The sequence below is a fragment of the Felis catus genome, chromosome C1 (genome assembly GCF_018350175.1).
Source record: "Felis catus isolate Fca126 chromosome C1, F.catus_Fca126_mat1.0, whole genome shotgun sequence".
Classification (NCBI taxonomy): Eukaryota; Metazoa; Chordata; class Mammalia; order Carnivora; family Felidae; genus Felis; species Felis catus.
The window spans coordinates 94,905,235-94,976,460 of NC_058375.1; the positions used below are offsets into that span (position 1 = coordinate 94,905,235).

Genomic DNA, 71,226 nt, shown 5'->3' on the forward strand with positions numbered 1-71,226 from the left:
TATGACTTGTCCTAGAGATACAGAGAGTTCATGGCAGAATCTAAACCAGAAACCAGGACTCCCGACTGCTAGTGGATGGTTCATTTCTCCCTGGGTGAAATTATTACTCAGGGCAACAGCTTTAATTGCTAAACAGACTTCTACCACTATCCTGTGTTTCAGTTTCCAAATGAATAAAATGGAAGTAATAATAGGACTTACCTGATAGGGTTTTGGTGAGGATTAATGAGTGAATTTAAGTAAATTACTCAGAGTAGCACTTGGTATATAATAGGTGCTGAGTAAGCATTAGAAATCGCTATTATTAGGATGTGGAAGAAGCTAGAATACATTTAAATCAAAGTTTACTAGCTATAAGCTTTCATTTCCGGCTTAAGGCTCTGATTTTTAAGGTTCATTAATTCTCTTGGAGGGACAGAGCTACCTCTAAGAGCTGTCTTCCTGAATTGCCTGCTAATTTTGGGTTTGCTGCAATACACAAGGTTCTCATGCAGATCTTCTCTCTCCCTTTGACACTTAAACAGGAAAGTTATCTGGAAATCTGTGTTTTCTGAAGCTATGTTTGACTCTCTAGGGAGCTTTTTCTGCAATAGTTTCTCACCTTTTGAGTAATGGGTTCTGCCTATCAGCTGACACTTCATCAACTGGGCCCAGGACCTGCCAAGCCTGGGCGGGGGGGGGGGGGGGGAGGGGGGGGCTTCAAGTCTAGGGGTATCAACCCCTGCCTCTGTACTCACTGATCTAAGCCTTTGCTGTGATGTGAAATGAGATCACTATCTGTGAATGCAGAGATGTGGCTCTACCAAGCTTTCAATGACCTAAAAAAATAAGTAAGTAATGAAAGGACCAAGGATCAAAATGTTTTAACCTTCAGGAGTAGTTTGAGCAAAAACTTTCATAGCAGCCGCTAGGCTGCAATTCCAAATAGGCTGACATGCAGCACACAGTTAAGTTTCAAGCTTGCTTACTATTTCCAATACAGAGGTGATTCTAACATTAAGGGGAATGGCTGGCTCACAGGAGGTGGTTGTCAATTAAAGTCCAGCTCCATTGCCAAGGAAATTTAGAAAAGTCCAAGTACTTGTGGACTCAGATGAAAACAATCTTCCACTTGGAAGCAATTCAAGGCTGGCATTGATGAAGCACTCAGTATCCTCAGCCAGGGGCTTCACTCCAAAGGCAGTAATTAGAACTGTAGAGACATTGAAACATACCAACCTCAGGCCACCTACTTCAATCACTCTCACAATTTAGGAATAAGGATGAGAACGAAGAAAACCAGTATGAGAGGCTGCATCAATCCCTCTAACAGCTAATGTTGAAATGAATGATCTTTCCATTTGTTCTGATCAGCAAATCTTTGCTTCTTTTTCCTCAGAAATAGTTGACTGAAAACTCTCCTGGCTTTTGGTGGCTAAAACGTTAGAACTGCTCCAGAAGTTTTTTGAAATGACTTCCTACACTGATTTTACTACCAGGTATTGGGACCACCCAGGTGTTCCCTCACCCAGTGTTCTTTGGGTCTCCCTCAGCTTCACTGCCATGGTCTCCACTCCTCAGAACCGCCAGACCTTCGTTGCCTCAATCACCAAATTCCTGCACCCTTACGAGTTTAATGGGTTGGACTTTGAGAGTACCCTGGCTTTCATGGGAACCCTCCTCAGGACAAGCATCTCTTTACTATTCCAGTGCAGGGGAGCCATGTTCCATATCATTTTGGCCGGAAAGCATACAACCAGTCTAAGAAAGATCACTGAGGCTGTACAGAAAATCTAGCTCCCTACAGTATCAGTTGGAGATGAAGGATCCTATTCTAGTGAGGATGCTAAAGAATGAAGAATGGGAAAGATTAATTTAATTCAAAGAGTGGTCATGGAAATCAACTCAAGAGTTGATGTTCATAGACTTTCTCCTATGTACAGGAGACATGTGAAGCTTATGAATAAGCCAAGCATATTAACAAGCCCAGGCTGATGGTCACCACCACGGTAGCTGTTGGCATCTCCAACATCCAGTCTGACTATGAGATTCCCCCAGATGTCCTGGTGAGTGGTGACTTTTCCCCATCTCCTCCATGTATCACTTGTTCAGGAGACACTCATCTTTGGTCTGCCTGCTGTTCAGAGACCTTGTTTAGAAGGCTTTCTTGAACTGAACACAAACAAAAAAAGCTTTATTATCCAAAGCAAAGTTAAAACATGAGTTTAAATAACTTAAAAACTGGAGGTTGTATTAATTGGGGTTCTTAAAAATTTTTGTTTTTTTTTAAAGAGCATAACGTAAAATTTACCATCTTAACCGTGAATGTACAGTTCAGTAGGGTTAACTTAATCACATTATTGTGCAACAGATTTCCAAAACTTTCACCTTGAAAAACTGAAAGTCTATACCCAATGAACAGCAACCGTCCCTTTTCCCTCACCCCCAGCCCCTGGCAACCACTATCTTGATTTCTATGTCACAGAGTTTGACTACTTTAGGCATCTCATGTAAGTGAAATCATGCAGTATTTGTCTTTTTATGACTAACTTATTTCGTTTAGCATCATATCCTCAAGATCCAGCCATGTTGTCACAAATGGCAGGATTTCCTTCTTTCTCATGGCTGAATAGTGTTCCATTGTGTGTGTGTGTGTGTGTGTGTATGTGTGTATTTGTGTATATTGTGTACATCTGTTGGTAGACGCTTAAGTTGTCTCCGTTATCCTGGTTATTGTGAATAACGCTGCAATAAGGTAGGAGTATAGATATCTTTCAGTATCATGTTTTCACTTCCTTTGACCCAGAAGTGAGATTGCTGGTGGTTCTATTTTCAATTTTTTGAGAAACCTCTATACTTTTTGTATTGTGGCTGAACCAATTGACATTCGCGCCAACAGTGCACGACGGTTTCCATTTCTTCACATCCTCACCAACACATTGTGTTTTGTCTTCTTGGTGACAGCCATTCTAACAGGTGTGAGATGATATCTCATCATGGTTTTGATTTGGCTCTCCCTGATGATTAGTGATGCTGAGCGTCTCTTCATGCACCTTTTGGCCCTTTAGATGGATTCTTTGAACATTTTTGTCTATTTTTAAATTGGACTGCTTGGGGGGTGGTTTGTTGTTGTTATTGAGTTGTATGAGTTCTTTACATATTTTGGATATTAACTCTTTATCCAATTTATGGTTTGCCAATATTTTTTCCCATTCCATAGGCTGCCTTTTCATTTTGCTTATTGTTTTGTTGCTGTGAAAAACCTTACTTCTTTGTCTTGCCTAATGCCTCTGGCTAGGACTTCCAGTACTATGCCGAACAGAAGGAGCAAAAGAGGGAACACTTGCCTTATTCCTGATTTTGCAGGGAAAGCTTTCAGCTTTTCACCATTGGGTACAATGTTAATTGAAGGCTTTTTATTCATGGCCAGAGTTCTCAGTTTTTAGTAATAAACTATACTCTGGCTAATCCAAGCAATAATGGAGCTTATTAAAATATATGTTTTGACCCACAGAGTCTCTGGAAAAGTGAGAGAGATGGAGACAGTGCTTGTCTACTGTGGGGGTGGCTCTAGTTGAGATAGCACAGTGTCCAACTGTCTACAGCTAATGACACTCAGGACTGGGTGGCAGCAGCTTACCATTGCTGCCCTGGAAGAACAAGTCACGTCCACCATGGCACTTCCTAGAAGGTGGATTCTCTCGCATACGGCCACCTCTTACGCTGCTTACTTTGAAATCCAGGACTCACGCTGATTGCCAGATTCTAGGTCACAGGCTTGATCACTAGCTGTGAGTGAGACAGGAAACATGAGTTTCTGACTTCTAGTTGGGAAAGTGGGATTCGTAAGGAAGAAATGATCAAACAGTAGGTACAGTGTGCAAAGATGTTGGATGATCACAAATGACAAACACCAACTATAGAAATAAAAGGATTGGAGTTAGTAGGCATATTACAGATAAACTGCACAACTTTCTTATTCTAGCAGAATTCAAGAAAATTCTGTCTAGATAATGCTGGGAGGATGCAGGCCTGGCAAGACAGAGATCCCTCAGCACCCAAAATTTTGCACAAATAAGCATAGCAGCCTGGAATAAAATCAACAGGACAGAATCATAGGTGAAGGCTTCTTTTCTAATTCTGCCCATGTTTACCACCAAAACTGCACCTCTAATAATGCAGAATGTTCTACCCACTCTGAAGAGCTTTATGTGAGGGGTTTTGAAAGTAAGAAAAGGATTCATTGAAGTTTATGTCAATTTTATCAATGTTACTTTTTTCCCCTTCTTACCAAACCTTTATCACTTCTCTTCATTGAAGTTCTGCAATTCCACTATTTTAGTTTATTTTTACTTTTATGTTTAGGTGTGGTTTTATTTTTTTTTCCCCTTCTGCCTGATACTAAATGGTCACTTTCAATCTGAGGACTCATACTACTTTTTTTCAATTCTCAGCCTTTATCTTTTTTAAAATCTAAATTTTAGTTTTTGTCAAAATAATACATGTACATAACTTAGGAGTTGAACATACTACACAGTTACAAAATACAAACAGCAGTTTCCTAGAGGGCTAATTCCATCAACTATATTTCTGAGTACTTATTAATATTATGTACCTATCAGCCAATATTTGTACAAATGAAAGAAGAATGGCCAGACAGAAAAAATTTTGTAAATCACAAGTAGAAATGCTCTTTAAAAAAAAAAAAAGTTTATTTATTTGAAAGAGAGAAGGCAAGGGGCAGAGAGAAAGGGAGAGAGAGAGAGAGAGAGAGAGAGAGAGAATCTCAAGCAGACTCCACACTGTCAGCACAGAGCCCAACATGCGACTCGAACTCATAAACTGCGAGATCACGACCTGAGCTGAAATCAAGAGTCAGAGCTTAACTCACAGAGCCATTCAGGTGCCCCAGAAATGCTCTTTTTAATAAATAAGTATATTTTGTTTTATTTGAGTTTAAAATACGAATAAAATAAAATAAAATAAATAAAACCATGGTAATTGCTGGATTTCATACACTTTTTTCAATAAAATTTATTACACTTACTTTCTGAGCACCTACTATATTCCAGGTACAATACTATGTATTTGAAATGCAGCAGTAAAGGAGAGAAAGATCCCTGTTCATATGGAGCTTACATTTTAGCTGAGGAGACAGATATTAAATAATAAATATAATAAATACATAAACCATGTAGTACGTTGGATGATGAAAAGTGTTATAAAAAGTGCAGAGGAGAGGAGAGGGCCTGGAGGCTCCTAGGGGAGGGGTTGCTGTTTGAAATAGGGCGGCCAGCCAGTTTCTTAGGCGCGTGACCACTGTGCTTGCTTTAATGCTCTGTTGTTAACGTCACTTGGATCCTTAATCATTTTTGAACCTGGAGTTGCGTGTTTTCATTTTACACGGGGCTCACAAATTACCAGAGCAAATATATAAGAGAGCAAAAATGTTAGCCTTGTGGCTATCTGGGGGACAGTATTGTGGAGAGAAAGATCAGTACAAAGGCCCTAAGAAAAAATTCCTGATGTAGAAAAGGAACAACAGCAAGGAGACCGGTCTGGTTGGAGAAAAGGGAGCAAAGGGAGAGGAGTTGGAGGGGAAGTTATAGATGTGGTCAAGAGAGAGCAGATTGTTTAAAGCAGTGGTTGGCCACCTTTTTCTGTAAAGGGCCAGTTAGTAAATATTTTAGGCTTTGCAGGCCATATGGTCTCACTGCAACTACTCACCCTGCTGTCGTAATAGTGGTGAAAGCAGCCAGAGACCATGCATAAATGAATATGCATGGCTCTGTTCCAATAAAATGCTATTTATGGACACTGAAGTTGGAATCTTGTATAATTTTCATGTGTCACTAAAGGTTCTTTTTATTTTTTTTTTCTACACATTTAAAGATGTAAAACTCACTCTTAGCTCCCAGGCTACTGTACAAGAAAATAAGCAATAGGTTGGTCACATTTGGCTCTCAGACAGTAGCTTGCTGACCCTGGCTTAAGGCTTTAGAGAGCATTATAAAGACTTCTGCCTTTACTCTGAAGCAATCGGGAAACTTTGAAGGCTTTTAAGTAGACAAATGATGTGACCTCTATTTTAAAATAATTTGGCTGCTTTGCTGAGAATGTAGTTTGGAGGCTGTTGCGGTAATCTAGGAGAGAAACGATGGCTCAACGTAGGGTAGCAGCAGCAGGCAGTGGTCAGGAGCAATTGAATTTAGGCTGCGTTTTAAAGCTTTTTAGGGGAGGGTGGTGCTGGGTGGCTCAGTCAGTTAGGCATCTGACTTCAGCTCGGGTCATGGTCTCACGGTTTGTGAGTTTGAGTCCCGCATGGGGTGAGCTCAAGCTCCACTTTGGGTGAACAAGAGCCTCGCTTCGAGTGAGACCCACTTCTCTCTCTCTCCCTCTCCCTCTCTTTCCCTCTGCCCCTCCCTCTCTTTCCCTTCCCCTCTTTCTCTGCTCCTTGCTCACTTGTGCCCTCTCTCTCTCTCTCTCTCTGTCTCAAAAAAATAAAGCTTTTTTTTTTCTTTAGATAAACAGATTTCTTTATGGATTGTAAGTAGAGTATGGCTAGGGTAGAAGAGGATTCAAGGATAGTTCCAGCATATTGGCCCAAGGAACTGCAAATATGGAGTTGCCATTGACTGAAATGAGGAAGGCTGAAGGTAGAGTGGGCTCTCAGAGTACGTCATGAATTCAGTTTTGGACATGTTGAATTAAGATTCCTACTAGCTTTCTAAGTGGATATGTTGAGAAGACAGTTGGACAAGAATGTCTGGGAGGTTGGAATGTAGTTGGTATTTAAAGTCAATAGACTAGGGGTCCCTGGATGGCTCAGTCAGTTAAGTGTCCGACTTCAGCTCAGGTCATGATCTCACGGTTGTTGAGTTCGAACCCTACATCAGGCTCTGTGCTGACAGCTCAGAGCCTGGAGCCTGCTTCGGATTCTGTGTCTCCCCCTTTCTCTGCCCCTCCCCCACTCATGCTCTGTCTCTCTCTAAAAAATGAATAAACATTTTTTAAAAATAAAAAAAAAGTCAATAGACTGGATGAAATCTTTAAAAGAGTGAGTATGGAAAGGGAAAGCAAGGAGTCCTAGGACTGAGCTCTGGGCATTCCAATATCCAGAGGCATCAGAAAAAAGTAGCAAAGAGTAATGAAGATGCAAGAAGGATGGATGCACGAGGGAGAACACCAAGAGAGTCAAGTGTCTGGAAAGAGAAGAAAGTGAACAACTGTGTCCAATACTGCCAGTAGGTCAAGTAAAATGCAGTCCGTGAGTTGACCACTAGATTCAACAACATGTGGGTCATCACGAAGAACAGAGGTGATACCCCGCTTAGTGGCAAAAGCCTGAGTGGAGTTGGTTCAAGAAAGAATGGAAGGAAAACAACTGAAGACAGAATACACAAACCGATCTGATGTGCCTCAAAAGAAAGCAAAGAAATGGGTTAAGAAGGAAAAGAGAATGGAAACTAGGAGCTGGACTTACATGTTTAAGCTCCTGCTTCAATGTTAGAGTGTGAAAACTAACCATCTAACACTCTTCCGATACTTGTCACCTCCAGATTTTATGTTATTTTCACTTACGCAATAGTTTTAATATCACTTCCTTTTATAGTAGAACTCTTAGGTTTAGATGAATGAAATGCTCATGACCAGTACTTTTACTACAGCTTCTCTAATACTGGATTCTCTAATTCATTTCCTCCTTTGTTTCATTTTTCTTTGCCATGAAAGGCCTGAAGCTGTGGTCTTCCATTTTCCCACAGGTGTGAAAATGCCTGACCATTGGCTTTATATTTGATCAACAGCTTGTTAGACATAAAACTCTGGGCTCGGGGCACCTGGTGGCTCAGTTGGTTAAGCGGCCGACTTCGGCTCAGGTCATGATCTCGCGGTCCGTGAGTTCGAGCCCCGTGTCGGGCTCTGTGCTGACAGCTCAGAGCCTGGAGCCTGTTTCAGATTCTGTGTCTCCCTCTCTCTGACCCTCCCCGGTTCATGCTCTGTCTCTCTCTGTCTCAAAAATAAATAAACGTTAAAAAAAAATTAAAAAAAAAAAAAAACCTCTGGGCTCACTCTTTTCCTCAAAATTTTGTATTGGTTCTTTTTTTTTTTTTTTTTTTAATTTTTCTGGCATTGCATATTGAGCTAGTTCTGTTCCTGTGGCTTTTCTTGTACTTTTTGTCATCGTTGTTCTTGACTGACTTTGCAGCTGAACTCTTTTTGTAAGTAGCACCATGGCTGCTACAGTCCTTGGGTCCCTTCACATGTGAGAACGCCTGCCTGTTCTTTTCATACTTGCATAATTCCTTGGCAGAGTATGACAGGACAGGCCGATACTTTCTCTTCTTCAGAACTCTGTAGGTGTAGACAAAACCTCTCAGCACCATTTCAAATTCTCTCTGCTTTACCCTTTTACCTTCAGTCACGGTTGCAGCAACCAGCTCTGAATAAGTTTCAATCACCTTCATGGAGTCGTAGTACCTCGCTTCACGCCTGTGTGTGCCATGCACTTTGGGCCTCCCACCTGGGGCTTCTCAGACATAGGCTTCCACCAGAGCACAGACAACTTGCACATGCAGAGGAGTTAATATCATCCCTGGGGGGTCAGGGGATCATGGTCTTGCCACTTTCCTTCTCTGGATGGTCTAGAAACACATTTCATAAGACTTCTAAGACAGTCCCAAGGGACTGGGACCGGGACTGGGGCTAGTTGCCCCTAGCAATGGTCTACTTAATAATATATTTTTGTATTCATCTTTCCCCTTTCCCCTGTTTTTCATTCTTCCATCTTTTATTCCTGCTTCCTGGATTCCACTACCAAAATAAATTACTCTCACATGAACTACTTCCAGGTAAACTTAGCCTTAGATAGTAGGCATTGCTCCATTGTGCTCTGGCCTCGAATATTGTTGTGGGGATGTTTGGGGTCCGTGGGTACCTCCTACCGCTTCATCAACCCATACAGTTTAAGTTATTTGATAAATTTTTCTTTGCGGTGCCTGAAGAATTCAACAATTTAACCAAGATATGTCTCAGTTATGATGGTTCTTTGTAAGTTTTTCTTGGAAGACAGCTGAGGAGTGATGATTAACTTCACTGATGCCCTGAAGGCCGGCCTCCTGGAGAAGAAGTTGGCCTTATGCCTCTGGACACCAACTATAGCCTATGGCCTAGGGTTTTATCCTGGCAGAGAGCTGACATGTGAATCAGGACTTCAGCCAGTTTCCACCCAGTAATAGTGCTGTAATCACAAGGGTTAAGATTACACCAGGGAAAGCCAAGTGTTCTCCCAATTGTTGGATACTGAGACAGTGGGTGGAGCTGAAAGCCAAGGTTCTGCTGTTAGAGCCTATGTTCTAATCTCACCAGGAGGAGTTTGGTTCTTCAGTAATTAAGAAGGTAAAAAAACCCAACATCTAAGGCCCAGGATCTCTCTCTCTCTCTCAGACCTAGATTTATAGTCTGCTAGATTGTTGTGGGCTACCTGAGAATAAGACGGTCATGAGAGGATCATTCATTGGAGATATCGTATTGGAGATAGAATGCCTTTAAGGAAGTAATTAAAGTTAAATGAGGTTACAAGGATGGAGCTGTGAGCCAAGGGAACTGTGCCCTAGACACTAGATCTGCCCCTGCCTCTGTCTCTATCTCTCTTTCGTGTGACAATACAGCCAGAAGGTGACTGTCTGTAAGCCAGGAAGAGAGCTCTCACAAGGAACTGAATCCTGACATAACTTTGATCTTGGACTTTCCAACCTCCAGAACTATGAGAAAATAAATTTCTGTTGTTTAAGTCATCCAATCTATGGTATTTTGTTATGGCAGCCCGAGCAAACTAAGACAATGTCCAAACCTAATCTGATGGCTATTTCATGTTTCTTATTACCCACAGAGGATGAGAGTGAGAGAACGCAGATATGTCAACACAAAGACAAATTGCTTAAGCCTAGTGTTCACTCCAACTGGTATGCTAACTGGATTGCTCTCCCAATGCTATAAATATCCTAAATAGAGCCATTCCCAGCAACAGTCCATCTGTTCTCAGCCATCTGTTAGGAACCTAGGAGTCTGAGGACAGGAAGTTTTCTGGTGCTGAACAACTGTGATTTGGGGACCCAATCCAGATATCCCTTCCCACAGCTATTTCTTTCTGTTCCCCCAAACCTGTCTTAGCAACTGTGAAATCAGGACTGCTGCACTAAGGGACAGGTGGAGAATAGCCTGGGTCTCTGCTATCTTTACCTGGCTGTTGATGGTTTACCCAATTGCAGCTTGGCCTATGACCTTTCCCTTGCTCAGGGTCCAATACTCTGCCATGTGGGCACTGAGAAGCCATTCTTACCCTGTTGCTGGTGCAAATGAAGGGCTCCAACTATTGCATGACCACGGAAATGGGAAAGTGTTGGTTCAAGATTCCCACCTAGGTGATGGTCCCAGGTATGAGAAAAATGCCATTGATATTTATGGAGGTAGAAAAAAAATCCCTTGCTAGGTAGGAAGGAAACCTCTGAAATCATAGGATGTGGGGTGGTGATGCATTCCCACTGTCTTGCATTAGACCCTCCTAGGAGAATTATCAATCAGGTTGCCCCAAGTTCTTAAATGCAACTCTCACAGATGGTGGACTCTTTTTGTTACTCTTCATGCTACTGAATCTATTTTTTTTCCAAGTTTTTAATGGAAATTCTGGTTAGTTAACATAGAGTGTAATATTAGTTTCAGGTGTAGAATTTAGTGATTCAACACTTACATTAACACCCAGTGCCTATCACAAGTGCACTCCTTAAGCCCCATCACCTATTTAACCCCCCCCTTCCCCACCCACACACACACATACACACACATTCCCCCTGGTAACCATCAGTTTGTTCTCTATAATTAAGAGTCTGATTCTTGGTTTTTCTCCTCCCCCTCCATGTTCATTTGTTTTGTTTCTTAAATTCCACATATGAGTGAAATCATATGGTATTTGTCTTTTTCTGATTGAATCTATAGTCCAGAAGTAGGTGCAACTGGGAGGAGCCAGGAGCCATTCTGGTATCTCCTAATGTCACTATCCTTTTAAAATATTTTATTGAGTTATCCCACCCAGTTATCCCACCCAGTATCTGCCAATGTAAGCCCCTGTCAGTGAAGGACTGTAGGTACTAGGCCTAGTAGGCCATGCAGGAGACTTCTTTCCCTCTGGGATGTTACTGGCTCTGTGGTCAATAGAGCTGACTTGGGACCAATGTTCTAGTCATTACTCAGTTATAGTTTGACCTTTGTAGTGCATCTCCCGATGATGGCCTTGTTCAGCTCCACAGAATGCTTATGTTTATCAATAAGGAGAACAATCAATGACTGGTTGACCCTGGCCATCCATGACACTTTCTGGCTGGTATACTGTACCCATGAGGGGATCTTCCTCCTTATGAATGAGCATCTTCCTCAGCCAATCTCAACAAAATGACACCCGCACCCTGCAGAAAGTTCACCCAACCATTTAGCTTTCCAGTATTCCCTTCTGGGACTCTGTGTTCATTATTTGTTCTGGATACAAAGAAGTCACCTTTCTATGGGGTAGGCGTCATAGCCCTCCTCAACATCACTTGTAGTCTCATCTTTGAAATTCCAAGAACTATCTAAATCATAGAGATATGGAGATGCATAAAAAATAGTACCTGCCTCCAAGGAGCTTACCTATTAGTAGGAGATGTAGACTATAAACAAGTGACACAAAACACAATGATGTATATAATGAAAATATGCATAGGGTTACAAAAAAATCTATTTCCCAAGCACACAGTGAGTGAGATTTGAGTCCATTTTGTGTAAGAAACTCCATATGAAACAACCACACAATGAAGTTGTTGCAAAACATAATACAGTCTTAGGCTGCATTAGTAGAAATAAAATTCATCAAGAAGAAAGATAAATACTGGACTAGGAGTCAGCAACTCTGAGCCTCAGTTCAGGCTACACATCTGACTGTTTAATTTCATCAAATTCTCATTCTCCATTTCCTCATCTGTATGTAGGAACAATAAAGTCTAGCTTGCCTCCCTCTCGGAGGAATAGCAAGAATCAAATGGGTTAGAAGAGGCTCTAACAGTCAGCAAATCTACTGTCTATGACCATGAAAGTCTTTTACTAGGTGACCTTAGATATCTTCCAGCCTGTACTTGAACATCTCCAGAGCAGGAAATTCACCACTTCTGAAACACTTTTTTTCCTCCCTGCCAGATTCGAATGGTAGCCTTTTTCAAGTAGGACCACTTCTAAAATTAAAAAAAATTAATTTATATACTCCTCTCTACAAACACACAGAGGATAGTAGTAGAGGATTAGTAGTTTTCTTCCTCTGTCAGCTGAGGAAATACAGCAAAAAGCAAGTCGAATTTTCTCATGACTTGGTATTTTATTTAAAATCTGTATTAGAAAACTAACAAATTCATATTTGAAGCATGTCATTAATCCGTACACAAAGTCTAGTGTGCCAACTCCACCAGCAACCATAATTGCGCCTTGTCTATCCAAGGATTTCAGATCCTCAGTTTGGGAAGACTAATAATGGCTAAAATGTATTAAATACCTAAGATGTGCTAAGTACAGTGCAAGGTGAGTTACATAGGTGATCTCATTTAATCCTCACAATGACCCTGTAAGAACTATTATTATCCAGAGGTTATGAGGGAGGAAACCGAGGCCAACAGGTGGAATAACTTGTCTAATGTACACACCTAGGAAGAAGGAGAACCAGGGTTGGAAACCCAGTCTATGATTCTAGAGTCCACTTTGGTACCCTGTTCTGTTCCATGGGGAACCGCTATGCCAGGCAGGTGTGGCTGTATGCCACAATTGATCTATGCAATTGACTGGCCGTACCATTGTGCCAGTTGTGTCCCTCTTTGTATGTGAATAAATTGGCACTCGTACTTAGACTGACCGCATGGGCCAGTCTCTCATTGCTTTTTTATGTGGTAGCTCTTTAGCTATGCATGTTAGAAATGAAAAAATAAAACTGCCATTGTTCTCAGATGATATGACTCACTACATAGGAAACAAAACAAAAGCATAGAAAATTATGTAAACTAATAAGCATGCTTCATAATGTTGCTGGACTCAAATGTGTATATAAAAATTAATTGCATTTATATACACAAGCAATGAACAGAAAATGAGGTTTAAATGATACCATTTATAATAGAGACAGAATATATATAGTACCTTGGAATACACCTTTTTCAAATGATGTGAAAAACCACTATGGAGAAAACTATATTACTTTTTAACAGACATTTTAAAAGATGTAAACGTTTTTAAATATCTATTTATTTTATTTTGAGAGAGTGTGTGTGCATGAGCAGGGAAGGGGCAGAGAGGGAGGGGAAGAGAGAATCCCAGGCAGGCTCTGCACTGTCAGCACAGAGCCTGATGTGGGGGTCGATCCTCGAACTGTGAGATCATGACCTGAGCTAAAATCAAGAGTTAAATGCTTAACCAACTGAGCCACCCAGGCACCCCAAAAGTCGTAAATAGTTTGAGAGACAACCCATATTCATGGATAGAAAGACAGTACCACAAAGATCTCAATTTTCCCCAGTGTCATTCCATGTAATTCTAATCAAACTTCCAATGATGTTTCTCATGAAAGTTGGCAAGTGAATTATAAACTTGAAATGGGAACACAAAGCGCCATGATGACTAAGACATTCCTGATGATATAAGACCAGTGTGTGTAAAAGGAGGTGGGGGTGGTAGGGTGAGATGTGACTAGATAACATTACATGCGACAGGTTTGAGTTATGATAGAAGTGGCATTTCAGATAAGTGTAAGAAAGATGGATTATACATAAACGATGCTGGTACAACTAGTTACCCATACAGAACAAAATAAAATTAGTCCATACACTATGCACAAAAACAAATTTGATGAATTAAGGACTTAAATTTAAAGGCAACATTTAGAAGTTTAGAAGAAAATAAAAAAGAATATTTATATTCTCAGGGTGGGGAGGGATTTTTTTGTTTTCTAATAAGATACACGTACACACAAAAGTAAGCCATAAAGGAAAAGTTGTACATATTTGACTACATTACAATTAAGAACTTTTTAATTTTTTTTTTCAACATTTATTTATTTTTGGGACAGAGAGAGACAGAGCATGAACGGGGGAGGGGCAGAGAGAGAGGGAGACACAGAATCGGAAACAGGCTCCAGGCTCTGAGCCATCAGCCCAGAGCCCGACGCGGGGCTCGAACTCACGGACCGCGAGATCGTGACCCGGCTGAAGTCGGATGCTTAACCGACTGCGCCACCCAGGCGCCCCAAGAACTTTTTAAAATCATAAGACATCATGAAGAAAGTGAAAAGACAAGACCCTGATGGGAGAAGAAATAACCACAATTCTAAATATATAAAGCACTCCTATAAAGGATTAATAAATTAGTGGGCAACCCAACAGAAAAGTGGGCAAAAGAGGAGCTCCTGGGTGCCTCAGTCGGTTAAGGATCCGACTTCAGCTCAGGTCATTATCTCGAAGTTCACGAGTTCAAGCCCCGCATCAGGCTCTGTGCTGACAGCTCAGAGCCTGGAGCCTGCTTCAGATTCTGTGTGTCTCTCTCTCTCTGCCCCTCCCCTGCTCACACCCTGTCTCTCTCTTTTAAAAATAAATAAACACTGGGGAGACTGGGTGGCTCAGTCGGTTGAGCGAGTGACTTCGGCTCAGGTCATGATCTCACGGTTTGTGAGTTTGAGCCCCGCATCAGGCTCTGTGCTGACAGCTCAGAGCCTGGAGCCTGCTTCAGATTCTGTGTCTCCCTCTCTCTCTATCCCTCCCCTACTTTCACTCTGTCTCCTTCTGTCTCTCTCAAATTAATTTTAAAAATTAAAAAAAAAAGAAAAATGGGCAAAAGACATGAGCGGACATTTCACAGAAAAGGAACACAAGTGGATAATAAATGTTTAAAATGTTTAAAAATGCTCAACCTTATTAGTCACTTGAGAGATAAAAACAAAAACTATCTACCACGACACAAATTTAAAAATCTGATGATACCAAGTTTTGGCAAAGATGTGGAGTAATGGGAATTCTCCTACATTGCTGTTGGTAGTGCAAACTGATACAAATACTTCAGAAAAGATGTCTAGCTAAATAGCAAGTTTTAAGATGCATGTTCTGTTTCATGCAGCCATCTTATTCAATATAAACACTGGAGAAATTTGCAAATATTCACCAAGAGACATGTTAAGAGATGCCTGTAACAGCATAGAGAGGGAAAAGCTGGAAACAACCCACATGTTGCTCTATACAGAAAGGATAAGTGAATCGAGGCATATTCATTTAATAGAATACCATAATAGAATACCATACAGCTACAAAAATAAGAAAACAGCTGCTACTTGTAACAATGTGGATGTATTTCGAAAACTTAATGCTAAGCTAAAAAAGCAAGAAATAGAAGAATACACTTGGCATTATTTCACTTAAACAGAGTCAAAACTAATGAACATATTAAAACTCATGAGGATATTATTAATATGATAAAAAATTATAAAACTATTGAATATATAATTTAGGGATATAGGTATATTTGGTGAAATTATAAATAAAACAAGGAAATGGTTACCACAAAATTCAGGAGAGTCGCTCGCTTCAGGGGAATGACAAACACTGAGTACAGTGTTGTATAAGGACATACAGAGTAACACTCAAAGGTAATATTATCACTTTTAAGCTGGGCAGTGGAACAAGGGTCTTCATTTTAATATTTTTCTTTAAATGCACATCAAACTCATGTATGTGGTACAATTTGGGAGTCTAAAAATAATGCTTATTGAAAAACATTGAATAACATGGAAGGATACACAATGCAGCCCTTTCAAACCTTTATTATTCTCTAAATCTTATAATTCTTGCCAACACTCAAGTGCTCAGATGGGATGCAAGCTTGATAAGGACTCACCTGGAGCTCCTAAGGAGATATTAAGAAGGGGTGTTTTATCTGCAGGTCACGGATATAGGATAAGAGGCACCCAATTCAATAGAAAATACCTCACTAAATCTGAACAGCAGCAGATCTGATAGTGCCAAACAAGATAACCCCGAAACTACTGGCTTTGCTATTTTTGCAAATCCTTAACTTAACCTTGATTTGACACAATTCTGGCTCTTTATCCCAACCATATTCTCCGGGGTGCCTTGGGGGAATGCCTTTCCCAGTTCAACTTGGACCACCAACTAGCCTACTTAATATAAGGAGGCAGTGCAGTGGAAATACTAGGAGATTTCCATTCTGGAGGCAACTACCTTGGCACTGAATGTTGGATCTGGTGCTTACGATTTGTTGGATCAATTTTCTCATCTACAAAATGGGGTGACGGTAATAATCATTTTTATGGGCTAACTGAAATAATGAAGTAGAACCTTCTGATGAACATTCATTATTTTTCAGTCACTCATTATTCACTGTCCCCACTCTTTTACAATTCCATTTTGTGATCATTCCTGATGGAAATTGAAATCCAAGTGCCCTGTTTTTTCCCTAATCAAGGGCCAGATACAAGCTCAAAGCTACACAGACTATTTCTCCCGGGACTTTGGGTCTTGTGTGGAATGATGCATAGATAAAAAATAAAATGAGGGTTTATTCTAAGGCCTCCTCCCACTCCACTCCCCCAAGAAAGACTTGATTTCTGTCTTCTCTGAGGCAGCCCTACATTCTTATCTTTGATTCTGTGAGCTTCTTCATATTTTTCCAATATACCAATCTGTGCTTATTACAGTTGGTTTTAGTCACTTGCAAAAATAAGTTCCTAGTGATATAAACATGCAGAACAATCTCTGGCACATAGTGTTTGTTGATATTATTATTTTCACAACCAACACCCCCACGGCAGCATTTCTACTAGACCTTCTCTGGTCCTGCGAGTAGAAACTAAGCACTCAGGACCGAATTATCGTTGGGTGAGTACATACAATTTTGTTTCTAAATGTGATAGAGAAGCCAGTCTGCATTCACAGTAAGTGGGCTAAGGTGTTGATATCCCATGATGGGCACCCATATGCCCACCAACTACATTCCGGGTATTGTACAAGACAGTAGCATATACATGGTACAGACAATATGTACTAGAGTACCTAAGATATTTCAGAGGAAGACAAGATCACTGAGCTTCAAAGAGAAGGTCTGAGCTAGGCTTTGAAGAATTGGAAGAGTGGGCAGGCAGTGAGAAGAAGGAGAAGACATTATGGCAAAGAGTGGAGAGACAGTATAAGCAAAGGCACACAAGACATGTTTGGGGACAACAAATAGACCATTTTGGCTAAAATGGAAATTTATGACAGGATAATGGTAGTGGATAATGTTTAGAAACGTTGATTGGAATTAATTCCAAACATAAAATTCTAGACATAGTCAAATTGTTAATATTTCTATTAAAAGAGATTCCTTTCAATATCATCACCGTCATCTCTACCCATCGGCAACACAAAATATTTTTTTTAACATCTTCTGGATGTAATTTGGAACTATGGAACACTAGTGAGTTCTTGCTGACCTTCAGAGGGGACATTTTGGAAACCATACCTTCTTAGATAAAATTATCATATAGTCATGACAAAGTCATTCCTAAGAACAGGTGTGGGTAAAATGTTCAGAAAGTAGCACCTAAAGATGGAAAGTTTGTACTGATTGTACAAATTATACATGAAGAATTCCAAGAGGAAAAAAGGTTTTAAAACAGCTAATAACTTCTAAGGGTTTTTATTATTTACTTTCCAATAAAGACATGCTTTGATGCCAGGCACTAAATGTCCACAACACAAAAACGTAATCAGAATGTTTAACCAGATGCTTATCAGCCCTGGGAACTGCCATAAAAGCTATTAAGCTGGTGGTTTCCATTGTGATGGTCCCCACCACCTTATTAGGGGTCATAGCATTGCTTTGTTGTTACTGAGCAGAGAAAGTGGTGGTTGTGGGGGAGCGTAGGTTGCAGGTCTAAGGTGTAGTGTCTGTAGGAGCGGAGATCTGTTGATTTACTGATTAGCTATATACACGTCTGAGTTCATTGCTCTCCACTTGGAATCCCTCGTGATAACCTGGGACTCAGATGGTATAAAAAGCAAATGCAGGCTCTCTCTGCCAGACCAGTACCAATGACAGCCATGGCAAAGCTTATTTTCCTCACAGGTGAGTCTCCAGTCAGAGACAGAGCCTTACTCTTACCTGATTTCTTCTTCTCTCTGGATCTGATAGCCTTCGCATTACGCCCCTAGGCTCTTCCATTCTTCTTTCATCATTTTAAATTTCCAAGAGAATCCTGACATACACAAATCATATTCTCTTAATTTCAGTTGACTCTAGTAACATTTCTACCCTCATTGATACCATGGGCATGCTCCTAAAAGAAAGGCTTGTTTTCTTCCAATGCTTTGTCTGACTTTCTCATCCCTTATCAATGGTTTCTTGTTCTCCATTCATCTTCCTGCGCCGCCTCATTTTAATTGCTATTATTTTTATTTACATGCTTGCGTCCTTGGTCTAACTTTTCCAGGGATGAAAGTTAGTAGGAACGGAGATAGAATTATGCAAGTTATCTTTGTTCTGCTGTTTTGAGGGTTACTTCTCTTTTCTCCCCTACTATCCTACTGAGTTGCTAATGTATCATAAAAATGTCAGCTAGAAATTCAGTCATTTAAAGGGGTTAAGTGAGTAAATTGCTTAGAGCCAAGCTATAGCCATAGTTTATTAGTTGTTCTAGAGCTGTGATTTACAAACTTTTTATAGTTTCAGGACCTTTTCTAAATGAAAACTGTAGTTCAATTATGTCCGAAGTGCTCTGGTGGAATCAGGGAGAGGCATCTGGAGTCTTGCCTCACAGTTCATGGTTCTTCTCTTTTACTGTAAGGGCTCCTAAAAGGTGGTTCTAAAAAAAATCCAAGCTCCAGGAGATATTGAATTCACTGATTTAGAGCCTTGTCTATGGAAGGCTGTACTCCCCAGTTCAGGGAGGTGAAGCATGGATGGATGTGTACTCATTGAGTACAGTACATTCTGGGTAATTTCAGTAAGTACATTTTCCATAGATAGTAGACTTTGAACTCTGCATTCAGTGACATTTATTACTGACATGGAAGGTGGAAGAAGAGAGCACCGTGGCCATTTTTGACTAAGAAGAGGGAAGTGTCAATCTATTGGTGCCTTCACTGAAAAGCCTACTCTTCGGCATAATCCACAAGTGTCACTGGGCTATAACAACCTATGGCACATAAGACGGCACCCAAGGCCTCAGAATTAGATTCTACAGGATATAGACAATTGGTACAGAGCACATGTGTTTTCTTTCACTCTAGGTCTGGCCCTTCTGCTGAATGCTCAGCTAGGTAAGTCATGAACTCTGTCTTTTACCTTTTCCTACCATAAACCACAAATCTTTATAAATTACTCATAATGCAATTGTCGATTAATGTATTTTTTTAAGTAAATCAAGAGATAGGCCACATGAGGGAAAGGGAACTAGTGTCTACTTCACAGACAGATGGGTTTGACATTGAGAAAATCTGTTGTTTTGGATTGGCTGTCACTGCTATTCTCTTTAGCATGACCACCGGGCATTATAAATTGGTATTCACCAGGCTTCACAGGACTACCGGACTTACTTTCATAAGTGGTTCTTAGGCTTAAGATCCCCAAATGAATCTGTTGAAGTGGAAAATAACCAACTCCAAGTCAGTCACTAGTTTCCAAACTAGAATCTTTGAACTCATCTGCAAGGGTATTTACATTCAGCACCACCACACAGAGATCAGGCATTGAGGCAAAGGGAGGGAAACAGAGGCAGGGCCAAAATTCACAGCGCATTTCAGTGGCACCTATATCAGGTCACTGTTTTCACTTCTTACTACTTTCAAGTTCTGCTTACCAGCTGACACGCTACTTCACTAACTGGGCCCAGTACCAGCCAGGCCTGGGCGCTTCAAACCTGATGACATTGACCCCTGCCTCTGTACTCACCTGATCTATGCCTTTGCTGGGATGCGGAACAACGAGATCACCACCACTGAATGGGATGATGTGACTTTCTATCAAGCTTTCAACAGCCTGAAAAACAAGTAAGAGAGAGGGAGATATCTAATTTGGTTATCTCCTAGGTCAGTTCTTCCCAAACATTAATGTGGAAACAACTCATGTGGGATCTTCTTAAAATGAGTTCAGAGACAGCAAGACTGAGGTGGAGACCAAGATTCTGCATTTCAAACAAGCTCCCAGATGATGCTGATACTTCTGGTCCAGGAACTATACTTTAAGTAGCAGACATAGAGATAACATAACACATTGCCTTCTCTAGAAGGTATTCAAAATACATCAGGTCTGTGTCTTTGATTCCCTGTCAATATCTTTTTTTTTTTTTTTTATGACCCAAGAAACTGCAAGCCATCTTAGCTACTCACATCAGAGAGCAGGAGGTGGAAGACACTGAAGATCAGACATCACTGAACTGAAAAAAATCAGAAGTGTCTACTGTAGTTTTAAAGTTCTATTTGTGTAAAAATGAAACAAAACAAAGAAACAATAACCCTAGTATCTCCTAATTTCTGATTTGCTCAATTTAGCTATTTCTAGGAGAAATAAGGCTATAGGCCATTGCTACAATCAGTAGTGGTATTGTCTTGAATGTAGCTACTAGAATTTAAGTTATGATAAACAGGAAATAAACTCCTTTAGAGTGGTATTTCTTGAGGTGTGATCCATAGACTGTGAATCAAAATCACACGGGGCACCTGATAAATATGCCAAACCCTCTCCCAATCCAAACGAATCAGAATCTCTGAGAAAGAGGCTATAAACTCAGAATTTTAATGTTTTCCCGTTCTGACACTTGCACTCCATTCTTGTATGAACTGTTTGAGAACTGCTATTCCAGGAAGTGTACATAACTTTAAGCAATTGATTTATATTCATTATCTTGGAGGCTGAGAAAGCAATTAAGCTCAAGCAATATGTCATCTGATGGAATAGAATATGATTCAATTATGCTTTTAAGTTTTTTATATATCATTGCTATTCGATTCCTAATTTTACAAAATCCAGTCCCATAATTTGGACTTCCCTAAAGAATTATGAGTGCATTTATTATTTTTTTAATGTTTATTTATTTTTGAGAGCGAGAGCAAAAGCAGGGGAGGGGCAGAGAGAGAGAGAGAGAGAGAGAGAGAGAGAATCCCAAGCAGGCTCCATCCACACTGTCAGCATGGAGCCCAATGTGGGGCTTGAACCCATGAACCGTGAGATCATAACCTGAGCCAAAGTCAGATGTTCAACTGACTGAGACATCCTGACATCCCTTGAGTGCATTTATGACAACAACACAATTTTTTTTTGTCGTGGAAATATAATTAACGTAATTATATCAGTTTCATGTGTGCAATATAATGATTCAACAATTCTATACATTACTCAGTGCTCATCATGATACAGTGTACTCTTGGTCTCCTTCACCTATTTCACCCATCTTCCCCACCAGCCCCCCACATCCCCTCTGGCAACCACCATTTTATTCTCTATAGCTATGAGTCTGGTTTTTTACTTGTCTCTTTTTTCTATTATTTGTTTTCTTGATTAAATTCCACATGTTTGAAATCATATGGCATTTGTCTTTCTCTGACTGACTTATTTCACTTAGTATTATACTAAGTATTGAATAACAACACAATTTTTACAAAGAAAGTCTTCAGTAGTGAAGGGAAATTATCCTACAGAATATCTTACCAAGGCAACATCAAAGTATATGACCAGACCCAATAGTAAAGCGATGTAATTTTAAATAGAAGGATTCATGGATCTTGAAGTTTCTCTTTTCTATCCTTTGCTTTATAGGAACAGCCAGCTGAAAACTCTCCTGGCCATCGGAGGCTGGAACTTTGGAACTGCCCCGTAAATCCTCTGTGGGAGAGCCTAGTGTTCATTTGCTATTGAAAACAAGCTGTGTTTCTTTAGACTTCACAATCTAAGACAGGGTATGAAGGATCCACATTAAACAAACAGGCTACTGGAATAAATTACTCTACCAGAATAGCAATATTAAGGTAGAACACAATTTATTTTATATGTTTACATTTAGATGGATATTCTGAGATTCCATTCACAGGGGTTTAGTTACGGAGATTTCAAAACAACCTCTTCTTAGAGTATTTCAAAAACACAACCCCTGCAAAGGGTGTTATAGCCCTTCTATTTACCTCCTGGGGGAAGAGAAGAGAAAGCCAGGCAAATAAACAAGACTTTCTGAAGGTATATGAACTTGGGAGGCTATCTGGAGGGAGAACACAGTGAGCTGGGTAACCATGTGTTCGAAGCAACAAGCGCAACCTAGGAGAAAGCTCAGAGCCGGGTGGATCACAAAATAAATGGAGTGCTGAGATTCCACAGCTGGCGGAATACTGATTACAAAGGACAGGAGAAAGCCAGAAGCATACGTACATCTGGGCTGTGGGTCTCCGTGAAGAGCTCTGAGGCAGAAATATAAAAGTCTGATTTTACTACAAGGTGTTGGGACCGCCAAGGCATTCCCTCACCCTGTGTTTGTTCTTTGGGTCTCCTGCAGCTTCACTGCCATGGTTTCCACTCCTGAGAACCGCCAGAACTTCATTGCCTCAGTCATCAAATTCCTGCGCCAGTATGAGTTTGATGGGCTGGACTTTGATTGGGAGTACCCTGACTCTTGTGGGAGCCCCCCTCAGGACAAGCATCTCTTCACCGTCCCGGTGCAGGTGAGGAGAGATGTGGCAATCTCCAGCCCAAGAAGATTCAAAGTCTATTCCTTCCAATGATAATCTGGTGGTTCCCAAGTGCAACTAAACTGGAATTTAGAATGACAGAATCTTCGCATCCCAAAGATTCTTAGATAGCATGCCTTCATTCTAAGCTTTTCATAAGGATAACAACAACACGTGTGTGCTACATGCCAGGCACTATTCTGCATTCTACTATTCTAAGAATTATAACTCATTTCACCTGTACACCTATTCTATGATCTAGATACTATAAGTACCATAATCTGTATTTTACAGAGGAAACTAAGGTTTAGGTAACTTGCTTAATATCTCATGCCTAGCAGGTGTCATAATTACCCATGCAGTCTGGCTACAGAGCCCACTGCTTCTAACCATTACACTATTAGACTGTCTGTTATTACTGAGCACTTACTCTCTGTCCCAGACACTGGGTGAGGTGTCAGGTTGGAGATAAGAATAAGATAATCCTTGGCTTTAGGGAACACGAAATGAGGTGAAAGGTTGGAAAACAACCAACAATTACAGTATGCTTTGATCAAGCAGCACAGAGGCAACCTAATTCTGCTCTGGGGCAGGATCAGGAAGAGTTTCCTAGAGAAAGGGACACTTGAGCTCAGTCTTGAAAGCAACTAGTATTAGCAACGAAGCGAAGATGGGGACTGCACAGATGAAGACAGAAGGACGATTGTGAGGCCACACGTGCACAGGAATAAGACCATGTGGGACTTGTACATTATGTTAAGGAATTTGGACTTTACTCTCAAGGCTATGGGGAAGCTTTGAAAGTAGTGGAGAGATAGGATGAAACTTGTGTTCTAGAAAGACAACTCTTGGCTTAACCATGGAGGACAAATTCAAAGGAGGTAGGAAGGCAGGGATACAGTTAGGCTATTGCAGTAAGTCAAGCAAGAGATGCCAAGGGAACCGAACAGAGGACAGAAAGGGCAAGTATGCAAGGGTACAATCAATTGGATTTGGACACCAATTGAAAGTGGAAAAGATAGGGCTTCCAGTTTCTGACTTTAAGGAGTGCCTTGTTGTCCTGTTAACTAAAATGTAAATACAAAAAGAGTAGATTTGGAACAAGGAGGACTCATGAATTTGTCTTTGGACATGAAGAATGAGAGGAGTCTATAGGACCTCCTATAAGAATGCCCAGTAGTCACTGAATGAAGACCAATCTAGAGCTCAGGACAAAGAACCTGACTTGATATACTGTATTGAAGTCATCAGAAGAGGAAGATAATTAAGAGATCACCAAGGAAAAGTGGATGGAGTAAGAAGATCCAAGGATAATTTTTAAATTTACCCTCTCAAAATAGAGAGTTTCTTTTTTTAACTTTTTTTTCATTTTATTTATTTTAGAGAGAGAAAGAGAGAACATGATAGCAGGAAAGAGGGACAGAGGGAGAGAGAATCTTAAGCAGACTCCACACTAGCATGGAGCCCCAACGTGGGGCTCGATCCCACAACCCTGGGGTTATGACCTGAGCCAAAATCAAGAGTCAGATAGATGTTCAACTGACTGAGCCACTAGGCAAGCAGAGATTCTTACTATACTATTCCATACAGCAGATCATCAGCCAGCCTCCAAGGGCTTCAATATTAAGTAACTCACTAGTTGAAAAGTCAATCTACTTATTTGTTGAACAGCTTGAGAGATCAGAAAGAACATCTCTATTCTTAGCCGAAACATGCCTCCAATCATAATTTATAACTTCCAGTCATTGGTTCTAGCTCCACCCACTAAAGTAACCAAGGAAAAAAACACCTTCTGTAATCTATCAGTTCAATATTTGCAGACAGCTACAACATCCCACCTATAATTTCTCTTCTTCCAGTTTAAATATCCTACTTCCTTTAACCAGTACCACATGACAGTTTTCAGACCCACCCTTCCATGGAACACGCTCTGGCACACCCTAAGAACACAGTTATAAAAATTGAACCCAGTCCTCGGAATGAGATTAGAGTCATACAAAATAAAGGTGCTAGGGCTGAATGGGAACCTATCACCTGGCTGTAGCCACTTCCCTTACTGGCCAAATCAGTGTTTCATTTGACGGGATGTCAGTCCTACAAAGTAGTTCATTTACTGGATGAAGGGAAGCAACATCTATACCGCTAAAAGCTGGATATAAGTTCCTGCAGCAACTGTGAGTTCAAAGTATACTGATATAAGTGGAGCTCTGACTGTTCATCTGGGACCTGCATTCTGGTCATGACCTGGCTACTAACTTGCTGTGGGACTTTGGTGAAAATGTCTAATTTCTATTCATATTAGATACCACTAAAATGGACTGGTATCATCAATACTATGTATGTTATCAGGATATTGAAAGACTAAAAAGTAAGATAAAACACATGGAAACATCTTGAAAAAGAAAAGCATTATACAAACATACCTATTACGATTATTCAAGGAGCTAAAATCAGATTCATAGATGATCTAAAGTGCTTGCTTATTCTATAGGAAATGCGTGAAGCTTTTGAGCAGTAGGCCAAGCAGATCAACAGGCCCAGGCTGATGGTCACTGCTGCAGTAGCTGCTGGCATCTCCAACATCCAGTCTGGCTATGAGATCCTCCAGCTGTCCCAGTGAGTGATTCCCCCTATCCTCAAACTCCTGTAGCTCTCTCTTTTGCAAGGTAGACTTGTCCTTAGTCTGACTTGCTATTCAGGGACCTTGTTTAGGAGGCTTTGGAAGTGGTATCGCTTGCCTGCATATGTGTGGAAGATGACCATCAGAAATGTTTTTAAATCCCTTACCCCACCCCAGGTACCTAGACTACATCCATGTCATGACCTATGACCTCCCTGGCTCCTGGGAGGGCTACACTGCAGAGAACAGCCCCCTGTACAAATACCCTACTGACAAGGGCAGCAACGCCTACCTCAATGTGGTAAGTCTCTGCACGCATGCACATGAAGACCAGAGATGAGGCTGTAAATCACATGGAGATTCGGGGACAAAGAAAATTCTGCAAATGTCTCACTTGGATAACTATGCGCCTTAGTGGCTGATCATATCCCGTTAACTATGATTTCGCCAAAATGTTTTGAAGAAATATTACCTACCCGTTATTAACATCGTACAATTTTGCCTGTTAGAACAGTGGACTAATGTCACTAAGCATTGGGTCATCAGCTGGGTGGAGCCTCTGGCTAACCCACTGCCGTTGCAGGATTACGTCATGAGCTACCGGAAGGAAAATGGGGCCCCAGCTGAGAAGCTTATCGTTGGATTCCCTACCTACGGCCACACCTTCATCCTGAGTGACCCCTCCAACACTGGCATTGGTGCCCCCACCTCTGGTGCTGGTCCTCCTGGGCCCTCTACCAGGCAGTCTGGGTTCTGGGCCTTCTATGAGGTAGGTAGACTGGGCTGTACAATGGAAATTCTGTGAATTCCATGGGCTGTGCTGAACGGTAGCCTTAGGGCTAGAATCTGCAGAAAGCTTGAACGCTCATTCAGTCCACTACTTATCTACTTAAAACACAGATATCACTCTAAATGCTTCAAGTGTTTAAATAATCAACTCACTTACCTAATCCAGTCTGAAGAGCACTTATTTTTTTTAGAGTTTTAAAAAAATGTTTATTTGTTTTTGGAGAGAGAGAGAGCGCGCACACACAGGCGGGCTAGGGTCACAGAGGGAGGGGGACAGAGGATCCAAAGTGGGTTCCGTGCTGACAGCAGAGAGCCCAATGCAGGGCTCAAACTCACGAACCTCAAGATCATGACCTGAGCTGAAGTTGGACGCTTAATCGACCAAGCCACCCAGGCACCCGAAGAGCACTTATAATGTGCAATATTCAAGCATCAGACTGCAGATTTAAGGTCATTTATATTAGCACCTAAGGGAATGAAAGAACTATATCTCTCATATTTATGTGGGCTCCCAAAATTAAGCATTAAGAGTAGGGATAATGAGAGTATTTCAAAAGCAACTTGATCTTATTTACTGCAAATAACAACCCATAACTAGAAAACAGAAAAATCGCCCAATTAGAGACATGAGAAAAACAAAACAAGGAAACAAGTGTCTATTTTTTTCTTTCGTGGGAGTCACATTTAAAAGATTTGAATCTCTTGATTTTTTAAAGATCTGTACCTTCCTGAAAAATGGAGCCACTCAGGCATGGGACACCCCTCAGGATGTTCCTTATGCCTATCAGGGCAACCAGTGGGTTGGCTATGATAATGTCAAGAGCTTCGATATCAAGGTAAGGTCAGCCCCTCTGCCACGCTGTGGGCCCAGCCTTAGTCCAGGGAAGTAAAATGACCTCTGCTGTCCTCTATCCTTAAGCAGGCTCAGTGGCTTAAGGAGAACAATTTTGGAGGTGCCATGGTCTGGGCCATAGACCTTGATGACTTCATAGGCACTTTCTGCAACCAGGGCAAGTTCCCCCTGATCAATACCCTGAAGAAAGCCCTTGGACTGCAGAGTGCAAGTAAGTGACAACAGGAGGATGCCCAGGGTAGACAAATGCTCCTTCTCTAACTCAAAAGGCAGCTCTAATATCTGCCCACCCCCACTGTCCAGGGAGTCACTTCCCATTTCACCTCACTGCTCTTGCCCAGCTGAAACACAGGTGCTGCATTCTTTCCCTACCCTTGAACTTCCAGGTCAGCCATGTTATGCTCTTATGGCAAGCCAGACCTACCTGGGTGAGTTTTCCAGGTCGGCTAAGTCTTAAAGGAAAGCCTCAAGAAATTGGGCTGACTTTCAATATATAAGCATTTATTTTCTATGAACCCCTCCCTCATTAATAGGGGACCCTATTAATATGGAGGTCATTAATATGAACCCCTCCCTCAGCCCTCCTGGAGACTGAACAAGAGCCTTCAGCACTGCTCACATGTTTCTAGTCTGTACTTCAGGACAAATACCACGTCCCTAATTTTTTTCCAGACTTTTCTCCCAGAGGTTATTGGCTTGCCACATATATCCAGATCCTAGGAAAGTATTTGGTACATCCTGGTGCTCAGTGATTTTTTTTTTTTTTAATGATTTTGACATCATAAAGAAGAGAGAACGTTTTCAATTTAAAACTGGAGTGGCTTGAAATTATAGCTCTTCCTAATTCCCGAATATGGAGTAATCATGTGATCTCCTCGCTGGCAGGGATCCTGAGCTAACAGCACTCTACCTCCAGACTTTCGCCTCAAGGCCACTAGTCTCCTCACCTCAAGGCAATCTGGGTGCCCCTTCCAGGTCCACTAATCTGCTTTGTGCTATTTCGGGTTGCACCGGCCCTGCTAAGCCAGTTGAGCCCATAACCTCTCCTCCCAGCGGCGGAAGTGGGACCGGAAGTGGAAGTGGGAGCAGCTCCTCCGGAAGCAGCTCTGGAGGCAGTTCTGTGGGTAGTGGGTTCTGTGCCGGCAAAGCCAACGGCCTCTACCCCGTGGTGAATAACAGAAATGCCTTCTGGCACAGAAGGTACGTAAATGGAGTCACGTACCAGCAGAATTGCCAGGTGGGGCTTGTCTTTGACCCCAGCTGTGAGTGCTGCAACTGGACATAAACCTGACCTGTGCCTCCATTCCCAAAGGTTCGGAACAGTCTCCCTTGCTTAGTGCATCTTGCTCCTGCCTAGAGTTCTGCAATAAAAGCCATCAGTCAAAACATGAGTGTCCTTGGTTTTAAGTGATTTGGGTGGAAACCTTTCTAGATGTGAAAATACAGGCTGTGCAGGGGTTGGAGAGCAAAAGAGTGTGTAAGGAAATGGGGGGTAGCGACAACCCCACAGTCTTCTGTTTGCCTCAGTTGATCTGCGTGAAGGCTGGAGGCTGTCATGAGGGAGGAAATGTTTGGATGTTTGGTGCTGGGATGGGATGAGGACATGAAGAAAATAGGTCCGTAGCCTGGTGACTGTCCTCGGGAAAGAGCCAAAGTGACTCTGTGAGACCAGGGAGCACAGGCCTGCGTGGCTTGCTCGAAAAGCAGAAGCAGGGGGCATTGTGTTCACAACTGTTAAGATCCCAAACCTGGCCCAGCACCTTCTAAATTGGCAGCTTTGGGAAGATCTGTGAGATAGACTCCTTTTGAAATGTCTGCCTACCCCATGGGCCAGCCATGCCCCTTGATCAGGAGATTTTCCCCTTCTTTGAAACCATGACAATGGTCACCAACTGCTGCGCTTACACTGCATGGTCTCCTTGCCTGGCTTGGCTGATTGACTAGGATGGACATCAAGAGGGCCAATCAGATTATCAACACTTGAAGTCTGCAACAGACAAGGAATGGCTGTCACACCCTGAGAGTGGCTTGTTTGGGGATGTGTAAACTCAGGAGCTATAGTGAGAGACTGCGGAGAAGGGAAGTTGCCCTGGGCACACAGCAAGAAGAAGACCAAAGGGGAGCTACAGAGAAAAGCCACCATGCCAGTTGGAGAACACTTACAGATGGCTTTCCACCTTTTGATTCTAGATCCTTCCTGAGACTTAGATGCCTTTCTGCCTTCAGACTCTGGTAAAGCACCCCTGTCACTATATGATAAATTCCTCTTTGCTGCTTCAGCGGGCTTAACTTTGTTTCCTTTATTGCAACGAAAAGAATCTATAATAACAATATAATGACTCCTTTTTTCTGCCAGGCTTACAGTATGTTAAACTCTGTTCTAAGTGTTTTAGCTGTATTTTATTATTTAATTCTCCCGGCCACTTTGTGAGGGAAGATAACATTAATTGCTGGAAACTGAGGCACAAAGGTCACCTGCCCAAGAACACACAGCTAAGTTGTACAGCCAGATCCCAAACCAGGCAGGCTGGCTCCGGAGCTCAGAGTCCTGACTACCATACTTTATTGCCTCCCTTGATACAGGCCTCAGTGTGCACATAGTTGGTGGCCACCTTGGTGGTAGCGATGAGGCACATATAGCTTTCTGGGTAATGACCACATAATCATGAGCTCACAACACTTATTGATTATTATGTGCCAGGTAATGTTCTAGGTATTAAAGATATAGTGGTAAACAAGATAGGGGTAAACTCTACCCCTATGACGGTTGTATTTTGACAGTGAGAGTGTTAGGCAAAAAAGTGTAACAGTGACAGAAAGTGACAAGGGGCGGGAAGTACTTTAGTTTGGGCAGTACAGGAAGGCCTCTGTGGGGCAGTCCCATATGAGACAAGCCTTGACATTCAAGAAGAGCTGGGCATTTTGAGATCTGGGAAGAGGGCATTTCAGGCAGAGGTGCAGCAAGTACAAAGTCCTTGAGGTGGAAATGAACATGGCACGTTAGAAAAAAGAAGACTGAGGTTGTGCCAGGGTAGTGGGCACAGGAAAGAAATAGGCAGGGGTCAGATCACACAAGGTCTTGCAACATGGTTAGAAGTTTGGATTTTATTGTAAGTGAGCTGTGCAGCCATTGGAAGTTTATAGCAGGGATGGAGAGGTGGTGATATGCTCTAAATTCACCACTGAGAAGACAGAGCTGGCATAGGGTTATAGAATGTGGGAAAATCACACTTGTGGGTGATGATAGCTGATGTATTGACTTCTGAGCGCTTACATGACATGCTTTGGAGATCAGAAACATAAATATGAGAGTGTCGTCAATAAGGAAGTGAAAGCAGAAGTCAGTAAAATTGAGTATTATTATTAATGTAATCGCATCTCTAACCAAAGAATAAGAGAGTCTAGAGTAAAATAGAGCATAGGAATTTGGGCGGTCTCTTTGGAAGGAGTTTCTATTTAGGTCAGTGCTATGGCAAATAACACTGAGGGGACAGGAGGATGCAAGGAACCGGTCTTGGTGAAGGACATGAAAGGGGCCATAGACTCTGAGGAAAAGCATCTTTGAACAACACAGTGGCCAGCTGCTAGATTAGAATGGTTTCCCAGACTAATATCTTTTTCCAATGCCACTATTTTCCCATAAAGATTTTTTTTTATTTTTAAAAAAAATCTGTATTTATTTTTGAGAGAGAGAGGGACAGACAGAGTGCGAGCAGGGGAGGAGCAGAAAGAGAGGGAGACACAAAATCCGAAGCAGGCTCCAGGCTCTGAGCCGTCAGCACAGAGCCCGACGCGGGGCTTGAACTCATGAAACTCAAGTTTATGACCTGAGCCGAAGTTGGACCCTTAACCGACTGAGCCACCCAGGCGCCCCTCCCATAAAGATTTTGATTCTGTCACCATGTCTAGAATGCAGAAATTACTGCAGCCAAAAAAAATGGTGCCCTGCCCCCCCCATTTTTTCCTGCTATATTTACATATCAATTAGTAATTCAAATGAATGTTTACTGCATACCTACTATTTGCAAGAAGAGGACAGGCTCAATCCAGCTCTAGAGTCACTACGGTTCTTATGTCACCTCCTTGGACTCATCTCACTCCTGCCTCTGGAACTATTTCAGCCTCTTTTCTGTGTCTCAAATAGTCCAGGTATGTTACTGCTTCAGGGCCTTTGCACAAGCTACAGCACTTTCCCCAGATCTCCATTTGCCTTTGGACCACCCTTTCTTCAGGCCCTTCCTTGAAACCAGCTTCTCAGTGAGGCCATTCCTGGCTGTACAACCTAAAATTGAAACCTCCTTTTTTCTTTTCCCCTTCTGTGCTTCTTTTGCTTTTTCTTGGTACCTGCAATATCTTACATTTTATATATTTACCATTTTTATTGTCTGCCTCCTCCGCTAGAATTAACCTCTAGGAGGACAAGGATTTCAGTACACTATTATGTTCCCATTGCCTAGAGCAGTGCCTGGCATATATTACAAGTGTTTAATAAGTATTTGTTGAATAACCAAATCCACGAGGGCAGGAAGGGAGACAGGAACTATCAAGGTGAGTGTTCCAAGCATGAGACTAGGTACTTCGTATAGGTTATCTCCTTTGTGGTGAATATTGTCCTCACATTATAGGTGACAAAATCGAGATCTTGTGAGAAAAACTTGCCCTAAATTATGCAATTAATAATTAGCATAACTGATTTTTTAAATGTTTATTTATTCTTGAAAGAGAGAGAGACAGAGCATGAGCAGGGGAGAGGCAGAGAAAGAGGGAGACACAGAACCCACAGAGCCTGATGCAGGGCTTGAACCCACCAACTGTGATATCATGACCTAAGCCGAAGTTAGACGCTTAACTGACTGAGCCACCCAGGTGTCCCTAGCAGAGCTGACTTTCGAACTGTGGTCTTTATGTTTATGTAGCCTTCTCACCAGAATGTTGCCCTTCAGAAAGCAATGTCACAATGACTTCTGGAGGGCTTCAAGGGTGGGGCTGCTGCCTAGCAGCCAGTCTTAGTCACACCCTTCATTTTCTTGGTTAAAGTCTATTTGTGTCAGTGGTGACTCATGGAGCTGGTAAATGAAAGGGACAGGCTGGCTGAAAGTCCCTCCGAGGGGGACATCTGGCCCAGATATTCTTGGAGATACTCAAAGTCTAGGCCATCTGATCCATTTGGGAACATAAAAGACAACCAAATCACATCATGGATCACCCAGCCATTTCTTTGGAAATTTGCTTATGGTAATCATGTTCCTAAACTCTAGTACATGTATGAAAACTCATTCCTTCCGTATGGGAATCTAACTGGAAGGAGCTGGGATATGCATGGGATGATATAAGAGCCCTGATCCAGGCAGGGCTGTGGCAGTGGTCCTCTCATCGAGTCCCGAGCCTCGATAAAAGATGGCACCCACTCAGATGAAAAGGCAACATTTTAATTTTTTTTAATTTGCACAAAGGTACTCCTGGAGTTAGCTGTAGCCCTGGGCAGGGAGGTGGTAGGTTGGAAGTGCATTAACATCTGTTAAATGCCAATTATAAGTCAGACATTTGCTGTGGAAGATGTGTCCCGTGTTATCTCTCAAGTTCTCATGGCAGCCTAAAGAGGCAAGAAATGATTAGTGCCATTTTACAGACGAACCAAGGCTAAGTAACTTCCAAAAGTCATGTAGCCAGTAAATGGCATACCAGTACCTATCAGAAACCAGTTCTGAGAGTCTCAAAGCCTATGTTCATTCCTCTACTACCAGACACGAAAGACTGGTGCTTAAGAAAGGCTGGAAAGTGGATTTAGAAAGTCTATTTTCTTCTCTTCCTTCTACCTTCTGGAGACACACCCATACTCCAGCAGAATCCCTATTCACTGGATCAGGGGATCTCAATTCTATTCGGATCCAAGTCCTGCTTTGAGTAACAAATTATTTTGCAATACCCCCTTTATTATCCTAAAATTAAATTCATGAATAACACAACCTACCACCCATAATTTCAGAAATAACATGATGCCATAATTGTAAGGGCAAAAAATAATTTCTAATAAAATAATGTGCATTTCAATATATAAATGCCCAGATATAACTACTTTACAAGACAGTGAAGTAGTCAGACTCTTGCATCATATAATAAATAATGAATAAGTCTAGAATTAAGAAAGAAGGCTAAATGCCATTCATGCAAGCAGTTTAGGAAAACAAATAAAGCAGATTTATAAGTGGATGCCAGAACAAAAACTTGTTAGGAAAAGTGATAACACTCTAGACTTCCTGGTTCCTGATAATAATAAGAATAGCTTTAGTTAATATAGGGATAATACTTGACAAATTAAACAGTTGAAGTAAAAAAAGGAAAAGGGGTATGACTATGTTATTTTTTAAAAGAAGTAAGTAATGTTAATGTGCTTCCTCTGGGATTGCCAGATTTTTAAAAATATACTATTTTATCATTCTATCATGCATACCAAAAAAAGCCCAAATCGTATTGGGCATTAGTGAGATGTGTAGGGTGAACTCCTCAGTATAAGCAGTACTCAGGTCAGAAATGGAACACCTCTGGGGCGCCTGGGTGGCTCAGTCGGTTAAGTGGCTGACTTCAGCTTAGGTCATGATCTCCCAGTTCGTGGGTTCGAGCCCCGCGTCAGGCTCTGTGCTTACAGCTCAGATCCCGGAGCCTGCTTTGGATTCCATGTCTCCCTCTCTCTCTGCCCTTCCCCTGATAAAGCTCTGTCTCTCTGTCTCTGTCTCTGTCTCTCTCTGTCTCTCTCTCTCTCTCAAAAATAAATAAGCATTAAATAAACAAATAATAAAAAAGAAATGGAACACCATTATCACCCCAAAAGCCCTCTTCATACCCTTTCTGTTTTTCCTTCCACCCTCCTTTAAAAGGTACCCCCGTTCTAACTTCTAACACATAAATTAGTTTTGCCTATTTTTGAATTTATTTAAGTGTACTCATACAGTATGTAAATGTTTGTGTCTAAATTATTTCATTCACCACTGTGAATGTGCAGGGTGTTGTTCCTTTTCATTGCCATATAGTATTCCTCCGTATGAGCATTGCACAACTGAATTTTCCATTCTACCATTAATGGACATTTGGTTATTCCAGTTGGGACTATTACGGATCATGTTGCTTTTAATGTTCTTCTACTTGTCTTTTGGTACACAGTTGTATGCATTCTTGCTGAGTAAACACCAAGGAGCAGGAGTTTTTAGGTCGTGGAGATGTCTATTTCAGCTTTGGTAAATACTGCCAAAGAGTTTTCCAAGGTGATTGTATCAATTTCCTTTCACACTAAAAGCTTATTCAAGATTTCCAGTTGTTTCACATCCTAGCAGCACCAAGTGTTACCTGTCTTTATAATTTTAGCCATCTTGTGGGTTGCGCATTGTGGTTTAAATTTGTAATTCCTTTATGACTGCTGAAGTTGAGCACTTGTTATACGTTTACCGATTATTTGGATATTCTTCTTTCTGAGCTTCCCATGCAAGTATTTTACCTATTTTTTTTATTAAGTTGTTTTTTCTTATTGATCTGTAATTTTTATTAAGTTGTTTCTCCTTATGATCTGTAATTTCATGTTGATTGGTAATCTGATCTTAATCTATCATAGATCAACACTATCCAATGGCAATATAACGTGAGCAATGTGTTTAATTTTACATTTTGAATGCCACAGTAAAAAAAGAGTAAAAAGAAACATGTGAAGTTTATTTTCCTATGTTTTATTTAATCTGATAGATCCAAAATACTATCCTTTCAATATGCAACCAATAAAACATTTATTGAGATATTTTGTACTCTGTTTTTCACTTGAAGTCTTTAAAACCTGAGGTGTATTTTACACTTACACACATCTCGATTTAAACTAGCCACATTCCAAGTGCTGATAGTTAATACGGGTAGTGACTACTGCATTGGATGGACACTGCAGGTCTCGATGTTTTTGTGCTTATATCTTCCTCCATATCTTGGCTTCATTTCTCATTTTTCTAATGGTATCTTTTTTTTTAAACTGTTATGTTGAAACAGTTTCAAACCTAAAGTTGCAAAGACAGTACAAAGAATTCTCTTACCTCTTTACCCCAGTTCTTCAATTGTTAAATGTTCTATCACATGCACGCTCTCTTTTTCTCTCCATATATATATATATATATATACATATATATATATATATATATACATCCAGCTGACCTTTGAAAACATGAGATTAAGAGTGATCACTCCCTGCGCAGCTGAACATTCACATATAACTTTTGATTGCCCAAAAATGTAACTGGCAGCTTACTGTTGACTAGAAGCCCTACAAATAATATAAAGAGCTGATTAACATGTATTTTATATGTTATATGTATTATACAATGTATTCTTACAATAAAGTAAGCTAGAGAATATACAACATTATTAAGAAAATCATAAGGAAGAAAAAATACATTTACAGTACCATACTGCAAAAGATCTGCATGGAAGTGAAACTTTACATTGTTTCTCATCTTTAATACTTTTTTCCCTGTATTTTCTGTCCTTTTGCATCACCAAGCTTCCAGTCTGAATATGTTCTTCTGATTCATTTTCCTATTTCTTTCGTTTTTCCAGCTTTTATAATCTGCTTTTAAACTCATGCGTTGAATTCTTGCTTGCAGAGATGGCACTTGTTATTTCTACAATTTTTATCTGATTCCTTTTTATTGCTTCTAAAATTCTCTGGGGCGCCTGGGTGGTTTAGTCGGTTAAGAGTCCAACTCTTGATATCGGCTCAGGTCATGATCTCGCGATTCGTGAGATCGAGCCTTGCAAGCCAGCTCTGCCTGCTCAGGACTCTCTCTCCCCCTCTCTCTTCCCGTCCCCCACTTGCTCTCTCTTCTGTCTCAAAATAAAGAAATAAACATTAAAAAAATAAAATTCTCCAATTTATCATTTAATTTTCTTGAATATAATTATCAGCTTCAGCCCCTTTGCTGAACTGATTTATTACTTAATGCAATATATTTTTAAATGAGACAAAAATCTACTTAAAACATTATACCAAAAATCAAATGTATTTATCCCATTCAATTAGACCACTGCAGCAGAGCGGGTGGTTTCCCAGAATAATAATTCTTATAATGGCCTCATACATAGCCAAATGAGGAAAGTAGATAAACTGTCTCATAAAACTAGAACAATCTGCATAAATATTAGGCATCCTCTTGATGTTGTAACTATGGTTAGACATGTATATGATGGGAACTGCTGAATTCTTAAAAGTCTTCATCAAAAGTGGACACAATATGGGGTGCCTGGGTGGCTCAGTCGGTTAAGCAGCCGACTTCAGCTCAGGTCATGATCTCGCGGTCCATGAGTTCAAGTCCCGCGTCAGGCTCTGTGCTGACAGCTCAGAGCCTGGAGCCTGTTTCAGATTCTGTGTCTCCCTCTCTCTGACCCTCCTCCATTCATGCTCTGTCTCTCTCTGTCTCAAAAATAAATAAACGTTAAAAAAAAAAAATTTCTAAAAGTGGCCACAAGGGGCGCCTGGGTGGCGCAGTCGGTTAAGCGTCCGACTTCAGCCAGGTCACGATCTCCCGGTCCGTGAGTTCGAGCCGCGCGTCAGGCTCTGGCTGATGGCTCAGAGCCTGGAGCCTGTTTCCGATTCTGTGTCTCCCTCTCTCTCTGCCCCTCCCCCGTTCATGCTCTGTCTCTCTCTGTCCCAAAAATAAATAAATGTTGAAAAGAAAAAATAAAAGTGGCCACAATATAAAACTTTGCCTAAATATTCTTCAGTACTAAATAACCACCTGCATAGGTTCCTTTGCACTTCATCATCATTCAAACATCAAATCCTTGATAATCCTCAGAACTACCTGAAGTTCTACCTTCACTTCTCAATTTTACCATCACACCGTTGCTTATGCAGGAGATATATGTAGCACATCGACAGTAATATTTATTTATTTATTTATTTATTTATAGAGAGAGAGTGAGCAGGGAAGAGGGGAGAGTGAGGGAGCTAGAGAGAGAGAGGGGGAAGAAGAATCTCAAGCAGGTTCCATGCTCAGCGTGGAGACCAATGTGGGGCTTGATCCCATGTCCTGGGATCATGACCTGAACTAAAATCAATAACCGAACGCTGAACCAACTAAGCCACCCAGGTGACCTTAGACGGTCATCTTTGATTGTACTGTGTTTGGATTGGCAATAATGAAAAGTTGATAAATTTGCATCAATCAGGATGCAAACTGGTGGACCCAGTTGTGTGTTATATTAGTAACATAAACAGGAAGATTGATGGGGAAAATTTCTCTTTCTTGAGAAAGAGATCTTTATTGACTTTGTTTTTAGTGTCTGATCAACTTTTTCTTTTAGCCTCTTACCTTGCTTTCTCTTTCTTCCTATGTGTACCCTGCAGTCTGGAGGCTTACTCTAAAATCTCAGTCAAGTACAGTTACTTTAAAATCCATGTTTGAGAACTCCAATCTCTGGATTTCCTTTGGGTTTATTTCTACTCTTTTTTTTTTTTTTTTGTATGAGTGGGTGTTTTATGCTGAATGCCAAACATTTTGCATGAAAAAAATCGTAAGAAATTAGTTGAAGATTTGGATGATTTCTATTCAGAGATTATTTACTTATTTATTTATTATTTTCTGGTATGCAGTAAGGGTACAAGCAGATCACCTTAAGGCAGTATGGAGACTATATAGATATGAAGCTGGATTTCAGGGTTTTTTGAGAGCTGGTCTATTTCTTATTTACCCTTATTCCCGTAGTTTATCTGTATAGGGTCCCAACTAAAAGCCCAGGGTGTGGGGCGCCTGGGTGGCTCAGTCGGTTAAGTGTCCGACTTCAGCCAGGTCACGATCTCGCGGTCCGTGAGTTCGAGCCCCGTGTGGGCTCTGGGCTGATGGCTCAGAGCCTGGAGCCTGTTTCCGATTCTGTGTCTCCCTCTCTCTCTGACCCTCCCCCGTTCATGCTCTGTCTCTGTCTCAAAAATAAATAAACGTTAAAAAATTTAATAAATAAATAAATAAAATAAAATAAAATAAAATAAAATAAAATAAAATAAAATAAAAATAAAAGCCCAGGGTGTTTTCCAGTCTCCCATCCTCCATGGCCAACCTAATTTTTGGTCCCCAGCTTTCAGAGACACACATGTCCAAATTTCCGCTCAAACCCTGTGCTTCTCAGCCACTCTTTGATTAGCCCATGTTGAAAGGGAATATCAGTACTAACTGTGGCTCACCACTTTGGACTTCCCCCTCTCTTTGCAGTCTTGGCCCTTTATATTCTTCCTTCCTTGGTGTATCTTGGATGTCTCCAAATACATCTTTTTTATTTAGTCCAGCTTTTCTACCTGTTCTTAGCTGGAGTATTAGTCTGAAGCAAACTAGTCCACCAATGAGAAAACCGGGTGCCAAAATATCCAAGTACTTTGCAAGGTATGTTTCATATCACTAATAATGTAAACACTAATTCCAAAAATACTGTGAGTACCTAAAAATATTAATATTACCTGATGGGGTGCCTGGGTGGCTCAGTCGGTTGAGTGTCCAACTTTGGCTCAGGTCATGATCTCACAGTCCGTGGGTTCCAGCCCCATGTTGATATCTATGCTGAGAGCTCAGAGCCTGGAGCCTGCTTTGGATTCTGTGTCTCCCTCTCTCTCTGCTCCTCCCGCTCACACTCTGTCCCTATCTCAAAAATAAATAAACATAAGAAAAAAATTTAAAAAATATTAAGATTACTTGAAATATTAATGAAAGTGAAAATGATCAAATCAATACCAATATTTTTACATTTTATTTATCATCAGTGTTACTGCAATTATATTTCGAGTAGACAGAACGCTTAGAGTAAATTATACAATAATTTTGAGACCATATCTTTGTTCCATTTATAAGCTTTGTTTCTCACACAACCTTCTTCTCTATTATTGGGCTTTCTGCACTATTACTTGTAAAAAATTTTCTTAGTGCTGTTATATATAAGTCAGGCACAACCAATTATTTCTGTAAAGTCCGGCAAGATATCTGAATATTATGTAGGACATGTGACAGTTTACTTTGTGACTGGGCGATGCACTGCAGAGGTGGCCAGCCTCCCTGGCCCAGTGACCAGGAGCATCCCCACAGTAGTTTTTAACAAGCAAAATGCTTCCGCAAGTTTCCAAAAAAAACCCTGCATTAGATGTATAAAATCATCCCTGCAGACAATTCTAGCTTGGGATACGTGTGGCTTACAGGGTCTTTAGAGGCCAAAGGGTAGCACGAACCAACCACACGTGATAACTCCTAAAGCTATCCAAAACTCAAAACAGGTTAGTGTAAACATTCAGGACAAAGGTAAAGGCAACAAGCACTCTGACGTTTCTTCTTGGGTTAGGATGGGAGCGCTCGTGAGGGGGCTGGAAACTATCTTCATAACCTCTTGCAATTGTCACCTACCAAGTACCAGGACCTGATTGCTTTCATCCTGTTTTCCCAATCCTGCCAACAACCCTGTAAGGAAGAGTTATTATTCCCAATTTGGACATGAGGAACCGGGTACTTAAAACACTGAAGTGACTGCTCAAGATTTTAAAAACATCAGACACTTCTGTGATTCCTCTGCAGTCCCACTGCTCCACACAAGGCTGCCAACCGTGTTAAAGCCTCGTGCGTGCCCCACTTAGAGGTAGAAGGGGGCAACCTGCGGGGAAAACTGGGTCTAAAAGGGGCCTAATAGGGAACTGTCTAGGCTACACTCCATTTAGTCCTCCATTCCCCTGCCGTAGGCATGGCCCTGGGAGCCCTCTTCAGCGGCACATCCCCGCCGGGTGGCCCAACTTCCAAAGCCCTTCTGCTCAATCCCACACCTGCACAACCCCTGCAGCCGCGAGTCCTACAACCCTTCCCTGCACCTGCGCCCAACGCAGAGCTCACACTGCTCTGGGACCCAGGGGTGCGCGGCAAGGCGGGGCAGCGGGAGGGTCCCGCGCAGCTGCGCAGGCGCACGCGGCTCCCCCCAGTAGCGCAGGCGCGCGCGGAGCCTCTACCCTTGCATTCGCGGCGCCCCTGCGTTCTCTTAGCAACGCTGTACATAAATGCCAGCCTGGCTGCGCACGCGATGTGCTTCAGCAAAGCGGGTGCGCGGGGCTGATAAGGGAGTCAAGGATAGAGGGCAGGAGGGAAGAGTGGGGAGGCTGGCGGGCGAGAGGATGCAGTTCTTCCCCTCCACGGGGTTCGGTCTGATTTTTGTTCTCTATCCCGCCCAGTCCTGGTCTTGGCCTCCACACACCCCACGCGCTCCCTAAGCGCTCACTTAGACCCAGGGGCCTTCCTCATGTGGAGTTTCTCCTCTTTCTTGATCTTCAGATTCGCCGGATAACTACTCCTTTGGAACATGTCAACAGAGGAAGCTCTTTCCTCAATACTACCCCCCAAACTTGTTGGGGAACAAGTTTATCCCTCTTCGAGGAGCGCCCCACAGAGGGCCTGGATGTTACATAGCAGAAGATGTGAGTATTCACCTTCCCTTGCGTGGGTCTCAGCTCCCTATTCGAGGACACCCAGGTTGCATCGAAGAAAAACACGTGATCTTTGAGGTGGCCGCATAGGAAGGTGCCCTCGCCCTCTAAGGCCAGCTGTCAGATCCAGTGTCGCAATTAAAGGACCCTTGTCTCCACTATCAACACCCACCAACCACAAGCCTCTCTATAAATAGTCTTTTATGTAGTACTCCATTTCCACCTCCAAACGCCTCTGAACCAATGCCTCCCATTAGTCCAACCTTGGTACCTTGCTGTGCTGCTAGGTCATGAAATAATGTAATCTGACCAAGGGTGGGATTAGGGCAAATTCAGCTCTGTGGGGCCCACAGGACTGGATTCACTGGAATGCACAAGTCATTTACTCTACGTAGCCAGCCACGTTTCCTTGCAGATGTATCTGCCTTACTTTATATAATTGTTTCTATAGTCCTCACTCACAGGAGTAAAAAAGAAACAGCAACTTTTGCAGAGAAGATTCAGATAAGAACATTTTGAGTTCACTCTGTTTTGATGACTATAATATTCATTATGTGTTTTCTTTCTTTCCTTTTTTAATACGCTACCTGAAGATGTATGGATTGGCATACAACCTCTCTAGGATCCCAACCAGTAGAAAAGGATATACTTTTGGCGCCAGGACAGCTGTGAGGTTTAAGTCAATCAACAAGGTTAGAAATGGCTGAATGTGCTTTGATTTTAGCGTGACCCATGTTGCTGTATGTATTTGCTGCATGTATTTGCATCCCAGAGAGAACAGGGTGTTACCCAAAAAATATCCCCTGCAATTCAAGAAAAATATTTAGACCAAGGCTGTTAAGAAATATATCTGAAAAACTCGGATGTTAGTATCTCAAATGTGTGTCAGAGCCCTGGGAGAGTGGAAAATGATTCTAGAAAGAACTAGTACCAAGACAGGGCTTCAGGGCTGACACAGATGATGTTACAGAAGCTTTGTTTATATGCATCCTATCATCTTGTAAGAAAAAAAACAAATTCCTACCTTTTAACCCTTCTGTGTGATTGGATTTCAAGTCTAAATGTCTTCAGTATAGGATCCTAATCTGTTGTTGAACATTTTTCTGACACTTGAGCTCAAGGAGAGGGATACTGGATCTAAGAAATCTCTGGGTGGGATGACAGACACAGCAGGTGCAAGAAGTCACCTTGGTCCTTTTCCGCCTGTAGGTGTCTTTCTACAGCCTCAGCATATGTGTCTTTAGGTAGCTGAACCCCACCCTCATCTTGGGTTTCTCCCTACTGTAGGTTTAAATCTGTAGCTGCAGTAGTGAAACCATAGTGATACATGAACAGAAAGAGGATCTGTCTGTTTTCTTTAATTAGAGGCTTTGTATGTGTGTGTGTGTGTGTGTGTGTGTGTGTGTGTGTATATATATCACCCTCTAACACGTTTATCTTTCTCTGAAAAACAGGACACGATGCTTTACCCTGGCATGTACCAGACTGCACATCCTCGGGAGCAAAAACACAAACAAAATTTTGCTCCATTTAATACCTTCTTGCCTCGATTTAGGACAGACTCAAAGGACACTTATTATCCTGGGTATGTCTCCTCTTTCCTGGAGTGCTTCAACAAACAGCAATAGGAAAGGGCGTACAACGGAGAGGCTCCATCCAAACCACGCCAGCTCAATGAGAAACCACCCGTCCATCTTTAAAGAGCCAACCCCTTACCTTCCAGATCTCTGGCATTGTAGAATTCGAATTCACAGTGGTTCATTCAGTCAATGGTTATAAACGTGCCAGGCACTTTTAAGGGTTCCCGAGGTTTTGCTTAGTTAAACCCATCACGCAAGGCTCCTCATTCCTCGGACCCTACACTCTAGAGTCCAGACAGATGAGAAGTAAATAAACATGAAAACATCAATGGGAATTAGGACAGTTACTACAATTAAGTAGTCGGACAGTGGCGCTTCTGAGAGTGAACTTATTAATTACACCAAAACAGTAGCCACAAGCTAGGACTGTCACGGGCACACCAGGCAGTGTGGTGAGCTGGCGATGTGCTATGAAGACAGTAACCGGGTGATTAGATGGATGGCGCTGTTTTGGCAAGGATGTCCAGAATGGTCTTTAGGGGAACAGACACGTGATCTGAAGTCTGAGTGACACGATGGTGCCAGACCTGTGAAGATCTGGGCCCAGGGCCCAGGGCTTCCCAGGCAGCAGGAACAGCAAATGGGAAGGCTGTAAGCTGGGGAGGAACCCGTGGGCGGAATGAAGACAGAGGCTGGTGTGGCGAGGGTGTGCTAAGCAAGGAGGAACTGAATGGAGGAGGAAGGCCAGGGCTGAGCACGTGGCCCTTATAGACCAAGTGCTTCGGGAAGCCATTCAGCATGTGTGCAACTATGGGGCAGAGGGTCAAGGTCTTTGCCTGATTCATGAGAAATCCAAGGATCAGAGAGTGGGTGTAACTTTCTCAAGGTTGCATGAAGGAAGTGAAAATGTTGACTCTTGGCCCCCATGTCCATCCTAAGTGCTGTTTCCAACACAGTGAAGAGTCTACACCAAAAACAAAGCATTATGAACAAAAGCAATTATAAAATAATGCCATGTCTATCAAAATTTAACAGCCTTCTCATCCTGAGATTGCTGACTGGATTATCATTACACTTTTACCACCAGTTTCAAATCATGAGCAGTACTTATTCATGACTATGGTAGATCTCTTTTTCTCACCCACCGCTCCTGGGATCTTTTGGTCTCTCCACCAAGGATACTGAGTTGCAGAAATATTTTTTAAACTAGAGTCAATGTTAATCCCAACTGGATGGCAAGACTAGATATCATAACATTAACCAGAAATACATTAATAGGCAAGCAAACCCCACACTTGCCCCACATTAAAAAAAGCTAATTGGGCTATTTCCTTTTCTCAAGGAGTTAGGCCAAGTTCACGGATGGCTGTGGTACTGATAGAGTTTGTATACAGTCACTAAGTCATCACATGTGATGCTTTGTATTTTTATTTCTAGCCCTGGCACATACAACCCAGAGATGAAGCCCCCCAAAAAAATCACCTGGCCAATGAAATTTGGATCTCCAGACTGGGCTCAGGTTCCATGCCTACAGAAAAGAACCCTAAGAACTGAGGTAATCGGACTGGACTTTTGTGGAACCCTCTTCCTTATGTATCAGGGGTTCTTATCCAGAAGTGTTTGAATGAGCTACAGGAAGTCCTTACTCCTGGGACAGTAGATGCACATATTATATTATATTTTTGAGAGTTACACAGTTTCATTAGATTTTTAAAGGTGTGTATGACCGAACAAAAGGCACATTTTCTTCCTTAATCCTCCAGTGCTCTTCTGGTGTAGGAACAGAACGATCCCTAGATTATAGAGGAAAAACAGGCTCTTATGGATTAAGTGATGTGTCCAGATTGACATCTTTTTTTTTAAATATGAAATTTATTGTCAAACTGATTTCCATACAACACCCAGTGCTCATCCCAACAGGTGCCCTCCTTAATGCCCATCACCCACTTTCCCCTCCCTCCCACCCCCCATCAACCCTCAGTTTATTCTCAGTTTTTAAGAGTCTCTTATGGTTTGGCTCCCTCCCTCTGTAACTGTTTTTTTTTTTTTCCTTCCCCTCCCCCATGGTCTTCTGTTAAGTTTCTCAGGATCCACATAAGAGTGAAAACATATGGTATCTGTCTTTCTCTGTGAGACTTAATTCACTTAGCATAACACTCTCCAGTTCCATCCATGTTGCTACAAAAGGCCATGTTTCATTCTTTCTCATTGCCAAGTAGTATTCCGTCGTGTATATAAACCACAATTTTTTTATCCATTCATCAGTTAATGGGCATTTAGGCTCTTTCCATAATTTGGCTATTGTTGAAAGGGCTGCTATAAACATTGGGGTACAAGTGTCCCTGTGCATCAGCACTCCTGTATCCCTTGGGTAAATTCCTAGCCCAGATTGACATCTTGAATCTAGATCTCGTAACTACTAAGCCAGTGCTCTTTCCATCACACCATTTGAGTATTAGATCACCCAGGGACTGTAGACCGTTCTGGTAAGAACATGAATTCAGGGGACAGACTGCTTACGTTCAAGTACTAGCTCCCATATTTACTGACTGTGTCATCTCGGGCAATTTTTCTAAGCCTCCATTTTCCTTTCTTTACAATGGGTATAAAGCAACTAAAAAATAAAAAATAAATAAAATGGATATAACAATAGAATCCATCTGATAAGGTTGTAAAGATAGAGATAAGGTAGGGAAGCATCTAACACAGTACCTATAACATAATAATAATAAACTTTCAATCCATGTGAGTTATCATAATTCTGGGGGTGCCGGGTTTTTTAAAGAGGAACCTTGGATTACTTCTACAACTACGTATTAAATGCCTAATGCATCCACATCATGGCAGCTAGACCTATGAGTAGCAGGGAGGAATCAAACACATAATCTTTGTGTTTGAGAAGTTTACCAGCTCTTCTCAGAGATTTGTCAAGTAGAAAACAATTCCTAGCATGACAGCAGCAGAGGAAGGTGACAGAGTAGCTGTACATGAAAACATTGACAGCATCCCTGAGACGAGGCTCCTCTGGGGTGGGCTTCAGCCGGGCCACACCGGCAGCAACGAGTCAGGAAGACCAGAGGTGGAGGGCTCTCATTAGAATATTGACCCAGACAATACTCCTTCTTTGCAGCTGTCCACTGACAAGGACTTCAGAAAGCACCGGAACCGCGTGGCCTACCTAAGCCTGTTTTACAACTGAAGAGCTGTGACTGCCTTCACGAGGTCCTCCTGACCACAGATCCAGGACTGAGGACAGAGTCGCTCTTCCCCCTGCACTGCTGTGCTCTCTCCTCTGCCAGCATGGGGCCCGGGGAGGGAGAGGGCTCATAACTACCATGTGAGAGGAAAAAGACCGCTGCAGAGCTCTGTCTCCATGTGCTGGTTTGTCGTGTGTGTACGTACGTAGACGGGCCTGGGGGTTCCTGCCGAGTGTTCAGTGGGGTGGCTCCACTTCACCGACCTACTCGTGGGTCCCTGTCCTCACGCTCTCATTCCCAGGTTCCAGTCTTATGTATTCTACCGCTAGCATTGGGAAGAAGGGCTGTTGGCCCCTACACATCAAGGATTGGATGGCTTCCTTGGATTTGTACTTGGCCATGCTACATACAGAGGAAACATACAGGCAGGGTAAAACATTTCTATTTTACAATCTGTCCCAAATTTCTGAGTTCCTAGCATGGAGTGGACAGGTCCGGATTTGTTGCTTTCCCAGACTGACATTAAACTCACTGAATCAAAAATTTGCCACTTCCCCTTACATCATCTATTTCATTTGTCAGTCATCATATAAATTGAGTTCTTACCATGTATCCGAAAGAGTGGCAAGGACTGGGGACATAGCAGGAGTCAAAATAACCTCCTTACTGGTCTGGAAGCTACAGAAGCAGTGCCCTGGCATAGATGCATTCAGGGAATGCCTGACCTGCTGGAACACCCCCTCTAGGCCTCTGGAATGCTCTTTCTCTCAACCCACAGAGGACCTCAATCTTTACATTCTGGGATTAGAGCATGTATAAGAGAGAGAGAAAACAACAACCTGAAAAGTCAGGCCAAGGGAGAAATGGCATGGTAATATCCAAACCGAACCTTGGCGTGTCGAAGCTGGGGGCTGGATCTCTGCTCCCTGCTCTTTGCTGGAGAGGACCCCCGGGTACAAAGAAGAAGGGAAAGGGCTAGGGTCTTTGTGACTTAACAGCTCAAAGCAGCGCTGCCCCATCTCTGCTGCAGTCCAGCACAAAGGCCTCGGGACCCCCACTGTCTACATAAGGTCTGAGCCTGCAGGGGCCTCCTTATCTCTGTGAAACTGGAGTAGCTGTACAGGCAGAGTACCAGAAATCCAACCTAAAGCCTGCTTCCGGGTCTACATTTGTCCTTCCCCAAGGGCCCCACGCAGCCTATTTTGTTGCCAGAGCCCCCACCTGCTGTGGCCAAGTTCAGTGAAATCATTACTCATGAAATCTTCTCAAAAAGATAATATTCTTCCAAACATGGCTTTGATGTGCTGGCACACAGAAGGAGGCCTCGATCAAAACCTCCCGTTAGGATGGCATGGAGAGCAGTTCCGGCATTTCTGGTGACATTTTCATAGTAAGAGCAGAGTCAGAGTGGAGCTAAGAAGGGGGGAAGCCAAGAGCTCACTACTGTAGGTTGGCTCTAATTCTGGTTTGGTGAGTCAGATAGAAAGAGGTCTTTCATATCTGTTTAGATGTTTCAGCCGTGATTATGAGCCTAGGAAAATGGCCAGAGTTCTAGAGCAGAAGCTCTCCCAGGAACGAAGATGATGCATCTAGGGTTGAGTCTGTACAGATGCTGGCACCTGGGGAGCCCCAGCTGCGGGCTGCAGAGCAGCAGAGGACCCCTGCCAGCAGAGCCCTGTTCCTCAAATATCGGATCCTAGGTCTCTCCACTAAAGCCCAGTATGGGTCCCCTTGACTAGAGAATCAGGTCCAGACTTTTCGCAAGGCCCTGCCCATCTGATCACAGCCCGCCTCAGCAGCCTCACTTCCTGCTATCCTCTCTGGGTAACTGTGTCCAGCCAGTTCACATTTCCTGCTGCTCTACGACTCCTCAAACTGTCTCCAGCCTCATGCCAGTCTCTGCATGAGATGCCTTTCCTCACACTCTCTACCCAGTCAGTTCCTGCTCATACCTCAAGGAGAAATCTAACACGGTTTCCTTTGTGATCCCTTTCTTTTCCTGCCACTCTCAGGCACCATTCACCGTAACAGCCTTGGTCTCACTTGTATTGTCATGAATCTGGTTGCATAGCAGGCATTTGCAACACATGTCGGATCTGGGGATTTAAAGAAAAAAATAATCATTCTGTTTCCTCCAGATCATAATCGAGTTGGGGAGGCAGATGTGCAATGGATAAAATACAGTGCACTCTATAGTGCACTGTCAGCGGGACAAAGTGCTGTGGGAGGAAGGAAGGGGGAGTAATTACCTCCATGTGGAGTGGGGGCTGGTAGGCAGGGGACAAACAGAAAGATGTCTGGGATCAGGAAGATTTTGCTTACACAAATTGAGATTTTGATTAATTATTATGAATAAATTAATGATACTTCACCAGTGATGATGCCATGAGAAACAGTGAAATGGAAGGAAAACTCTAGAGCCTGTTTTACAATTATAACCCAAATATAGGCTGGGGTCCCATGTGGCCACTTTCTGCATGAATTCACATTTAAAAAAGCACATTATAACTGCCAAAAACAATTACAGGGGAATTCCAATCTTTCTACTCTTGAAGAACATTAAAAAGCCTCTAATTTGTAAGCACAGACAACATTTCTCAAAATCTTTATCCTACGTTCCCCTCCACAGATGTTGTTGTGAAACATCTCCACCAAGAAATTCCAAATTCCAAGTCTCTATTGTCACCTCCCCCATCCATAGTGTCTACCCCTTCTCTCTTCCCCCTTACCTCCCCCCCTCTTTCTTAAAATGTCCATTACACCTCATTTCTTTTGCCTTTTTTGACCCACTGGGCGCTCTCTCTCTCTCTCTCTCTCTCTCTCACTCCGTCTCTCCTGCACTCTCTTTTTTTCTCTCCCCAGTCCCCCAGTCTCTATCACATAAGATACAAGAATCAGACAGGCAAGATTTTTATTAGTGTGATGGGGACAGCATGATATACTGGCAGGTGGGAAACACATATTAATCTTGTCCCCATCCTACGATGATAGACAATGTGGAATAGACCTCAAGCTGCAGGAAGTTTCTGTGAATTGCCAAAAAAGTCTGTATCTCCCATAAGAGAAACACAAGAAAGAAAAAGCAATGTCCAAAGTGCGACATTAGGCTCCATAAGATAACATCGTATGTTGGTAGAGGGGAATGATGTGATGCTGTGGAGAAAGGCACACCTCCATCCACCACCACCACCCATGCACATCTGGACTGAGAATTCTTTGCATCTTTCTTCCCAGATACATCTTTCTAATTACATTTCTGGAAACAATTTTGCGTCCCAGAGCCACACCAGTTCTTAGCTCCCCAAAGGCAGCATTACTGCGGTCGAAGAACCCACTGCAGATGATTGCTCATAACCTACTGTGGAGGACAAGTTCAGCTACTGGTCTTACTGCCATCAGAAAACCGCTCTGGAGCCAGAGGCTCTACTTGATAGAAAATCCCTAGGGAGCCAACGCCACGCCTCATTTATAATTGCATGCGTCCGTGGCTTGCACATAGCAGACTTCATCACGTGGCAGCACAATAAAAGTATTTAATACCCTGAATCTGGATCTGATTTTAACACTAACTGTATGACTACCTGTCCACACCTCACTTTCTTCCACTGTAAAATGAGATGGGGTTTCTAAACTCAAAAGCAGTCAGGCCCAGGCAGGTAAAGTGCGTATGTGAGCAGCCTGAGAGCACCAGTAGTGATAGGGGGTCTGTGAAAAAAATCAGATAATGTCAACATACATTAAAGCTGTGTTGCTAACCCACAAACAAAAACAACAACAACAAAACCTACTGTGTTGTCTGATCAGACTTGATTCAGCATTAGTTTGAAATGCTCACTAAGGTTTCTTTTTCTTCTCTAACATTCAAGAATGGAGAGGAGAATGTGTTGGAAGGGAGAGTGCTGGGAGTGCAGTTCGCCTCCGCCACAGTTCCTCATGTAGGTTCTACTGCGCCCTTAACGTCTGTGCTGTGGATCCTCACTCTGAGATCTCTGCTCCCCTGTTCTTGCCCATTAGTCAATTCACTGATTTCCCAAGGAGCTGGTGCTAACTTTCAATTTAGAATAAACTAAGCAGAACACAAGACATTTGGAAGGAACAGCAAAGACATTTGGAGATTATTAATTTATTATTTGCTGCAAGTAAGACTCTATTATTGCACAAAACGGTCAGACTAGCCTAAAATGCTGCTGTCGGCTGAGAGAGAAGGGCAATCCCCAGAGTCCTGCAGGGAGGGTGGAGACAGCTTCCTCTTACTAGTCTAGGCAGAGAGGGCAAAGCCCACCCTGTTGACGGCCATGTCGTAGACAGTGTAATACTCCCTGAGGAAGACATCTCCCAGAATCCACAGGGGCTGCCCATTGGGGGAGGGCAGGTAAGTGACTTCAATGCCAAGCGTGCAATAGCCATTGTTCTGAAGAGACAAAGGACATGACAATATAACTAGTTGCATATAAAGGCTTTTCCGCACTGGAAGTTCCTATCCTATATTCCATGACACCTGCGGGGTCTCTGGCTTCTTGTTCACCCTCAGCCCTGCTGCTGGTGACTCCCCAGAATACCAAACACCTGTTTGGACCCATCCAATCCCATGTCCGTGGAGCCCAGAGTGCATACGTACGTTGAGGACATAGGTAGAGGGAGGCAGAGGTAAAGGAGACCCGCTGATGACGAAGGTGATGGTGGGCATGCTCTGTATGGAGTTGCAGTTGACCACAAACTGAGAGAGAGGAGAGGCAGAGCTGTAGCGTGCCAGGAGACGGGGGGCCCAGACAAAGGGCCCCAGTCCCCCTTTCCCTGTGAGACTTCCTTCCTGACCTTCCAGCAGAGGCTGAGAGCATGGAAGGCAAGGCCCGATTCCCAGGCACAACACTGACCAGGTGCTCTGCTTTCCTGGGTCTCCCTGAACACATCTCAGCTCTCAGATTTGGGTTGTGTTGGTATGACCGTAAGGAGTTAGACTCATTCCAGAACAGATTTCTACCTTCAGAAAGTGCAACTTACAGAGAAGAAACACAGGCCCAGCCTGTAAAAGCACGCTCTCACACAATTCATATCCCTGCTGTGTGCACCTGTCCACGTACTCACACACACACACACACACACACACACACACCCTGAGGAGCCAAGATTTGGTCTGACTAAATGAGACTCTTGCATGCTGGAGGAGCAAACTGCAGAAGTGTGCACAAGGGGAGGAGGGGTGGGGACGGGAGGCTGCTCAGATAAAAGCCAAAGGAGTATTTCTAGGTAAAAAGAAATCTCGGTGGAATGGGGAAATGTGATATGCCTGCCTCTATTGGCACACGTCAAATGACACTGGCCACACGAAGGTGAAATGTGCCCCTAGGGCTGCAATGGAACAGCCGTCCCTCCTGACAACCATTCAGCCCATACTCACAGTCTGGTTGGTGTTACTCCCTCCCCTCACCCCTCCTTGCTCTGAGGGTTCATGCCTGGAAGGCCATGCTGTGTCCCCACCTGTTCTGTCCTGCCAGGCGCTCAGCTCCCCACAAATCCCTCCTCCTATCTCTCATGAACTCATTGCACTTAGGCTCCTGTGCTGAGGCTGCCTAGATGTGCAGAGGAATCTTGGCTTCTGGTTACTCACATTGCCGTTCTGATCTTGCTGGGCTCCTGTTGCCTTCACAAAGGAGTCCAAGTACTGCTGGGGAACAGTCAGTGGGAAGGTCCCCGTATCCACAATGCCCTGGCATCCCTGGGAGCAGAAGCCGGTGGCCTGGTTACCAATGAGAAACCTGAGGGGAACACCAGTACAAAGAGAGTCGAGCATTTCTGACACAAAGAAGTGCCTTTTTACCCTAACCTGCCAACCCTGCTCCTCTGAAGATATGCCTCTCCCCAAAACTCAGGACATACCTCGGAACTGCAATCCACGTAATGTGATTTTTGTGTCTTTGTGATTATAAGAGTGACATCCTCAGTCTTGCTCTGGTAACTACTCCAGCTCTGACTGAAAGCTCTGGGGAGGCAGGGAGCGTGTCTTGTCTTCTTTAATCTACCTATATGCGGCCCGGCACATAGTGCCAAAGAGCTAGAGCTGGGAATCACTTCAAAAATACACATTGGGCACCTACTATATACAAAGCATTCATATAAGAATTATGGTGATATAAAGGTGAGTCAATTATATTCAGTGTTTTTAAAGAACACGTTCTAATGGACATGTGACAACACCATACATTAAGCCACGCCTAACACCATAAGGCAGTAGCTGGTAATCTCCATAACGTGGTTCTATGTGATTCGGTCCCTGTTTCCTCATCCAGCTTTTTCTGCTACTCTACGCTTCCTCTTCAGTCCACGTATATTTTGGGTGTTTTTGGTGAACTAAGGCACTTGGACATAATGGTGAACAAGACAGACACAACAGAATTAACAGAAACACACAGATGGAGTTTGATTGCAGCCCTGGTGAGTGCTTGATCTAGTCTGGATGTGGGAGGCATTTAGTCAAATGAAGATTTTTCTGAGAAGAAATACTTAAAGTGTGAGTGAAATTGGTCCAAGTGAAAAGATCCCTTTATTCCAGGTACATTCCAGTTGTCAGACATCCAACTGCTCACCTGTCTCTCTACCCTTGCACTGGCCGGTTGCACTGTGACTTACGCAGAGATGAGGAGATACATATTAGGACGAAAGCTGGTAAGACTATGGGACTGAAAGAGAGACTGGGACCCTGAGAGGCCTTTTCAAGGGAGGTAATAATTCATCTGGGCTCAGAAGGATGTGCAAGGACACGAGGACCACTTCAGGTGTTATAGTCAAAAGAGAAGAAGCGAGAAAGTCATGGCGAGGTGCAAGGACATGGTCAGGTCCGTGCTGCACATCCGGAAGTGGTGGGAAGGCTGTTCTGATAGGTAGAGCTCAGCTGTTGGATGGTCTCGACTACTGACCAAAGACATGTATCTTTATCTGGCAATGATGGACATTTCCCGAAGGCTTGGGGTGTAGAAGTAACTGATTCATGATTGTGGGTTAGGGGATCAAATATGCTTGGGCTCAAATTTTGAGATGTGTGAAATGTGTGACTTTGGATAAGTCACTTAACCTCTGAGCCTTGATTTCTTTATCTATGCAAAGAAATATATTGCTGACCACCTTATAGTGTTGTAGTGGAGATTACATGCAATAATATATTAAATAAATATTTAGCACATTGGGCACATAGAAAACACCCATGACAGCTATTACATTTCCTGATGAAGGAAGTGGTAAAGACTACGCTAATTGGGATAATGAAGCTTCCAGGAACAAAGAGGTAGATTCACAGAGACCTAGGAATGACCAACCTGCTGACATGACAAGGCTCAGTGACCAAGTCAAAAAGTTCAGTCAAGAGCTAGATACCAAAGTCTACTGAGCTCCAGGAATAATCAGCCTGAGGGTTTGCCGATTCTCTTTAAGAGGTTTATGCCATGACAAGAACAGGAAATAGAGTCACACTGGAGGGACACTCTAGGGGTGTCCATAATCCATAGGAACTTTCCTCTGTACTTACTCATCGATGGCAATCTGCCAGTACAGTTCCCGGGTGACAGGAGTCCAGACGATCTCACCAGAATAAAATTGGGTGTCCACACCTCCCAGGATGAGTTCTCCACCATACTGATAGGTTGGTTGGCTAGGGAGAAGAGGAGAAGAGCGTGAGTTCCCACAACACACATGGCCAGGCAGCCCCTCCCTCCCCTCTCACTGTCCCTCTCTCCTTCAGACACAGTGGAACCAGAGGAAGAGGGGTACCATCCTCTGACCTGCTCTTCAGACTCTGCCAGGCTTAAGGCATAAGGGAGAGGAGCCTCCTCGGAGGAACACCCAGAGTACCAGAGAACTGGAAACACAGACTATGCCCATAAAAGAGGCGATGGGATTGGAAACCAGGCCTGTGAAAACAAACTCTAAAAGCCTCCCAGGGACACCCTCCTGAGGACAAAGTGAGAACAAGAAGAAACCCCTCAGAGAGTACCTGGAGGGGCCTGACAGACAGAGATCTCAAGTGGGCAGTGATGGGGATGCTCCTGTCGTGCTCAGGTTGGTAACTGGACGGTGTTAAGAGGATTCAGGCCCCTTCTGTTCCCTAACCTGGGCCTGCCAGTCATTGAACATTTGGACTCAGGTGCCCTGAGGATCATTGTTTGGGGAAAAAATTAGTAAATAAAGTTCACCATGAAAGCTCAAGACCAGTAGAGTAGGATAGGTCTTGGATTTGTGACCAACATATTTGCATTTGAATCATGGCCTCACACCTACCAGTGAGTCAGTGAGTGACCTTGCTCAATAGTGACTACCTTTGAGCCTGCATTTCCTTCTGTCAAATAGAAGTCAATAGAATTTTTGAAATAAGAATTGCTATGAGAACACTTTGGAAAGTCAGATGTGTATTGTAATTATCATTTCATTGTTGTTCTCTCTATTACCAAATCATCATCAGGCTAGTTCTATGGCTCTACTGTTGTTACAAATCTAATACAACAACTTCAAATTTTTTAATCAAAAGGTGAGGGACTACAGTTCATTTTTTTTATTTTTTTAATGTTTTTATTTATTTTTGAGACAGAGAGAGACAGAGCATGAGCAGGGGAGGGGCAGAGAGGGAGACACAGAATCCGAAGCAGGCTCCAGGCTCTGAGCTGTCAGCACAGAGCCCAACGTGGGGCTCGAACTCACGGAGTGTGAGATCATGACCTGAAGTCAGACGCTTAACCAACTGAGCCACCCAGGCTCCCCCAGTTGATTTTTTTAAAAAGAGTCATCTTATGACTTATGGCCTGAATTAAAAATTCTTCTAGTGCATTTAGGGGCACCTGAGTGGCTCAGTCAGTGAAGCGTCCAACTCTTGGTTTCAGCTCAAATCATAATCTCCAGTTCACAAGTTTGAGCCTTGCATCGGGCTCTGTGCTAACAGTGTGGAGTCTTCTTGGGATTCTCTCCCTCTCTCTCTGTCCCTCCCTTTCTCATCTCTCTTTCTCTCTCTCTCAAATTAATAAATAACCTTTAAAAATATTCTTCTAGTGTATTTAAATAAAATCCCCTGCAAAATGAAATAATAAATGTTCAGAAATGCATTGATTGCATATAGCAAGTTATACTTGTCAGGAAACTTTAAAACCTGGGCTCTGTGTGATGTTGACTTGTTGAAAGCCCCTACAGCAACTCATTTGCACCTACCCACCTAGGGCAAGGGTGCTCACCGAGAGAAGTAGAAGCTGAAGATGGGTCTGGTGAGCTGGCCCTGCTGCATCATGCTCTGAAGGACGGTTGGGCCATTCTGCACCGCCAGGTTGGGGTAGGCCATTCCCAGGATACCATCAAAGTATGAATAGTAGAAGGGGTAGTTGGGCTCATTCTCACTCATGCCAAACACCTGGTTGTGGATGACGATGTTCTGGACCTGGGACAAGCAGAAAGAAAAGATTCACAATTCAGGTGGACAAATCCTACATAGACTTAGGTGTCCAGGGAATGGAACCTAGACCCTTTTTTTAGGGAGAAGAAGTTGGCTTCTTTCACGCTTTGCTCAATCCTAGGGTGGGGCACGGAAAATGAAGGGATGACAACATGACCCAACCATGTCTTGGAAAGAATGTGGGTGTTGGGGAAGTAGAGGCCATTGTTTTCTGGGGTGGCAGTTTTCATTTCCAAGGACAGTGTAAGGACAGTGGCTGGTTTTATATTGAACCGTCCACGTGCAAGAATGACATAAGACCCATGGGTGCTTGATGTAAAGAAAAGAAAATAGTGAAAGGAAGGTCTTCAAATATCCAGAGTGAAGTCATGTGGAGGAGGAAGCAGATGTGCTCCAGGTGGTTGAAGAGGACAGTTAAGACCAGGGAGCAAAGTCATGGGGAGGCACAATGTAAAGAGCCTGCAGCAGTCAGGACTGCTGTAGGGCTATCCCGGTCTTGGGAGAGAGGTTTAATTATATGGCCAGTGGTGTTCTTTCCAAGAATCAGCTTCTGGGAATTTGTACTTAATTAGTAATCATGGGTATCGCTGACAGCTTAAGGCTCTAGAATAGGGGAGCCAAATGACAGACCCACAGGAGGATGAGAACAGCACTTACAGTCACAGTGTCATATCCCAGGAGCACAGTCAGGCTTCCGAAACCATAGGCCAGTGTATAGGTTTGCTCACTATTTCTGAAGGTGGAAGACGTTCTGGGGTTGAACTTGTTGTGATTGGCTGTGGAAAAACAGAATTAAATATTAGCAGCATTCGTGGCTCTCCAAAATACATATACAGCATTCGTGGCTCTCCAAAATACACGGCCTGGGACCATCAGACCAAGCCTGGGATTGGGCTTCAGCCTCAGACTCTGGGCTGAAGGCAATCAATAGCCCCAGAAAAGTCTGTCCCCTTGGGAAACAGATGTTGCCCCAATTCCTTCCAACCTACCATTTCCTGAAGCATGGGTCAACTCAGAAGTGCCAGGAATTGGGGCCCACAGGAGAGAGCTGAGGAAAGGGATCAATAGAGAAAGGAATGGAAGCCCTGGTCTACTTCTTTCACTTTCTAGAGATGCAGCACTTGTGAAATACAGACCAAGAGCAAGATTTCCAGATGTTCTGAATTTAAGGAGGCTGAGATCATGGATATGCACCAAGACTAGACTTGGTGCACCATCTAGACTTGGATGGTGGGCTTGTGCTTAATCCTGACTCTGTGTCGCCCTCTGCTCCTATCCGTGGGTGGGTGGTGATGGTGGTATACTCACAACAGGCCTCGCTCTGGCAGTAGATGGAGGGCACCCACAGGTTGGATGAACCCGTGTCAAAAAGGATCAGGAAATTTTGTGGTGGTGTCCCAATGCTGATCTCTCCAAAGTAGTAATTCTGCAAAGAACAGTTTATCACCCGTATTAAGCAGCCAAATCTTGTCCTAAGAATAGGGAAGAAGTTGGCTCACTAGAAGCCACATTTTTCCCAAATAATTTCCTTGGGGGAGTAAGTAGCTTCTCCTCCAACAGGTTCTTCTTTCCATCTGGAGTCAGATTCTCTCAATATTCCCCACTTTTGTCCCTAATTGCAAACCTTTGACTAGCTGAGTCTGGCAAGACAATTTCTTCTTCCAAACTGTTTTCTACTTTGTATCAGGTGATACCTCCATGGATTTACCATTTTATGCCTGAACATGCAAAGCTGGAGAAGCAATCGCTTTCTCCTTTCCCAGTGTTCATCCACTGTTTCAGGGAGTATGGCCGGAGTTGCAAAAGATGAGTCCGTAAACAAAGCACAGTTAAGTGAAGGTCCTCATACCCGAGTCGGAATGAGGCCCCGACTCCAGAATGAAGCTTCTTTTTATTAGGATAATTGCTAAAGGCTACGTGCATAAAGTCAGCTAAGCAAGTGTGTTAATGAATCTAATGGTTTCGCTTTTCAAGGTTGAATTTCAAGTTAATTGGTTTCTATAACACTAGGAAGGGTCAGGTGTGAAGAAGGATCCGGCCCTGGACAATGTTAATGTCTCTAGTCGTTCCTTAGGAGCTGCAGCCACATTCAGCTGTGTAAACATGTCCTAAGACCTTGCACCTTCTCTAGCCATTCCCTTTTGAAGTCTTTTCCTTTGATGCTGTCTCCTACGTCTCCCACAACCCACCTTCCCCATCTCTCTCTCTCTCTCTCTCTCTCTCTCTCTCTCCCACACACACACACACACACACACACACACACACACCGATGTCCCTTTTTCTCTTCCAGTGTCAAGTATTTCCCCACCATTCTTCTCCCTCTGGTCACATAGTAGCCAAGGTGCCAGGAAATCATAAATGAGGGTAGCATGGAAAGCAAGAGAACTTCACTGAGACACAATTTGAGTTCTCAGTGAATTTTGGCCAGTCATGTCACTGACCCACCTCTTTATCCACCATCTATAGAAAGTGGAATTCGAAATAGGAGATTCCCTAGATCTGACACTCATGTAACATCTCACTAAAGACAGTCCATGGGACACCAGTGTGTTGGGATGCCCTGGGCAGACACTGCAGTCTCAAGAACATGCAAATACTTGCTCTGAGCACCAGTGTATGTTCCCAAATGGGGAGCTACATAGCATCTGGAGCTACTGCAGATTTTGCCTGGCCGCTTTGCCTGTGCTTTCCCTCTTTCCCCTACCGCTCATCACTAGGACTTCCTTTCGATTGCTCAATTGACTGGAACATGGTCATTCGGAATCTCTTAACCATGTAAATGGAGCTTTAGAGAGTGAGCCAGTAATGACAGGAAAGAAGGAAGGAGAGGGAATATGATAGTGTTAAATGGTACCAACTCATAACTTCTCCGGATACTTTCCTGAGGAAGGAGAGACTTGGGTTTAGTAAAAAGTCCAAAATCAGAGCTAATGAGAGGTCTAAATGAGTATCTGAGAATAGTTATCAGCCAAGAGTTATGGACACCACCTCGACCCTCACTTACATCCAGGTAGTTGGTGAAGGGCTCATAAGCAACAGCATCATTATTGAAAAGATACTTGGCAGCTGGATCAACCTTTGGGTGGTTCTTCAGGAAAGTCTGTAGTACACCCTGCTCTTCCATCACCTGGCGGATGGACTTGCCTTTCTTCAGAATGATTCTGCAGAGAATAGGGCAAACAAAAGGAGTGACCTTCACCTTCCCCATGAAAGCAATGCCTTCATTGATCTGATGTGGGTTTTCAAACCTTCTTATACTCTACCCAAGAAGAGCCTCTTATAAGAAATCCTCCTGGATTTTAGTGAGTTCTGACCACTGCAGTCACTCCAGCATTTCCAGCATGAAAATGCACTGCAATATGTATTTGGGGTTTTCTGCTTACATATGGCTTACACAGAATAAATTTCCATTTATCCAAAGTCCCTCCTGTAAACTAGGGACATATATCCTGTATCCCTTTTTCTTAGCCAACAAAACACCAACCCACCTTTAATCTCACAACACACACACACACACACACACACACACACACCCCATCTGTCCACCCATCCATCCACCCATCCATCCATTGTAAGTCTTCACTCCCTGTGGTTTTTGGGTACATGTATCATGACACAATCTGACTGCCTTTCCATGAGATCTATAGGGGGAGGCCTTCGCTCTACCATAGCTTCTGATGCTCCCTCAGGGCTGAAGCTGAATCCCCATACACACCTTTCCACACCCTCCGAGAGGTGTAGACAAACCAACACCAAGACCAGGATCTTCATTGTGCTGATCTCAATGGCCCAGAGACACGTAGGACACAGTGGCAGACCCAAGGGTTGGGACACACAGAGAGAGACTGGATCTCTCTTTTATACCTCCATCTCCCTGCACTTTTCACCTCTCGGCACGTAGGCTTCTTAACCTTTACACCAGCTTGTGGCCCTACACGTTCATTGATTCTGTTTGTTTTTCCCTCTGGAAATATCATGGCCTTTAATATTCTCTCTGTTGGCAATTTAAAAAGCGATTAGTGGCTTTGTTGATGGAATTCACAGATTAGGATGTGATAGCAAATGTGAAATACACTGGGGACAAGGGATCCTGGTGCCCACATCTACTGGGAAATGGGTGCTCGCAACTTTTGCCAAAACAATGGAACAATTTGTGCTTTGACTCCAAAGTCCATGTGCTTTTGGGAGATTTACAATAGACTCTCCACTTCTTCCCCTTTTCCTTCTTGTTCCTCTCATCAGACTCATCTATAGTCTCCTGAATGCGATTCTCACAGTCCATGACACTGATCTTTATTTTCTGTGTCTTAGTTCACAATTAGCCAACACTTATGGAATATCTACTCTGTGCTCACCTCTGTGCTAAGCTCTGGGAGCACAAAATAAAATCAGAAATGGTCCTTGTATGCAAAGTCGGCATCCTGTGAAATGACTGACACCCTAGCATTCACATATGTGTTGAGTGAACAAGAGGGAGAAGAATAGTATGATAAAGCAAGCAGAGACAAGGAGTGATAGCTTCTGGAAGGATGGAAAAGCCTTCAGAGAAGAGGTAACATTTGAGGAAGGATCTTGCCAGATGGTAGTTGAGGAAGCAAGGAAAGTGGAAAATCCACTGGCGGCAGAAGCAAAGCCTGGACAACGGCACCCAGGAGTGAAGTGATGTGATGAAATCAGAGAACATCGTGACCAGTGTGGCCAGAAGAGCAATTTTCAACGTGGCTCCTCGGAAGCCAGGACCCAGCCCAAGAACCTGCACTGGGGCTGAGCGGTCCTCATCATGCTAACTGTCGCTCTGGAAATTATTTTCTACTCAGGACCCATCGCGATGGAAAGGCCTGTAATGCTAAAATCGGAAACTCTTGATTCAGCAAAACTGTATTAAAGCGGTGTATGTTCAGTATCCACTGTATTTTAACTTCTAGTCCATTGAACTATTTGTTATCATGCTCCATACTGATGGAGCACACCTTGGAGCACCCGGATCAAACTCCTGGAGCACAGCACTAGGTGTCTACACAGACGTGACCAGATGGTGAGGCAGACCCGGTATGCCATGCTAAGCAATATGGGCTATATTCCATAAAGAGTTAAGGAACCATTAATTTTTTTTAATCCTGGAAATGACACACTTAATACCTTCTATACACACTTTACTAGCTTCTAGATTGTAGTGTTTTAGAAGCATGTGGTAAAAGTAGCCAGTTTATAAAATGATTCCCTACATAAAGTTGTAGAGGCAGGAACTTTGTCATGAATCTACTCCTGAAGCCTCTGGGCTATGCACAAAGCCAAAGAGTCTCCAATTTCTTATCTATGATTTAATGTTTCCTTATAGAAAGAAATTCTTAAACAGAAACTTGAAGTTCTACAGAAGATATGCTTATAACAATAACTCTCACTTATTGGCTTGCACTGGACACAAATTTAACTTAACCATTGTAACACCCTTAGAGGCTGATTCAACTACCCCTATGATCACATAGTTTTTTTTTAATTTTTTTTCAACGTTTATTTATTTTTGGGACAGAGAGAGACAGAGCATGAACGGGGGAGGGGCAGAGAGAGAGGGAGACACAGAATCGGAAACAGGCTCCAGGCTCTGAGCCATCAGCCCAGAGCTGACGCGGGGCTCGAACTCACGGACCGCAAGATCGTGACCTAGCTGAAGTCGGACGCTTAACCGACTGCGCCACCCAGGCGCCCCACCATGATCACATAGTTAATAAAAAAACAGGGCTGGGATTTCAAGTCTGGTTTGTCTGAACTCAACCTGTATCTCAGCACAGACCCTCCTCCAAGCCCAGGGCGCTTATGCTCTCTCTGCTTCAATGTGCATGAAACTGTCAACTTTAACAATAATAATAGAGATTTATATTTGATTGAATTTTCTGTACAAAAATATTCTAATTGCTTTTCTTCCATTTCCTAGTTTTTCTTCCCACCTGCAGAGAAAATGTAACCCTGTATGCTGCTGCCCCCTGGTGGCAATATTCCTAACTCAACAAAAACAGGGTTTGGGAACCTTTTATGTAACTCTTCAAAGTCAAATGAGAAAGTGACAACAGCTCCTAACATGGTGTCCACAGATCACCTTCCTGTGCGGAGACAACCGGTGCCCGCTCATTAGTCATGCCCGTGGAGCTCGCAGCCTGCCCCCTTGCCCACCGCGTCAAACCTTGCCAGGCGTTCCTGGGACTTGATCGCACATCTGTGCCTCTGGCCACCTGCCATTCCTTACTCCAGGCTCCCTTACAGCACTTACCAAGGCTTCTTTGCAGCGAGATAGTAGTACATGAGCTCTCAGAGTCTGTTTCCTCAGCATGAGATGAAATGTCGGTGAAGCACAGACCAGCCACTGGCTGCTCCCAGAGGTACATCACTAAATGTACTGTCAGCACTAAAATGTCACTAAAATAGACATTTAGACCAAAGCTTCTGAGAATCCAATATGAAAACCTTGGGTGTTAGCATCTCAAATGTGTGTGAGTGTCCCGGGAAAGTGGGAAATAATTCTCAAAAGAAATGGCTCCAAGACAGGATTTCAAGGCTGACACAGATGATGTTACAGAAGCTTTGTTTATATGCACCCTATTTTCTTGTAAGTTAAAAAACAAATTCTTACTTTTCAGCCCTTTTGTGTGATTGGATTTCAAGTCTAAATGTCTTCAGTATAGGATCCTAATCTGTTGGTCAACATTTTTCTGACACTTGAGCTCAAGGAGAGGGATACTGGATCTAAGAAATCTCTTGGTGGGATGACAGACACAGCAGGTGCAAGGAGTCACCTTGGTCCTTTTCTGCCTATAGGTGTCTTTCTACAGCCTCAGCATATGTGTCTTTAGGTAGCTGAACCCCACCCTCATCTTGGGTTTCACCCTAGTGTAGGCTTAAATCTATAGCTGCGGTAGTGAAACCATGGTGATACATGAACAGTGTGGACGCCAAGGGCAGGTTGCCCCCAAATAAGCCATTTTGACATATTGATTATTTTAAATAAAAGTTACTTAAGCAACAGCTAGTAGAAGGAAATTCAGATCCCCCTCTGTCCCCCTGAGAGCAGGAAACCGATCTCCTGTATTAAAAGTAACCTCCCTACGGGCACCTGAGTGGCTCAGTCCACTGGGCGTCTGACTTCGACTCAGGTCATGATCTCGCGGTCCATGAGTTTGGCCGCACATTGGGCTCTGTGATGACAGCTCAGAGCCTGGAGCCTGTTTCAGATTCTGTGTCTCCCTCTCTCTCTGTCCCTCCCCCGCTAACGCTCTGTCCTTCTCTGTCTCTGAAAAATGAGCAAATCTTAAAAAAAAATTTTTTTAAGTACCCTCCCTGTACTAAGAAGTATAAGGAAATCCTTATCACCAGAGATAGGGACTTTAAAGGTGAGAAAGCTGTAAAAACAAACTTTGTTATTTTTTCCAATCTATTACCTCAGCCTGAATTCTGCTTACAAGTCTCTAAGGCTTCTGAACACCTGCTTTCTTTATCCTATCAGTCCCTCACAACCTTATTTTCTCACTCTAAAATGGACAGACACTGCCTGCCTTGATCATTTCTTTAAGTTTCAATCTCATTATTAGGCCCCCAAGTGACTTAATGAAACTTTGAGTTTTTTACTTCTGTAAATCTGTTTTATGTAAATTTGATTCTCAGTCCAATGGAAGACTTGGAATGGTAGAGAAAGAATTGTCCCTTCCCAAAAGCAGAAAGAAGATAATTCTGTCTTATCTACTTTGCGGCTGTATATGTATATATATGTATCACCCTCTAACCTGTTTATTTTTTCTGAAAAAAAGCACATGATGCTTTACCCTGGCATGCACCAGACTGCACATCCTCGGGAGCAAAAACACAAACAAAATTTTGCTCCATTTAATACCTTCTTGCCTCGATTTAGGACAGACTCAAAGGACACTTATTATCCTGGGTATGTCTCCTCTTTCCTGGAGTGCTTCAACAAACAGCAATAGGAAAGGGCGTACAACGGAGAGGCTCCATCCAAACCACGCCAGCTCAATGAGAAACCACCCGTCCATCTTTAAAGAGCCAACCCCTTACCTTCCAGATCTCTGGCATTGTAGAATTCGAATTCACAGTGGTTCATTCAGTCAATGTTTATAAATGTGCCAGGCACTTTTAAGGGTTCCCGAGGTTTTGCTTAGTTAAACCCATCACGCAAGGCTCCTCGTTCCTTGGACCCTACACTCTAGAGTCCAGACAGATGAGAAGTAAATAAATGTGAAAAAAATCAATGGTAATTAGGACAGTTACCATACAATTGAGTAGTCAGACAGTGACACTTCTGAGAGTGAACTTATTAATTACACCAAAACAGTAGCCACAAGCTAGGACTGTCACGGGCACACCAGGCAGTGTGGTGAGCTGGCGATGTGCTATGAAGACAGTAACCGGGTGATTGGATGGATGGCGCTGTTTTGGCAAGGATGTCCAGAATGGTCTTTAGGGGAACAGACACGTGATCTGAAGTCCGAATGACAAGATAGTGCCAGGCCTGTGAAGATCTGGGCCCTGGGAAGCCCAGGGCTTCCCAGGCAGCAGGAACAGCAAATGGGGAGGCTGTAAGCTGGGGAGGAACCCGTGGGCGGAATGAAGAGAGAGGTTGGTGTGGCGAGGGTGTGCTCAGCAAGGAGGAACTGAACGCAGGAGGAAGGCCAGGGCTGAGCACGTGGCCCTTGTAGACCAAGTGCTTCAGGAAGCCATTCAGCATGTGTGCAACTGTGGGGCAGAGGGTCAAGGTCTTTGCCTGATTCATGAGAAATCCAAGGATCAGAGAGTGGGTGTAACTTTCTCAAGGTTGCATGAAGGAAGTGAAAATGTTGACTCTTGGCCCCCATGTCCGTCCTAAGTGCTGTTTCCAACACAACAAAGAGTGTTGGGCAATTTTCTCGGAAAATGTTTCTAAGTCTCCGTGTTCCTTTCTTTACAATGTGTATAATAATAGAATCCATCTGATAAGGTTGTAAAGATAGAGATAAGGTAGAGAAGCATCTAACACAGTACCTATAACATAATAATAATAAACTTTCAGTCCATGTGACTTATCATAATTCTGGGGGTGCCGGGTTTTTTAAAGAGGAACCTTGGATTACTTCTACAACTACGTATTAAATGCCTAATGCATCCACATCATGGCAGCTAGACCTATGAGTAACATGGAGGAATCAAACACATAATCTTTGTGTTTGAGAAGTTTACCAGCTCTTCTCAGAGATTTGTCAAGTAGAAAACAATTCCTAGCATGACAGCAGCAGAGGAAGGTGACAGAGTAGCTGTGCATGCAAACATTGACAGCATCCCCGAGACGAGGCTCCTCTGGGGTGTGCTTCAGCCGGGCCACACCGGCAGCAACGAGTCAGGAAGACCAGAGGTGGAGGGCTCTCATTAGAATATTGACCCAGACAATACTCCTTCCTTGCAGCTGTCCACTGACAAGGACTTCAGAAAGCACCGGAACCGCGTGGCCTACCTAAGCCTGTTTTACAACTGAAGAGCTGTGACTGCCTTCACGAGGTCCTCCTGACCACAGATCCAGGACTGAGGACAGAGTCGCTCTTCCCCCTGCACTGCTGTGCTCTCTCCTCTGCCAGCATGGGGCCCGGGGAGGGAGAGGGCTCATAACTACCGTGTGGGAGGAAAAAGACTGCGGCAGAGCTCTGTCTCCATGTGCTGGTTTGTCGTGTGCGTACGTACGTAGACGGGCCTGGGGGTTCCTGCCGAGTGTTCAGTGGGGTGGCTCCACTTTACCGACCTACTCGTGGGTCCCTGTCCTCACGCTCTCGTTCCCAGGTTCCAGTCTTATGTATTCTACCACTAGCATTGGGAAGAAGGGCTGTTGGCCTCTACACATCAAGGACTGGAATGGGTTTTGGGCTTGCTTGGGCTTCTACTTGAACTTGCTGCATACAGAGGGATATTTAAAGGCAAGGTAAAACATGTTTTAAGAGTGCATCTAAGTTTCTGAGTTCCTGGCATGGACTGGCCAAGTCTGGATTTCTTTGCCTTTCCCAATTGATGCATATTTCACAGAACCAAAAATTCCCCACTTCCCATTACATCATCTGTTTCATCAGTCAGTCCTTGTATAAGTTGAGTCTGAGTGGCGAGGACTGGGGACACAACAGGAATCAAAATAAGCTCCTTTACTGGCTCCTTAGACAGGCCTAAAGTATGCAGAGGCCTCCCCATGAGGCTAGTGGATTGAGTCCACTCTCTCATCTGAGTGATTCCCTGAAGCCTTCCAAATTAGTCTCGGGATATAAAGGTCAGAACTCACAGCAGCCACATTCAAAGTACTTGTCTAGACATTCTGTTCTGAGAAGCCCTTTCCTTCCAATACTGACTGAAATGACTCCTTCAGGATTGGCTCTAAGTGTGGTCCACTTTGTCTTTTAATTGAAAGGTCGTTAGTGCCCACTTAGTAATTAGCAGAAAGGTGACAAGTCTGCATGTGTCTGAATACCAAAGACCCGAGAAGGTGCCAATGACTACAGAAAATCTTTAGTACTAGTATGACAATGGTCTCTGAATTTTCAGCCCAGGGTTTGAGTGTGAATGCAATCAATTCAAGTTGGAAGGGAGATCCAATTATTTGCCATCCTTGGGCTAGACTATTGGAATCCTTCTCCAGCGATTTCCACGGATGGAATAGAATTGAGTATTTGCTTTGGGGCTGTGGGAAAGATGATAGCACACCCTTCAAAACCCAAAAAGGAAATTCAGATCGATTTTTTTTTAATGAAAAGTGTTCCACAGCCATTTTCCCCAGGCTGCTTGTGCTCAGAGCTGTGAGGGGCCAGGATATTGGATCTCAAGAGTAGAAGGATAGGAAGAGGAGAGAGATTAGAGAATGACAGCGTTTTCCTCAGGGTATTGTAATTCCTGAATTAGTCGTGTCAGTTATGTCATAGTACGTCCAGAAGCCAGCCTCACACACGCAAGGACCGGAGACTGGGACAGAGACTGAGGATCAGAAGTGCTGAGCCAGAAAGTTCTCCCATAGGGAACCTAAGATGAGCTTCTGTGCAGAGAAACCATTGTTTCTCCAGTACTTTTTGACATATTCCTGAAGAAGGTTTTACAGGCATTATTGCCTTGCCAATCGTTGTCTCATTGGATTAACAAAATCCCCCAAGAGAAAGCCACTTTCCCAAAAAACAAACTCTCCCCAATCCCCTCCCTCTATCCCCTCTGCCTATGATTTCAGCCTTTTCTTGGTTACAGAGTTGAAATGATGCGTGCCACTTTGATCCTTGGATTCCACATGCAGGGGACTGTTGAATCCTGAACATCTGCCCTGTTACCGTGGAAGTCATAGGTCATCACACTGATGAAATCAAGGATCCTTTTTAAAAATTTTAATGTTTACTTATTTTTGAGAGAGAGAGAGAGAGAGAGACAGAGCATGAGCAGGGGAGGGGCAGAGAGAGAGGGAGACACTGAATCCAAAGCAGGCTCCAGGCTCTGAACTATCAGCACAGAGCTTGACATGGGGCTTGACCTCACAAACTGTGAGATCATGAGTCAGAGCCAGAGTCCAACACTCAACCAACTGAACCACCTAGGATCCTGGAACAAGACATTTGGAGCCATCAGGATCTTGGGGGCATTTTCTTATAGACAATTTAGGAGCAAGAAATGGTAGCAGTGGGGAAATTCATGATGTCAAGCAGATATCCATATGGTCCCACCAATGTGCTTCCTGAGGGCCTCCAGGGAACAGTTTATCTTCGGTGACCCCCGCCCCCCCTCAGATGGCTAAACAAGATGTCTTCTCTGCCTCTTGAAAGAAACAGGGTAAACTCAAAGCAGAAGGTTAGGAAATGTGAAGTGTTAGGACATGTGTCTCAAAAATATGTCTCTAGGTCCACGGGAATCACAGGTGAGTAACTCTCTTACTGCTTTGTCGATAACAGTTTTCTTCATTTTACAGCCTCTTTCAAAAGAAATTGCTAATGAGGATTGCTATTATAAGTACTTGCCATGTCTTGAACCTTGTTGCTCTCCTCCCCAAAGTCCAGCATGTTGACAAGTTAAAGGGGCCACCGCTGTATTTCAGAGTCACTAACCTCTTTGGCAACTGAAGGTACCAACTCTCTCAACATTACGTTGTTGACCTAGAAAGAATTCACTGACAATTTATGCAAACAGGCATTTATGTGGGTAATTAGAATTGTAATTTGGGAGACATGGATTCAGGTAGAAACCCGACTCGTGCTCTGAGGAAGACAAAGGACAGGCAGAATTATGAAGGCAAAAGGCCCTGAGAGCAGTTGTCATTTAGGTCCTTCATGCAAAACAGGAATTGAAACTCGGTTAACTGGGATTGGTTGGGCTAGTGTGCAAATGAGGGATTGAAACTTGTTACGCTGCATTGGCTCCGGTCCAAGTCAAGAATGGGACCAATTCAGTTGTCATGGTCAGGAGGCAGGTTAAGCCCAAGCTCCTGAGGGCTTGTAGCTGGCAAGAAGTTCATGGTTCCTCTGGTGATGATTTGCATAAATTCCTCCTCCCTGATAGCCTCCTGACCCTATTTTCCAAAGAGACTCTATTAGCTAAGCTTGCTTGTTTCATTTCGAAATCTCCTTTTACAACGTTCACAGGACGACTTGGTGGGATGTTCTCCACCTAAAAGCTTAGGAATTTCTGCTCCAGGATTTGGGGGCCCCGAGAGACCCAGTGCACTCACTTCCTAATCTCTGCAATTTCATTTCCTGCATCAATGCTTCCCTTGTCAGCAGATACAGCTGCTGTGCTAAGCAGTCTGGGATATCCTGTTTCTTTAGCCTCTTCTTCGAAAGCCTCTAGCATTTCCTGGAAAGAGAAGAGAAAGGGATTTTGGTGGCTATCTTCATCGTGTATTTTCTAAAGTAAGTGCCTCTTGGGCTACTTTCTAGTTCATAGCAATTCCCAATTTCTAGAAATGGTCCCTAAAACATGAGGATAGGTTCCGGTGAAGTATACCTTGAATGAAAGAGATACAGACTCTAAGATCCTAGAATCTGAGTTACGTCTAATGATAATCCTGGAGACAAAGCCCAGGAATTCCTGGCAGAGAGTCTAGAAACGACCCTGCCTGCTATGAATTCACCCTCCCTTTTACAGTTCTCTCCTCCCAGTTTTGCATGGCGGGCTAAGCCCTTTCCTGCCTCCAGGCCCTTGCGGATGCTGTTACCAAGTTGCCATTTCCTACAAACATTCTTCTTCCTATCCTTTGTGTGCTTGATTCCATTTAATTCTTCATATCACAGCTCAAAGGTAATGCCATTGCCTCTGAGAAGACTCCCCTGACTATCCATCTATTTCTTCTTTTTCTTATTCTTTTCTTTTTTTTCCCCTCTGGCTTCTCCACTATAAGCCCCACAAAAGCAGGCGTCATGTTTGTCTTGTTCGCTGCTCTATCTCCAAAGTGATGCATACTGCGTGGATTATAAAAGGTGCTCGATAAATGTTTCCTGAGGAAAGATACAATAAATTGTTCCCCTCTCTCAATTTAATGATTCCTTCTTCGGGTTCCTACAGATACTTGTATCCTTCCAATAAATTCTGTTTTGGCTTAAGCTAGCCAGAAAGTGTTTCTGTTGCTTGCAACCCCAAATGCCTTACCCAGTGTCCTGAGGGCAGCACCCTTTGCTTTCCCCAGGAAATGAAACTTTTATAGAAAATCCACAAGGGCACTAGCTTCTCTATAAGAAGATACAGAAAGAGTGCTCCATTCTGACCTTAATCAAGATGGTAAATCGCATTGAATATTCAGTGTCATCAAATGCAGGGTGACAAAGGAAGTCAGTGACAGAACAGATGAGCATTTTGTGATCGACAGGCCTGGAAACCATGGTGGTGAATCTAGGCAGAGAGTTGGTCTGTATTAACATGAGCACCCTGGGGCGCCTGGGTGGCTTGGTCGGTTAAGCATCCGACTTCGGCCCAGGTCATGATCTCGCGGTCTGTGAGTTTGAGCCCCGTATCGGGCTCTGTGCTGACAGCTCAGAGCCTGGAGCCTGTTTCAGATTCTGTGTCTCCCTCTCTCTCTGCTCCTTCCCTGTTCATGGTCTGTCTCTCTCTGTCTCAAAAATAAATAAACGTTAAAAAAAAAAAACAAAAAAACATGAGCACCCCTTGGGGATCCTCCCACGCCATGTCTGATATCAGTTTTTATTATGCTCTTCATAATAACCCCTGTTGGAGTTTTACACTTAAGATGAACAAGAAAAGCATTAATTTAATCAAAGGATAAGTGTTTTTAACTTAAATGTGTTTTCTTCAGTATACCACTGAATAGTATTTCTCTATTTGTAAGATCAAAGGTGCATGTGCATTTTTTTTTTATTAGGGGCAGTGGTTCAGATACTCTTTGATTCTAAGATGTTCATTTTTTAGTATTTGCTGTTTCCAAAATTAAGGTGTAATTTACAGTCTGTGAATACGTTTAATGAGCCCTTCTGACCCTCAGAGAATGTACTATTAAATATATTCTGAGTCTTATACTTGAAGGTGCTGTAATATCTAAGATATTCAGTTCCCCTGCCATAGTCAGTATCTTTATAGCCTAAAATACATATTTAAAAAAATTTTTTTAACGTTTATTATTTTTGAGAAAGAGAGAGAGACATAGAGCAAGCAGGTAAGGGGCAGAGAGAGAGGGAGACACAGAATCCGAAGCAGGCTGCAGGCTCCGAGCTGCCAGCACAGAGCTGGACGCGGGGCTCGAACTCACAAGCTGTGAGATCATGACCTGAGCCGAAGTCGGTCGCTTAACCGACTGAGCCACCCAGGAGCCCCTAACCTCTCAAGATTTTTTATTTAAGTGATATGTGGGCAAGATAAGGCAAAGCTATGTTGGTGGAATGGACACTTGGGGCAGAAGACATATGGGTCAAATGCCATAGGTGGGAATTAGCCAGCTAGCTGATAGGCAACTGCCAGCACATTTACTTAGCCGTTAGAACAGTCACTGCAACTCGTTCTAACGCTGCACTTCCAAGACGGCTATTTCTGGAGAACCGGGGAAGGGAAGAAGAGACAGGGGCAAGTTTCTTTCTGTGTCAAATAATTTTGCACTATCCAATTAAAAAAATAATCATGGAAATGCAACATTTTCATGATTAGTGACTTACCACTGACTTGGGCAACTCTGTCCATGCAAGTCAGGTCTCATCTTACAATCTCCTTTGTCCGACTCCAAGCCTACATGCCTATGAGGCTCCCGATCCTTGCCGGTTGCTTCCCAGAAGACAAGCCTATGACCCAGGCCAGGGCTCTGCATTCTCCTTGGCCGGGGCGCTTCTCCCTCCCCAAGACCCTTCTCTTCTATTTGTCGTTTTCTACAATCCTTTGAGTGTCTGACTGCCCAGTCTCCATTTACCGTTGCTTATCTCTCCACGTCTGCTGCTGCCAACCATTACCACCAGAAGACGTCGGTTCCTTCCAGGCACCAGCTTTTTTCCCCCTGCAATATCTATTTCCAGCTGTCCTGTGGCACCACTGTTTCCCACCCCAGCCTCAAGCACTCTTTGTCTTGCTGTTCACCCTCATCCCCCGGCCATGGAAATACTCTTACTTTCAAGCGCCAAAGTTCCCGCTGCCAATGGCCAGCCAGTTGACCAGATCTCTGTCACTGCAGAAACAAAGAGGCACGTTTAAGTGAGATCTCTGTGAGCCTGTAGGATGCAGACACTGTGGAAAGTGACTCTTGCCCCTTCATTCTCAACTGTGGGAAATGGGCAGCTGCCAAGTATGACCTCTAAAGTCCCCGAGGCAAGGGCTCCTCCCCACCTGCCCGTGTTAGCGTTTACACCATCGTGTGTATCAAACATCTATGTCTTCTTTTTCAGGAAGAAACTACCTGCAAAGGACTTTGCCTGCCAGAATCTTATGATATTTGAGAATGAATCAGGGACTGACTTTGGGCTCGGCATTATCCCTCCCTGTTTTCCATTCACTGTGGGTTCAATTCCCCTGACCATTCTTTCAGGGCTCAGTAGTGAGGATACAGGACATCAACATCATTCCATTCGCAGGGGGCGATCTTGTCATTCGCGGTGGTGAGGGCATATGTCAGGTGTATGCATAGATGTGAGTCGGCATCCGCTGGGGAGAACTTGTCTGGTTCTGGTCAATACTGGGGCCAGTCAGTAAAGTAGCACATTGGCTTCTAGGCTGGGTCCGCAAGGAGAAAGCAATTGTCACTGTAGTGTAAGGTTCCACTGTCGGTCTCACTTGATGATGACCTCTTCAAGGGAAAGGGTTACCTCAGAGTTAGCTTGGCATGTCCCCAGTAGATACTGCTGCACTCTTTTCCCGTGCCTATGGGAGAATTTGCTTAACAGTCATGACACTTTTTTCAACAGAATCTGAGCAAGCCCTAAGCACCTTTTGTGACTCAGCTTAAAAATCAATCAGACCAACACATAAAATAAAATCAATTTGCCATTACAGAAGCAAATAGCCAGGATAATTATGCTCCTTGTGTATTACGAATAACTTCACAGACCGTTCAAGTTCATTATCAATAAAACACCTACCTTTTGTAGATGGCA

The 71,226-nt window shown here is 43.2% G+C and overlaps 3 protein-coding genes and 1 long non-coding RNA gene across 9 annotated transcripts; 2 read left to right on the forward strand and 2 right to left on the reverse strand.

Moving 5' to 3' along the window:
• Positions 1-1,838: 1,838 nt before the first annotated feature.
• On the reverse strand, positions 1,839-28,063 carry LOC109502525. Of its 5 annotated transcripts, none has more exons than XR_006582857.1 (6): positions 27,949-28,063; positions 20,415-20,461; positions 19,978-20,064; positions 18,190-18,283; positions 3,620-3,768; positions 1,839-2,151 (listed from the first exon to the last, which is right to left on the reverse strand). It is a non-coding gene; the product is annotated as an uncharacterized LOC109502525 (long non-coding RNA). The 5 variants fall into 5 exon arrangements; XR_006582856.1 differs by lacking the exon at positions 27,949-28,063 and adding an exon at positions 26,011-26,245; XR_006582854.1 differs by lacking the exon at positions 27,949-28,063 and adding an exon at positions 25,836-25,975.
• CHIA (chitinase acidic) lies at positions 22,568-29,668 on the forward strand. The gene is given in 7 exon segments (XM_023258978.2): positions 22,568-22,733; positions 25,231-25,355; positions 25,537-25,660; positions 25,943-26,128; positions 26,865-26,984; positions 27,071-27,212; positions 28,006-29,668. Coding segments are annotated over 7 exon segments (1,134 nt in total). The 5' UTR covers positions 22,568-22,577; the 3' UTR covers positions 28,287-29,668.
• A 2,378-nt stretch (positions 29,669-32,046) lies between these two features.
• PIFO (primary cilia formation) lies at positions 32,047-45,411 on the forward strand. 2 transcript variants are annotated; one of them, XM_023258979.2, is made up of 6 exons: positions 32,047-32,236; positions 40,318-40,460; positions 41,063-41,161; positions 41,924-42,054; positions 43,487-43,604; positions 45,180-45,411. In XM_023258979.2, the coding sequence occupies exons 1-6, from the start codon at positions 32,062-32,064 to the stop codon at positions 45,246-45,248; spliced, it is 735 nt and encodes a 244-aa protein (XP_023114747.1). In that variant the 5' UTR covers positions 32,047-32,061; the 3' UTR covers positions 45,249-45,411. The 2 variants fall into 2 exon arrangements, with proteins under 2 accessions (XP_023114747.1, XP_003990504.1); XM_003990455.5 differs by lacking the exon at positions 32,047-32,236 and adding an exon at positions 39,962-40,088.
• Positions 45,412-49,359: 3,948 nt separating this feature from the next.
• On the reverse strand, positions 49,360-58,441 carry PGB1 (pepsinogen B1). The gene is made up of 9 exons (XM_023257838.2): positions 58,386-58,441; positions 57,675-57,831; positions 55,979-56,096; positions 55,328-55,446; positions 54,456-54,655; positions 52,766-52,888; positions 50,855-51,002; positions 49,865-49,963; positions 49,360-49,657 (listed from the first exon to the last, which is right to left on the reverse strand). Exons 1-9 carry the CDS (start codon positions 58,439-58,441, stop codon positions 49,505-49,507), a joined length of 1,173 nt encoding a protein of 390 aa, XP_023113606.2. The 3' UTR covers positions 49,360-49,504.
• Between the last annotated feature and the right edge of the window lie 12,785 nt (positions 58,442-71,226).

What these genes read in the sequence shown, in the direction of transcription:
- PGB1 (XM_023257838.2), bottom strand. Translation starts at nt 58,441, where the DNA reads ATGAAGATCCTGGTCTTGGTGTTGGTTTGTCTACACCTCTCGGAGGGT. An exon ending in CTCTCGGAGGGTGTGGAAAG is followed by an intron (nt 57,832 to 58,385) that starts GTGTGTATGGGG and finishes TATTCTCTGCAG; the next exon opens with AATCATTCTGAAGAAAGGCA. An exon ending in CCTCTACCTATGTCCTCAAC is followed by an intron (nt 49,658 to 49,864) that starts GTACGTATGCAC and finishes TTGTCTCTTCAG; the next exon opens with AACAATGGCTATTGCACGCT.
- PIFO (XM_023258979.2), top strand. Translation starts at nt 32,062, where the DNA reads ATGGAGCTGGTAAATGAAAGGGACAGGCTGGCTGAAAGTCCCTCCGAG. An exon ending in GATGTTACATAGCAGAAGAT is followed by an intron (nt 40,461 to 41,062) that starts GTGAGTATTCAC and finishes CGCTACCTGAAG; the next exon opens with ATGTATGGATTGGCATACAA. An exon ending in AAGGACACTTATTATCCTGG is followed by an intron (nt 42,055 to 43,486) that starts GTATGTCTCCTC and finishes TTTTATTTCTAG; the next exon opens with CCCTGGCACATACAACCCAG.